We start from the raw sequence: 72,089 nt of genomic DNA, 5'->3' as shown, positions 1-72,089 counted from the left end.
GGTCCAATACCCGTGCACTGGCCTAAGTACCTAGAAAAACGGGTAACCCTGATAAGTCAGGGAAAGTACATGAAGAGGTTCTCGCACAAGCGAGTGGCCCCTGTGGAGCAGCTTGGGAGGCTTGGTCAAAGTACCGTTGAAGACACCCGACCTCCGGCGGGGACACACCTTCCGCCTGGTGTCTTACCTTCACACGGCAAGTAGGTTCCGGGAGCCGATCCAAAGGCTCGGATAGTGAAGCTAGAAGCACGCCCGACCTCCGGCGGGGAACACCGTCAGCCTGGCGTGAGCGGGGAACTAGAACTGGAATGATTGTCAAGCCCCGTTTCGCGGCATGGGCGGGGCTATATAGCCTCCCAATCAGGAGGCTAGCTGGTTCTGGTGCTCCGAGACGGCCGAGAAGGGCGTCCTGGGATCTGTAGTGTATTCGTGGCCCGGGGATGATGGCGTTGTGTAACGAAGGTCGTGACATCCTAACAGGTTCCCCTCGTGTTTTGTCACTATTGCAGCGCATTGGGGCGGAGCGCGGACAAGCTTGCACGCTTATTAAGTTGTGAATCGGTTTAAACATGGACGAACAGGATGAAGCTGGTGTGCGTCTCGCCACCTCTTACATTCAATATAACTGCCTCAATTTGTTGAGATGGCACCCTTGATGAATCTAGTAATTACGAATATTTAAGAAAGCATGTTGAATGGAAATCATGGGACAAAAGAGCGTTTATTACGATGACCCACACAGGAGTCCATGTTTCGGATTGGAAAAAGATGCTATCAGTTGTTTCTCCATAGGAATATGTAACTGTTAATTATGGATACCAATGTTGACTGAAATATTATATGGACATCGAAGAACTAAACGTGTGTTTTTTGTCCATGTTGTTTAAGCAGCTTTTTAAAAAAAATACAGATTACAACAGTTGATTATATGGACTATTTGGGTATGGAGCAAGTAACTTTGGTTGAGGGTTGGAGGGCAATGCACTCTGGGACATGTAGTTTGTCTTAATGACCTTGGGGTGGAAGGTGACTGAATTCGCTGTTTGAAGTGTTCAGCAGTCTAGTTTTCCTTATAGCTTCAGTATAGATGCACGTGACTAGCCACTAGAGGGAGGGTTTAAAATCACGAACAGGCATTGAAGAGCTGATGCAGTTTTTCCATCGGAAGGGCTCAGCGTGCTTCGGCACGTAACAAAATGGAATATATGAATTCTGTTCACTAAGGAAACGGGTATCACGAAAGTTTGGTTGTTTTGTTTTAAAAAAAAAATGAAGAATGTATTACAGCACATGTCATGGTAAGCATAATGATTAATTAAGGTGAAGGTTAAGTCGATTTACCCCACTGATTCAGAAATAAATACTCGTCAAAATTTAGGTTGCTTTGGTTGAAGGGTTACTGCTTAATACTTTGGATTAAGCTTCTTTTAATAGATTTTGTAATGCTGTATTTTTTTACTCTCTGATGGCTCATTGGTTTAAAGATTGCAGAGTAAAATGATAGAAAATGAATTACCAGGTGAATTAGAAGTTTAACATCGAAACATTAATACTGTTAGCATCTCGTAAAATCAATTATTTTTGTATTTTAGATGTCCCTGACGAAGGGATTGTGAACCCGAAATGCATTGGGTTACTTTTAATAAATCGTGACATTTGGAACTTCATGGCGCTCCTGTGTCTGTGTGAACAACTTCGTAACAAAACGGAAATGAGTAAAATGGATTGAAAAAATTCAAACTAAAAAGGATTAAACGCAAGTGTGAAAATTTGGAAAAATATAGGAGTAAACAAGATGAATTTAATTCATTTGATTCATTGAAGCATATGGCTGTGCAGCTTGGTGGAATCCTAACAGGTTCCCCTCGTGTTTTGTCACTATTGCAGCGCATTGGGGCGGAGCGCGGACAAGTTTGCACGCTTATTAAGTTGTCAATCGGTTTAAACATGGACGAACAGGATGAAGCAGGTGTGCGTCTCACCACCTCTTACATTCAATATAACTGCCTCAATTTGTTGAGATGGCACCCTTGTTGAATCTAGTAATTCCGAACGTTTAAGAAAGCATGTTGAATGGAAATCATGGGACAAAAGAGCGTTTATTACGATGACCCACACAGGAGTCCGTGTTTCGGATTGGAAAAAGATGCTATCAGCTGTTTCTTGAAATGGCTCCGAAGGAATAAGTAACTGTTAATTATGGATACCAATGTTGACTGAAATATTATATGGACAAAGGAGAACTAAATGTGTGGTTTTTGTCCATGTTGTTTAAGCAGCTTTTTAAAAAAAAATACAGATTACAACAGTTGATTATATGGACTATCTGGGTATGGAGCAAGTAACGTTGGTTTAGGGTTGGAGGGGAATGCACTCTGGGACATGTAGTTTGTCTTAATGAACTTGGGGTGGAAGGTGACTGAATTCGCTGTTTGAAGTGTTCAGCAGTCTAGTTTTCCTTGTAGCTTCAGTATAGATACACGTGACTAGCCACTAGAGGAAGGGTTTAAAACCGCGAACAGGCATTGAAGAGCTGATGCAGCTTTTCCATCGGAAGGGCTCAGCGTGCTTCGGCACGTAACAAAATGGAATATATGAATTCTGTTCACTAAGGAAATGGGTATCCCGAAAGTTTGGTTGTTTTGTTTAAAAGAAAAAAAAAATGAAGAATGTATTACAGCACATGTCCATGGTAAGCATAATGATTAATTAAGGTGAAGGTTAAGTCGATTTCCCCCTCTGATTCAGACATATACTCGTCAAAGTTTAGGTTGCTTTGGTTGAAGGGTTACTGCTTAATACTTTGGATTAAGCTTCTTTAAATAGATTTTGTAATGCTGTATTTTTTTACTTTCTGATGGCTCATTGGTTTAAAGATTGCAGAGTAAAATGATAGAAAATGAATTACCAGGTGAATTAGAAGTTTAACATCGATACACTAATACTGTTAGCATCTCGTAAAATCAATTATTTTTGTATTTTAGATGCCCCTGACAATGGGAAGAAAACTTGCATTTGTCATCTTTTTGTATGATGCACATATTAATAATAAATTCTGAAAGAAAGGTAGAGAAACTGAAGATTCAGATAGCCGAGCTAGAGAAGGAGATTAGGTAGATGAATTTAATGGAATTAACATACAAAAATTATGCTCTGTTAAGGAAGTCATTAACAAACACCAGTTACAAATAAAAGAGAAAAAACTAAGTAAGAGCAGGAGAAATGAGCAAGACTATAACCAAGGAAGAGTGTTTACTTTCGGTAGAGGCTTTGATGATGTACAGAAACCCAAGATGTCTGGGGCAGCAGAAGTGCAAAGTGATTTGAATTCTGTTAACTATAGCAGCTCGGACATGTCGTCCAGTGAGGAATTGGGGGCAGCTAGTACAACAGATTCCAGACCAGCTAAATGCTCCTCTTTTTTTGAGGAAATTCAGAGGATAAGAAGGGGAAAGAAAAAAAGTGGTTCTAGAACGACGCGGGGCAAGCGGAAGCACAGACAGTACAAGGATAGGAACCCGCAGCCAGGACAAATTCAGGAAGTAAGAGAGGGGATAAGTGAGAATGAATTAATTGGACAAGATTATGATTTAAAAGTCATCAATTTATCTGCTCGAGTTTTTAATGTAAATGAAATGTCAGTGTTACAAAGAGGCTTAACATTTTGCCCTAATAGTTATTGTAACTTTACAGATATGGAATTTGATTTCTATAAGTTGCAAGAAAATTGAAATTAAAAAGTTTCTTCCCAACCATTGACAAATCTGTGGATTTTAATACCAGTGGTAGAGGCTCTGAATTATATAGCATATTTAAGAGATGTACAAATGCTTGTTTCATTAACAGAGGGTGAGAAATATGGGGTGAAAGACATGGCATCACTGTTAGATATTCCAGTGGATTATGATTGTACTAGCGGCCTTAGACCAGTATTCAAGTTCACACCGCAGGGTCCTTAGTATGCTGCAATTGATTTATTTGTTTAAAAAATGAGAACTTATCCAAAGAGAAACAATTAGCAATTACTAGCCTAAAAATTGATGAAAGTATAGTAATACGCAAAGCCGACCAAGGCGGTAATATTGTACTTATGAAAAGGGAGGATTATGGTAATGAGGTGAGGAGACAACTTGGTGACACGGGGTGTTACAGGAGATTGAGTTACAATCCAACCAAGGAAGTCAGTAGGAGTATAACTGAAAGGTTATTTACCTGGAAGAAACAAGGCTTATTGGATGAGCAGGAATATAAATATTTAAATGTTACGAATCCCACCTTTCCATTTATATATATTTTTCCCACAATACATAAGTCTCTGCACAATCCACCAGGGAGACCAACTGTCTCCAGTATGGGGAGTCTTACTGAACATATTTCAGAATTTGTGGATTTGTTTTTAAAACCACTGGTTATTAATTTACCCTCTTAAATAAGGTACACCATGGATGTGTTGAACAAGTTACAGGATGTTGTCTGGGAGGATGGTATGAGTTTTGTGACTCTTGATGTTGTAGGATTATATACCTGTATAGAGAATGAGAAAGGAGAGCAAGCATTGAATAAGTTTTTTAGGAAACCTGGAGTGCAAGCCTTTTAGATCATTCAACAATGATTGCTGAAATGAGTACTTTGATACTGAAGAATAACTTCTCCTTATTTGAAAGGGAATGATTTCACCAAATAAGAGGTACGGCAATGGGTTTCAGGTATGCTCCCTCATATGCCAACCTTTTCATGGGTTGGTTCGAGAGGGAGCATGCCTGGGGCAGGAGGGCAGCTAAGTGGATGGACTCCATTTTGTTTTGGGGCCGTTTTATTGATGATGTTTTGGTTATATGGAGAGGGACAGATGAGGAGCTATCAGAGTATTTTGAATTTCTGAATAGCAAGGATTTCAATGTTACTTTCACTTTGTGTCACCATAAAGAAAAGATTGAATTTTTGGATGTGGAACTGTTTATAGTTGAGAATAGAGTACAAAGCAAGATATTCCATAAAAAAACAGCTACGAATTCTATTTTAAGAGCTGATATTTCACACCCACCTGCAGTTATAAAAGGCATCCCATATGGAGAGATGATACGGATATGGTGTAACTGCAGTCAGGAGAAAATTTTTGAAACAGGACACGAAGAATTACAGACTAGAAATTAGGAAGAGAATATTCGCGTGATTGTTTGGAGAAAGCAAAAAGAAGGGTGAAATTGGTGAAGAGAGAGTCTACTTTAGTGGAGAATGAGAGAAATCAAGCGAAGGAAAGAGTAGCTTTCATTTCAACATATAGTATGCATCAAAATGTAATATATAAGATTTTGAATAAGAATTCGAATTTGTTAAAAGTTGTACCAGGACTATTGGATGTAATTTCGGATAAGCCTAAGGTCACTTACAGGAAATGTCCTACCATTGGTAGTTTAATCACTAGGAACTATCTGGAACCTCCATGCGTACAGGGAGGAAATTGGCTCCCCGCTCCACCGAAAGAGTTTTTCACACGTGGTGCATGTAATATGTGCGACTTAGGTATTAATCGCATTAAGGAATTTAGCTACAATACAAGGAAAAAATACCATATAAATGAATTCATTAATTGTAATAGTTGCGGAGTAGTGTATGTAATTCTGTGTGAATGTTTGAAGATCTACATAGGGAGCACAAAGCGCACCTTGAAACTTAGGATACAAGAACATAGGAGAGCAATAGTTAATAAAGACAGGAGATCCCCTATATATCAACATATTAGGGAGCATCATGAGGATAGAGCGAGGATCAAGTTTCATGGTATTCAAAGAATTGTTACAAAAGCAAAGGGAGGTGATTGGGAGTTACAATTAAGGCAGCAAGAAGCCCTATGGATCTGTAGATGTAGGTCGGTGACTCAGGGCCTAAACAGTGATAATGAATTACATTATTTCTTAAATTAATCATTTCCTGAACCACTATCTAAGAATTTGAGTCAGTGGAAATAGTAGTTGTCATCATACTGTAGTAGATTGTTGATGTTGGTGCTCTATTAATATAACTACAACCCAAGGGATGAGCACGGCTAGCAGGTAGCGTAAGCTAACCTATAAAATTACTGGGGCACAAACAGGATAGAAATTGGGCGTAACCACTTGGAAGAGGAAGTAGGAACATGGAGATGGGTGTTGGGAGAAAATTTAGAGAAAGGAGATTTGAGCATGAGATGAGCGCGAGGGCAGGTTGCGCAAGTTAACCAATAATATTACTTGATTACAAACAGGAAATGGATCACGTAGAAAGAGGATGTTGTTATATGCGTAAGCTAACCAATACAATAGCTCGGTTGTAAACAGGAAATTAATTGGGTGAAACTACGTGGAAAGAGGAAGTTGTTACATGGAGGTGGGTGTTAGCAGCAATCGATATGATTGGTTAAGAAAGGTAGTGGACCACAGAGGAAACCATATGAATAGTTAATATGTAGGCTTGAAAAGAAATTAATTTGATTGGTTGTGAGGACGAACATGGCTGGAATTTGATTGGTTAAGAACGGTAGCGGACCACAGAGGAAACCACATGAATAGTTAATATGGAGGCTTGAAAAGAAATTAATTTGATTGGATGTGAGGACGAATGTGGCTGGAATTTGATTGGTGGAGACTTCCTTTAAACGAAAGTGTAAGCGGGAGCTTCTGAGACTGCGGAATTTATCGGACCGGCTGCTCACAGGAATGACTTATTGAAGTAGAGAAGGTGAGAAAAATACATGCTGGAGGCCTGATTTTGGATAACAGAGGAAGGAAAAGGAGAAATATAGATTTGGAGTGAGGTTTAACTGATTATGGCTTAATCTATAGTGGGGATGTGAGTTGATGGTGGATATTAATTTTGTTTATACTAAAGAATTCTGACTTTAGACCACTATGTTGGGTATAATATGTAGGGTGGGGCCGAGGTAGCTCCCTGATTAGGACAATAATGCATTAATTATGCCTATTGTCATCAGATTATCATAACAGGATGACTTTGGTGTAAATATATTTTTACGCAGAATGCAGCACTTATGATTGTGAAAGAGAGGACTACAGAATATGGAATAAGGAAGATTGTGAGGACTGAACAAAAACTGTTGATGTGAAACAAGGCATGGTGTATCTAATAATATAAACTAAAATAGATAACAGTTGGAGGGGGAGTTTAAATATAGACAACAGTAATTGTAGGGGTAGCACCCTGATTGGGAAATAAGCATTACCTATGCTTTTTGTCAGTTGATCGGCACTAGAGTATAATATGGGTGTAAATATATTTTTATACAGAACACAGTATTCGTGAATGAGATAGTGTGAAAATCAGGACATCGATTACGGATTGATCGTGAAGAATCCATAAGAAATTGGTTACATGAAATAAAGGTATGTTGTTTTCCTAAAAAATAGCAATAGTTGAAGGGATACATTTTACAATCAGGGTGGTAATTGCAGATGTTGTTTGAACTTTCACAGAGGTTATTCATGGGATTGCTTAAAAAAGATGCACGTTTGACTTGTGATATGAACAAGAATCGAACAAGGTACTTTTTTCAAAGATGATTTAAGGGTAATAGGAAGGTGCATAAATAGGCTTTAAATTTAAAAAAATTACACAGTAGGCCTCTGGGCAAATTTAGAACATTTTTGGAGAATTTCTGACTCTTCCTTAATGAGCATTGAATAATAGTTAATAAGGGTTTATAATAATGCCAAGTAAGAGAACAGGGATGTCCCTGGTATTTAGGAGAGAAACGATGAGGCAATGGAGGTTTTTCTTAGGTAAATAACCTGGGTATTTGAATGTCATCATCATGTCTAATGCGCAAGAATGTAAAAATGAGGTTAACAATGTCAATGAATATGGAGAGTCTTTTGATAATTTTAAAGATTTACTAATGAAGTGTATTATTAATGACAATTGGACTAATTGAAATCCCATCCTGGGTGTATGTTTGTTAGAATCGAGATAGGCAGGCATCTAAAAGTTTATGTAGTATTGTGGGTTTGAATTGATTTTTGTGAGTAGTGCTTTTGTATCAGTATAATGTATTACATAATAATCAATCACATTGTATGGAATTGATTGGTGTATATATTTTCTTTTTTTTCAGCCCTGATGAAGTCCGGGTTAGGACGAAACTTGTAGGCTGAAAAGATTTGATAAAATTGTCTGAAAAGATTTGATGAAGTTGAATGAATGAGGTTATATGATGTTGTTTCCTTAACAAATATGGAACAAAAATTCTTTGGAATTGAAAAAATGGCCTGTGGACTGGACTTTCTTTGAGAAATTCAATAATTGGTTGATAACATTGAAAGTAGGGGATACGCTCCTTTCCTATTGGTATTGTTTGTTTGATTTTAATTAGATTTATTTTTATCAGTTGCATCCTTCTATGGTAAAGCTAATTAAGGTTTTATTTTTGATGTGTGAAATAGTTTGATAAAATTGAATATTAATGTGTGTGTATGTGTATATATATATATCACTGAAAAAACCATAGGTTTCAGGCACATTATAGTTAGGAATTAGCATTTAAAAAACCTTGGAAATTCACTGAAAAAAACATAGGTTTCAGGGGCGTTATAGTTAGCTGGACTTTCCACTCGTACAAAACCAATGAAATTCCCCCGTTATAGTTAGTTCAGCGACCTATAACTTGCGCACCCACAATGCACTGCTGATGACGTCACATATCACATCACTCATGACATCACTGATGACATCATCCTTGTGATAGACTGGCAGACCTCCTCTCACCCTAATATAACCTTTGATACACACATTCAAAAATAGAAACTAACATTTTCAAAACAATGAACATACCAATTTCAGTTACAACAACCTAGGGAACACTATGCGTTGGGGTGCCCCTGTGATTAGCATGACCTCCTCTTGAATCCTGAGGGCCCCTAGGGTCCAACTAGCCCACTAGATGCCTCCAGTAAGTGCCACAGAGCTGCGTTGCAGAGAGATGTAAAAAGGGGCACGGCCTAGACCACCTCTCTGCAACGCAGCGCCGTGGCGCTTACTGGAAGCACCTGGTGGGCTAGTTGGCCCCCAGGGTCCCTCAGGATTGAAGGTGAATTATTTTCCCAACTTAAAACGCGCCACAGGGCGTGTTTGCACACGTCACCTCAGGCCCCGTCCCCTCCCTTCTCCACTGTGTAAACACGCCCTGCGGCCGTTTTTAGTTGGGAGCTTAAGTTCATTTGAATCCTGAGGGTCCCTAGGGTCCAACTAGCCCACTAGGTACCTCCAGTAAGTGCCACAGAGCTGTGTTGCAGAGAGGTGTAAAAAGGGGCGTGGCCTCAGAACACCTGTCTGCAACGCAGTTCCCTGGCGCATACTGGAGATACCTGTTGGGCTAGTTGGCCCTCAGGGACCCTCAGTATTGAAGGGGAATTAATTCCCCAACGTACAACTCGCCAGGGGGCATGTTTTCAGAGTGCTGAAAGGAGGGGGCGGGGCTTCCGGCACGATGCCGGTCTTTTATTTATTTCTTTTTTTAAGAAGGGGGGCTGTGTGACACCCCCTTCTTTTTCTAATTTATTGGCCCTGGGGACCCCAGGGCCTGCCCCCTAATTTTTTTTTTAGAAAAAAAAAATTTGGAAGAGGGCCGCGTGGCCCCCTCCCGAAGCCTTAATCAGCCCCGGGGACCCCCAACCCCCGGGACAAGGCCTTTTTTTTAAAAATTCTTCAGGTGGGGGGCTGTGTTATGGCCCCGGGTATAATCCCCAGGGGACGGCCTTTGTTTTTTTTGTTTTTTTAATATAATTATAGAAACACCTAGGACATGCTGGTCAAACCGTACGTACCTATCACCATGACGTTTTGCGTGATATTCATTAAAAAGCGACTATGCATACAATGAATCCATGTGGAATGTATTTACACCGCTAGTGAATCTCTGACGTGTCTGACGCCCTACCGTGTCTAATCCTGGCGCCCCCGCCGGTGCGTACTCTCCAAGTAGACACCCTTGTCGTTTTTTTATACAAACATGGGTAGCTATTGACGGGCACAGTTAATACACATGCACACCAAGCCATTCGAAGGGGATTCGACAAAAATTAGATCAAAACTATGCAAGAAACCCCCCTCACGGTTAATAAAACACACATCCACCGCCGGATGTGTAATACTTTTTATTTTACTCTCTGGAAAGGAGACGAACCTCACTTGAGAGTCACAGCGCGCTCCTAGCTGAGCCCAATGCTGTGTTTCACCCACCAGTGCCCGCCGAGTGCCACACACCTCTGCGTTGTATTCCACCAGCTAGTGCGTATGCTATGACACTCTCTAGCCCATGTGCACTGTAACACTACCCCGTGAATATGTCATGCAACACTTGCCTTCGCACGCGTTATATTGCCCCATCTAACGTGCATTCCTCGATGCCTATGTTATAACGCACAGCTCTATGCCATACATATTACAATCTGGGATCCATATCTGTCACAGTGCATAAGCAACGTTACACTCCCCAGCACATCTTTTATATTACAACTTTAGAGACTAGTTAGGTTACACAACACTACCCTGTGCATATTACACTCCAAGGTGCATATCGCATAGCACGCGCTTGTGCCTGTGCTATCTCGCGATCTCCAATGAATCTGTCATTGCGCACAATGTATTGCATATTATATTTCACGCCCCGGTTCATCTTATATCACACATTTTGGTGCATAGTTTATACCATACACTATATCTAGTTTTCATTTTCAATCGTGCTCTCAGGACTATATTCTATATAACACTGCGTCCACCTACCCTTTTCACAGGGATTACATTTTGCGATGGGGTGGAGGGTCAGGGGGTGCTTCTGCCAAGTGAGCCCGGAGTCACAGTCACAAACGTCCTCTTCTTCCTGAATAAAAGTGAGATTATGCTGCATACTTTTTCATATTTTAAGTAGTTCGCACACATTTTAAAAACAATAAATTTCCTAATACCCGCCTTCTCTGAACAGTTAGCTTGCTGCCCCATCCACCTCCTCCCTATCCTTTGTTGTCTGAATCCATGGACTAGCCTACCCCCTCCTGCCATGCATGGTCTGATGTGCTGCCACTGCCCTCCATTTAGCATGATGTACCAGTCCACTCCTCCTGCCCTCCATTGCCCAATTCTATGGCCCATCATTGAACTCCTGCTTAGCCTCTGTGCTTAGCTTGCTGCCCCTATTCTCCTTCCCCCTGCTCTCCGATGTCTTTGTGCATGCCCCTGCTCCATCCTTTTTGCCCACTATGTTCCATGGACCTGCCACTCCTATCTTCTCTGAGTGTTCTGTTGAGCTGCCACTCCCCTCTCACCTTCCTAGCATTGTCAGATGACTGTAACCTGTCCCTGCCACCTCCACCCTGCGTGTCCACATGCCATGCCCCTATCCCCTTCCTCCTGTCCTCCATGGTCCATTTTACTGCCACACCCTTCTGCCCTCCCTGGTCTATTGTGCTGCAACTGCTCCTCCTGCCTGCCCCGCGTGGTCTGTTGTGAGGCCCCTTCCCCTGCCCTCTCTTGTCTGTGCCCAGGTCCTGACCCTCCCTTGTATCCTCCATGGTCCTTTGTGCATGCCCCTGCACCCTCCTTCTTGCCAATCATAGCCATTGTGCTGCCACTAACCCTCCCGCTTGCCATGCATGGTCTTCTGTGCTGCCATGGCCCCTCCCACCTTCCCTGTGTGGTCAGCTAGCTGCCCCTGACCCCCTCCCACCTTCCCTCCATGGTATGTGTGTATGCCATCATAGTCTCACTGTTGCTCTCCATGGTGTGTCTTGTTTCTAGTGCCCATCCTGCCTGACCTCCATGGTCATCTTGCTGCTCCTGCCCTGCCCATTTGCCCCCAGCCCTCTGTTTCCATGTGCAGACCCCTATTCCCTCCCTCCTGGTTTGTCTGTTCCATTGTAATGCCCCTGATCCGTCCCTCCTGCCCTTTATGGTCTGTTATGCTGCAGCTTTCTCTCCTGTCTGTCTATTATGGTCAGCTAGCTACAATTGCCTCTTTCCCCTCTGTTCTCTGTTGTCCATGTGCATGGTCCTGTCCCCTCCCTATTGCTTTCTATGGATTGTTGTGCTGCACTCCCGTCCCGCATGCCCTGTGTGGTGTATTGTGCTGCTGCAAACCCTGATGCCTGCCCTGTAGGGTCAGTTTGGTGCACCTCTCCATGTCCCTCCTATCCTCTGTTATCTGAGTCCATGTCTCTACCACAATTCCTCCTGCCTTCCATGATCCAATGTACCATACTTGCGAACATTTTGAACTTGGTAAGAGGGAGATTTTGAAAAAAAAACTGGGGTATTGATTTTCCCCTTTGAGTTACATTGAAAAAGAGGAGATTGTAGACAGGAGACAGATCAAATAAAGCCCATTTGAGCTTAAAAACATTGGACGTTTCCTGGCTGAATCGGGTCTGTTGGCATGTATGGCTGTACTACCACTGCCTCTTCTTTCTGCCCACAATGGTCTATTATATTGCCACAGCCTCTCCTGCCAGTCCTGTATTGTTGGTTTGTTGCCCCTGCCCCCCTTTTTCCACTGCCCTCCATAGTCTGTTGTGCTGCCACTGCCCTTCCTGCCTGCCCAATGTGGTCAAATTGTTGCCTCCTACCTGCCTTCAATTTTCAGAGTCCATAACCCTGGCCTCTGCCTCTCAACAGTATCCTAATGAACAACTAGATTGCTAACATTCTATATTTATTACAAAAGTGTCAAACGCCTGACGTCATCTTGATGTAATCAAAACTGTAATACCTAGAGCATTTCCTTTAGAAATTACAGATATGAGAGGGTCTTATTTGCATCAAAATTATGGTTAGTGCTCTAAAAAACTGAAATATGGACATATTTTCTGAGTTTTCAAATAGCGACAAAGCACTTTTAAATTATTAGTTATCTTTATGTTTTTTTATCCAGTTGACCACTTGATTAAATCTTGCACTTAGGGGAGAGGATGTGGTGTTACTTCCAGAGCTGCAGACTTTGCAACTCGGGAACCAGGTTGGAGTTTCTGCTTCAGCTCGACATTCTGTGATTCTGGTCAAATCACTTAATCTCCCCATGTCTACAACCAAAATGAATTTGTTCTTGTTTGATGTAACCAATGCTGATGTAAAGCACTCCAATACCTGACAAGTCTGCACTATATAAAACTGCAAAAACACAAAAAATAAAAAGTGTTTTGCAAACTTCTGTCATTGGGCTACATGTGGGCTACATCTGGGTGATATTTGTGCTACATTTGGGCTCTTTTGTCTCTGGCGGCCATCTTGGGAGATTTATTTATTATGAAGTTTCCTAATTTCCTCATTTACTGGAGTCTCCTCAGTAGGAAATGCTTTCAGTTTTTTACTTTGATTCCATCAAGAAGGTATTCAGATATGTCACACATTTGCCATAAATTCTGAATGTTAGCACTCTAGTTGCTCATTAGATCATGGTAGTAAAGCTACTGCTTACCACGGAAGTCTGCTCCTGGTATTAAAAGTGCATATTTCAGTCTGCATGTCAGAATTTTTTAATTAAATAGAAGAAGATTTGAGAAGTCACTCAAAATGTGCCCTCATTTTTCTTTCTTCAGCACTAATCATAATTTCTATGGCAAAATGAACCCCCTCATTGTGTTCCTTTTTAAATTAAATGTTTTAAGTGTTACCAGTTTATTCCAATCAAGATGGCTTCAGGTGTGCCATACTTTTGTCATAAGTAAGACAGTAAGCGCTCTAGTTGTTCTTAAGAACACGCTGGGACATTCTGTCATTGGGCAATACTTGGGCTACATCTGGGTGATATTTGTGCTACATTTGGGCTCTTTTGTCTCTGGTGGCCATCTTGGGAGACTTATTTGTTATGAAGTTTCCTAATTTCCTCATTTACTGCAGTCTCAGTAGAAAATACTTTCAGTTTTTTACTTTGGCTCCATCAAGAAGGCATTAAGTTGTGTCACACATTTGCCATACATTCTGAATGTTAGCACTCTAGTTGCTCATTAGATCACTGTAGTAAAGCTACTGCTCACCAGGAAAGTCTGCTGCTGGTATTCAACGTGCATGTTTCAGTCTGCATGTCAGAATTTTTTCATGAACTAGAAGAGGATTTGAGAAGTCAAAATATGCCCTAATTTTTCTTTCTTCAACACTAATCATAATTTTTATGGCAAAATGAACTACCTCATTTTGTTCCTTTGCAAATTAAATGTTTTAAGTGTTACCACTTTATTCCAATCAAGATGGCTTCAGGTGTGCCATACTTTTGACTGTTAGCGCTCTAGTTGTTCTTTACAACACTCTGGGACATTCTATCATTGGGCTATACTTGGGCTACATCTGGGTGATATTTGTGCTACATTTGGGCTCTTTTGTCTCTGGTGGCCATATTGGGAGACTTATTTGTTATGAAGTTTCCTAATTTCCTCATTTACTGCAGTCTCAGTAGAAAATACTTTCAGTTTTTTACTTTTTCTCCATCAAGAAGGCATTCAGATGTGTCACACATTTGCCATAAATTCTGAATGTTAGCACTCTAGTTGCTCATTAGATCACTGTAGTAAAGCTACTGCTCACCAGGGAAGTCTGCTGCTGGTATTGAAAATGCATGTTTCAGTCTGCATGTCAGAATTTTTTAATGAAATAGAAGAGGATTTGAGAAGTCACTCAAAATGTGCCCTAATTGTTGTTTCTGCAGCACTAATCATACTTTCTATGGCAAAATGAACCCCCTCATTTTGTTCATTTTTAAATTAAATGCTTTAAGAGTTACCACTTTATTCCAGTCAAGATGGCTTCAGGTGTGCAATACATTTGTCATAAGTAGGACTGTTAGCGCTCTAGTTGTTCTTTAGAACACTCGGGGAAGCTGCAGTAGAACACAAAGGAATCAACTGACAGTCTCTGCCCTTGTTGGATGTACATGTTTGACTGAGAATGTCAGACTTCATTCTCACATGACTGAGAAAGATAATGTGAATTTACAGAAAATATGCTCTCAGTTTAGCTTATAGATCACCTTCCAAACCTTTGTGGGGAAAGCATGAGAAAATAGTTTTCTATCAAACATGATTCATGATATCCCAGCAGAAGGCGTTTTCACATGGTAAAATCACCTTAGAACACACCATAATTCCTAAAATGAGTATGGTACCAGCAACAAATGATTTATAATGTAACTAAAATCTTAAAACCTTCTATTAACTGCAATGCATTGTAATGAGGTGCTAACATGTATATTGGTCCCAAGATGGCTGCCAATACTTCTTGGATGAAGTGCTGACAGCCAATCAGTTCTCACGATGAGATGTGTGGTTAGGCTCCGCCCAGATATATATGTGATTTTGCTTTTGATTTTCTCAGGAACTACTGAACGGATTTACACCATTTAACCAAAAGGCACGACTCTGAACCAAGGGCTACCTTTTTGCTAAATTTGGTGTAATTCCGTTCGGCAGTTCGGGCTGTAGCTGGGATTAAAGGTTCCTATGGAAAATTGCATGGGGAAAACACGTTTTAGGACCCCCCTTTTTTCTCTCCCCCGTTTGACGAATCACCCCGAAACTTTCAGGAAAGGAGCGGACCAGAGCGCCCCACCAGTTTTGAAAATTTCACAAAGATTCATCAACCGGCGCCAAAGTTATTCCAAATAGAATGTTGCGGATTTCCTATGGATAATAGGTCCTAACTATAACTACGTACTGGCGACCGCCAGTAGGTAATATTACCTGAAAATAACATAGGTGTCAGAGACGTTATAGTTAGAAATTAGCATTTAAAAAACCTTAGAAATTCACAGAAAAAAACATAGGTTTCAGGGGTATTATAGTTAGCTGGCCATTTCACTCGTACAAAACCATAGACATTCCTCTGTTATTGTTAGTTCTGCTAACTATAACTCGCGCGCCCACACACACACCATCCAACCACACACAAACTCAGTGTCCCATACAAATACTCACCCAACTAATCAATAACTAATATACACACTCATGTAGTTAGTGACCAACTGATGCAGCATGTTACAACAACAGAGACAGTGATGCACACATTCACATAGTTTAGTTACTAACCCATGTGTTAAGTGAGACACTTTTAATTACTCACTTAAACAGACAGTCAGACAGCTACTATATCCTCAATCCAGACAGTTATATATCCACTCAATCTTCAATACAGATTGGTATATATATATAATACATATTTAAATTTCAAACTAAACCACATTCACTGGATGATGTCATCAGTGATGTCATTTGAGATGTCATCAGTGATGTCATGAGTGATGTCACTGACCATGTCATGAATGATGCAATATGTGACATCATCAGCAGTGCATTGCGGGCGCGCGAGTTATAGTTAGCAGAACTAACTGTAACGGAGGAATTTCTATGGTTTTGTAAGAGTGAAATGACCAGCTAACTATAATACCCCTGAAACCTATGTTTTTTTCTGTGAATTTCTAAGGTTTTTTAAATGCTAATTTCTAACTTTAACGTCTCTGAAACCTATGGTTTTTTCAGCGAATTTCAAAGCTTTTTTAAATGCTAGTTTCTAACTATAACGTCTCTGAAACCTGGTTTTTTTCAGTGAATTTCAAAGGTTTTTTAAATGCTAATTTTTAAGTGTGATAGTAGTGATACCTATTTTTTGTACTGATTTTCTACAGTTTTTTAAATGTTTATTTATACATTTTTTATTCATTAAATAACATTATATATTTTTCTGAAAATTGCAAAAAAAAATTTTTTAATTCAAACTGAAATATTGATTAATTTTCTTGTTTTTATTTGTTATTTTAATATATTTATATTATTTTCTTTTAAAAAAAATCACATTTTTTTTCGGAGTCGCGCACTCAAAGCGTTCACATCACGGTGGGTGCACGCATTCTAGCCGCCATTTTAGAAAAGTCGTTAAGGATCCGCGTACGGTGTGCGATGGCTGAGTGTTTTTCAGTTACATCATATACATTTAATATTACGTGATGTGTGCGATTGGTATGCGACCAGTCCGCGACTCCTGCTCCCGTGCATTCGCGACACATGCGCATTACGGTACGAGATGCTTGCGCGGTTGCAGGTCCCGTGTGATGTCCTATATGTGCTGGGGTGCGCTTGGTGCATGTTATGTTCCAAAATGATATGTATGTGTCTTTAATATACATATTAGGGCAAGAGAATATCTAAGATATTTCAGTAGGCATTCAGATGTGTCACACATTTGCCATAAATTCTGAATGGTAGCACTCTAGTTGCTCATTAGATCACTGTAGTAAAGCTACTGCTCACCAGGGAAGTCTGCTGCTGGTATTCAAAGTGCATGTCAGAATTTTTTAATGAAATAGAAGAGGATTTGAGAAGTCAAAATGTGCCCTAATTTTACTTTCTGCAGCACTAATCATAATTTCTATGGCAAAATGAACCCCCTCATTTTGTTCCTTTGCAAATTAAATGTTTTAAGTGTTACCACTTTATTCCAATCAAGATGGCTTCAGGTGTGCCATACTTTTATCATAAGTAAGACTGTTAGCGCTCTAGTTGTTCTTTACAACACTCTGGGACCCCCCTTTTTTCTTGGCCCCCGCTACACGAGTCATCCCGAGACTTTCAGAATAGGAGCGGACCGGAGCTGGCCAAAAGGGAATAGAATGCTGCAGATTTCCTATGGAAAATAGGTCCTAACTACAACTACCTACTGGCGACCGCCAGTAGGTAATATATGTATATATTTATTGATATTTAGGTTGAAGCTTTTAATGTTTGGAGGTAATGCAAATATATTTTTGGAGTTATATTGGTAATATCTTAAATATATTAGGGTGTAATGCTTTGGGTTTATTTGAAATAATAGTTTATTATAAAAATTATTTTTTTAAATATTCATTAATGATTATTTCTTTCTTTCTTTCTTTCTTTCTTTCTTAGTCTTTATTCGACCATAACAATGGCCATAAAAACCCAAATTTAAAAGTATATTTTACATCATATAATTTTCAGAGTAAAACATTATGGAAACCATCTCACATCAATCAGCACAAATTTAAAATAGCTTAAAATTATAAATTGTGACAGGAGGGGTTATGGCATCACTTGGAGAATATGCAGATATAAACAGCAGGTTTTATAACTATATTGTATAAATATTAAAAATCATCAATCTCATCAGGGCTCAAAATAAATATTCTTTTGAAGCATACCTCCTCCTCAATTTTATTGCAGACATAATATAATTAAGGACAGAAAAACAAATTATTTAAGTATTTACATTGTAGAAAGATCATCCCATCTGTGCTTGTGCTTTAAAATTGGTCATAAGAAGCATCTTCTCAAGCTGCTATATAAAGTGCAAAAAAGCATAAAATGTGTTGTCGTTTGAGATGCAGAATTATTACATGGGCAGCCTGGAAGAAATTCAAACCAGGAGACAGGAATTGGGGAAAGAAACCAGATAGTGAATAGAATGTAACCTAAGACTTATGATGTAAAACCTATATTTTATTTTTTCCATCCACAATAGATACTGCTGTATCCCAGGCATCGTGGCAATTGGCAGATAGTTGAGAACTGTGGTTAAATGACTTGGTATTGCGATTCTAAACTATTTGATCATTGTGGAAAACGTTTCCTCGAACATTACCTTAGCTTCGGTCCCAATACTATCTGGGAATCAAAAAGATTAATCAGGCCCAAGTCGTTAAAACTTTTCGAGGTCTATTCCGGCCAAGGGATAGAGTATATATTGCCCAAGCTCAGAAAATTGTTCAGAATGTATCTAGAGAAGCCTGCATGTGGGGCACACCACATATTTATCCAGAGTAAAAGGGGGGACCATTTTAACTTGATCTTTCAGGTAGCCCATGCCCAATTCTCTGTGAGAAATAAAACTTGTGGTTGATGGCCAGTAACCGGCAAAGAAACTTATTTTTAAAGGCCTTCATCCTAGCTGGTGCTTCACTGCCCAAGTGTCAGCTCCATATGTTCCCACGCACGGACATTTAGATTTATATAACTGGACCATCTTTTTAATTGCCTTGTGCCCCAATTTTTTAGCGATTCTAAAAATAGATTCACACACTACTCCCATTTACTGTATCGTCTGATCGGTGATTCCGCCCCATGAATTTGCTTCAAACAGGATGCCTAGATAATTGAAGTGAGAAACCTTAGTGATCCGGGTCTCCACAATGAAAAGGATTTTGATTTGGTGTTTTTTGGACCAATGTTAAAATAAATGTTTTCTGATATTTTACTTTTGAACTTAGATTTGTCATGAAATTATTAAAACCAATTAAAAGTTTCTGAAGGCCAATTGCTGTTTGTAAAATTAAAATCGCGTCACCCGCATATATAATAATTGGGACTGGACGAGAGGCGATTCTAGGGGTATTGTCACTACATAAGCTCAGGCCTTTATCTAAGGAATTAATCGGGAATAAAAACAGAAAAGGTGCCATTATAAAGCCGTGCCTGACTACCTTAATAGGTATTAGAACATTGGAATGTTGGGAGCTCCATTGAAAACAATGGAGTGCTCCGGGCTTATAATGGCTGGTATAAGCCCGGAGCTCCAACATTCCAATGTGTCTTTGTTCACAGCTCTGGCTGTGAACAAAGACTTCAGGGAGCCTGAGGGGATTTGAAGCCCCTCGCGCTCCCTGAAGGCTTTGTTTTGTTAGAACATTCTGCCCTCTAGTGGCAGAATGTTCTAATAGCCTTATAGCCCTTCGTAGCAGGGCTATACCGGCTTTTAAAGTCCCTCTGCTTTGTTAAAGTCCCTCGCCTTCGGCTCGGGCCTTTAACGCTGCAGCGGGCCTTTAACAGCCGGTATAGCCCGCTACGGCGGGCTATAAGGCTATAGTGTGCAATCGCCTTGTTGAGTATAGCAGACCTTGGTGATAGTATCCCAGTGCAACCACCTAATAAGATTCAAAATAGTGGTTCTACCCGAGGGGCCTCCATCAGAGACCACAACTTTCCCCTGTCTACCAGATCGAAAGCACAGGAGAGGCCCATAAATGGCATGTGTAATGAACCTGTCCTGGCCTTGACGTATTTTCCCAAAATAAGGGATAAGTTAAGTGCCTGCTCGATGGTCCCAAAGCCTGGACCGAAACCATATTCAGCTTTTGAGAAAAAAGAAATCATTTCTGCCCATGCTTCTAGCTTTTCCAAGATGACCCAGCGTTAAGTTTTTACTGTGGCATCCAACAGAGAAATCGGTCAATAACACGTAGGAAAATTCCTGTTCCCTTTCTTAAATATAGGCACTAAAGTGGATTCCCTTTAGGTGTTGATTGGGGCCCCCTTCACAAGTGCTTTAAAGACATTAGTGCAGAGGTCTTCAAATCTTTTGATGCTGAGACCCCCTGTCCAAAATGTTCAGGCGAAAGGACCCCCCCTGACAAACATTTCTAGAACTTAGTACTTCTCATCATTGACAACTATCGACAACCATAAACAGCCCCAATTCCCACCGCAAATAATTTTCACAGTGGGGAAATAATATTAAATAGTGTTTATCAAACCAAAGGTCAGTGAGCATGGGGGCATGGTCAAAGGTGTGGCTAAAACCAAAGGGCCTCATTAATCAGGAATTGGTTTCGGGCAGCACCGGAAGTCTTCTTGCTGTGCTGTCCTACACCAATGAGAAAGGGCAGAAATGCACCTTATTTATGAAATATGGTGCATTCTTCTCCTTTCATACTGTATTGGAGCACAGATTGCTGCCTTGCGCCAATGTAGGCAGGATTGTTTGTCAGGAAGGGGCACCTTCCTGCACAAAATCAATTCCAAGAGGGGTTATATCTATGTGGGCTTCAGAACGCAGCACACATGGAAAGAGGAAAAAAAAGAGAAGAAATTTAAACATTTCTCTTCGTTACGCCTGCTGTGGGGAGGCGTAAAGTTTTGGCGCTGCTGCAGGTTTACATGGTTTTGTAAATCTGGGCAGTGTCAAAATCCATGGGTGTAGCATGGGAACACCCACTGCAATGCCCATGGAATGCCTACCTGACAGAGTAAGACAACACAGTGACTTGCGCTGCTTTGTCTTACTCCATATCTATGAGGCCATGCAAAGCCACGCAGGGTGACTTTGTGTCACCTCATAGATATGATTGAGACACTTGTGCCGCCGGAGGTTAAAAAAAAGTGATGTTTCGGCGGTGCAAGCCTTTCATAAATCAGCCCCAAAATATTGTGCTAGTTTTTTAGGTCTTTCACCATCAGGTAGCTACATATAAAATAATGGGTAGCTTAAATGAAAAATACATTTTAAAAAGTTGTTACTCAGTGAGAAATGCACTGTAGTACATTAGGAAACCTCTATTAGTTAATGCAGTGCAGAGGTCTGTGTGTAACCAGACAGCCACAGAATTTAATTGATTGATTGATTGAAGCTTTATTTCGATATAAAAACATATCATAAAAGCAATACATTACATCAATAGAAAAAAAAAAACAGTTTAACAAAGCACAGTATAAAAGCCTACAGAATCAACAGTGGCATTTAAAAAAAAAAAAAGTAAAATGGTAACCAAATTTTAAGAGCCAGTACAGGCCGAAGCACATTACTGTATCAACTGTTTCTTTGCAGTTCTTATCCTCCAAGCCCAGCCCAGAAATTTAGCCATACAGCAGGCAAAAAAGGGACGGGCATCTGAACGCAATATGCGTAAGGCTTCCAAATGTGATCTTGTGCCCAGACTCCTACATAGGGGCTTCAACCATCTCAACCTAGGCACAGCATAAGCATGGCACTCAAACAACAGATGAGCTATGGACTCAACCCTTGAGTCACAGAAGGGGCAATAAGGTATAGTTTGAAATGGAGGTTTCCAGGTGGAAGTTAACAATCCTAAGGGAAGTACACCCACCCTAAATTTAAAGTACAATGCTCTGTCGCCCGAGTTATGGATTAAAACCAGATAAGGTTCTCTAAGGGGGAGCTCCTTAACTAGCAGGAACTGGGCAACAGATTTACAATGTTTAGGGTTGCACAGTCTCTCGTTATCCACCCAAAACCAATAAGCCTTCTTTAGCATTTGTTTTGAAGGAGTTGTTCTGTTGACCCAAGCGTCTCCTAAACCCAACTCATAAAGAAGTCGCTTAACCTCCCTGAGCCAGGTTACCTTATGCCAGCCTGATAGGGATAAAAGTTCGCTTAGGGCATCTGCATAGCTACTCAGTTCAGGGACGTTCCATATCCTGGCCCATAATAAAAGGGGGCGTAGCCTAGCTTGCTCGCAAATTGGGCGTGTACCTGCATCTAGCAAGAGGGGGATTGTAGGGGTACTGTGGGGTAGCTTCATAAGATCTTTATGGAAGTTGTTTTCGAGGTGGGTTAAGATGTCGACTCTCTGTATGCCCCACAATTCCGCGCCATACAATGCTGCACTCACCACCCTTGCCCTGTAAATGTCTAGTAGTGCCCCAATAAGTTTTAAGGATGAGGCACGATGTTCTTTAAGCAGGGCCCCTGCAACCCTCTTATGGGTCAGAAACACCTTTTGGTGGTGCCCCTTCCAACTCATATTGTCACAGAGTCGAATGCCTAGGTAGTCAAATTCTTTGACTTTTTCGAGTGGAACAGAGTCTAAAACAGGAGGGACAACAGATTTCCTGGGGGGGTTAAGAACAAGGAATTTGGTCTTGCTTATATTTATGGACAGGCCCTTGATGTCACAGAAGGCCTTGAAACTAGAAAGCAACTTTTGGATACCTGCTGGTGATTTTGAAATTAGGAGGGTATCATCCGCAAATAGGAGCGTAGGAACTTTCCTGCCAGCCAGGGATGGTGCATCTGACGGATGTTGAAACAGATGCTCCACCACTCCGTTAACATAGAGAGAAAACAGAGTGGGGGCAAGCACACACCCCTGGCGGACGCCCCTATCTACGGGAATACGAGATGTTTTTTCCCCCTGGGTACCCCATCTAATCTGAGCAAAGTTGCTTTCATGAAACTTTATGAGCAAAGCCAACAAGTAAGGGGGTATGCCCAACCTATCGAGGACATTCCACAATTGGGCTCGTGGGACCAGGTCGAAGGCAGTTCGCAAGTCTATAAAGACTAGATACAAGCTGCCCCCACCCAGCACAACCACTTTCCAATATATCATTAGAAGGCGAAATGTCTGCTCGATGGTGCCTATCCCTGTTCTAAAACCTGCCTGGAAATCTGACAGAACCTGGTTTTCTTCGGCCCACTGCAAGATCCTACCTAGTACCACTTTGCCCGCAACCTTTTGTGTTGAGTCAAGCAGACTAATAGGGCGATAGTTAGCTGGGTCGTCCCGGCAGCCTTTCTTAAAAATAGGGACGACCTCAGCGCCCCTCCATGAGTCAGGGAGAGAACCTCCCAGCAGAGCCTCATTCAAGAGTGAGGCAATTAGTCTACTCCACAGTGATGGGTATTTCTTCAACAGGTCACCCGGAATTCCATCAGGACCTGCAGCCTTATTAGATACAATACAGCTGATTGCCCTTTCAACTTCCTCAGTGCTGAAGGGGCAGTCGTTAAATGAAATCTCGGCTGGAAAACTGGCAAGAAGACCCATGCTAAGTTGGGGAGCCCCCCGTGGAACAGAATACAGTTTGGAAAAGTGGGCAAACCAGACATCACCAGGGATATTACAGGTAAACTGAAGATCAAGAGGTTTGTCCCTGGCTCTCAGCAGATCCCAAAACCCCTTGGAATCTTTCCTGGTACTTGCCTCCACTAGATCCCGCCAAAAACTGTATTCATAAGCCTCCTTAGCCTCAGCTACAACTTTTTTGTAAAGTTTCCTCGCAAGTCTGATATTGCCTGGATCCTTGCTTTTCACTGCGGAAATGAGTTCCCCCTTAGCAACCCGACATTTGGAGGAATACCACTTATCTCTTGCCCTAGAAGCACCTTTCACAGCAACCCTCGCGCTGGTTTGGGATATAATAAACAGATCGCTTAATGCCACAATGGTTTCTGTGAATATCGGTAAAACAATTTGGCTGGTGACATCTAAGGCATCGAGGCGCGACCCCACCGCTAACATGATGGTCCCTGCCTGAGCCATCCTTTCCTCATCCGCCGCTGCTTTAGCCCACTTTAGGCGCCTGCCACAGTTTGAAGGTACAAGTTCATGGGAGGTTTTCCACTTGTGGGGAAACTTGGCTAGGTTCCCGACCTGCCAAGGCGGAGTCAGGGTTAGAGAGAGAGGATTGTGGTCACTATCACAAGACGCTATAACCTCCATGTCATAGTGGAATGACCACAGATTGTAATTCAGCATGATATAGTCTATTCTGGAGGTATGTCCCATCCTGTTGTAGGTATGCGCACCCATAGGATCCGATTTGGATCGTCCATTAGTTGGTCTTAGGTCGTGTTCCAAGCAGAGTGCATTGATGTCTATCGCACTCTGCGTCCATTTAGGAATCGGGTCTAGGGTCAGGGTGGGGATACCTCTCCTTGTGTCCTCATCCCAAGTCTCCAGAATGTCCTCCCTAGCCAATGGTTCAAAGTAGCAGTTGAAGTCGCCTGCAAGAAGAACGTAAGAATCAATGCTGCAGGCGGCTAGATCACTGTTTAAACCTGTAGAGGATAGAGATGATGCCCCACCCCTGGCCCCCCTTAGATAGAGGTTAAAAACTTCTAACTTCCTTCCCCCTGGGCATAGTATAGTTATCCTCTGAAGGTCAGGAGAATGAGTGGACTTTTGGCTTACACTTAAACCTAGTGCGATATTGACCCAAATAAGAAGGCCACCAGACGGGCGACCTTTGCATCCATGTTGTTGGGAAGCTGGGACGAAGTAGGTCGTGAAGCCTACTCTGTGCCTGGGTTCTAGGCACCAGGTTTCCTGCAAGAGACAGATGTTATAAGGGTCCAAAAAGGCGTTCCATTCGGGAATTTCAAAGTTGCGGGCAAGCCCTGCCACATTCCAACTTATGATCTTTAACAAGGGTTCGGCTGGGGTAATCTGCCTTGAAGGGTTAACAGGTATAGCCAGATTGAGCACAGGTCCTGCTACCCCCGCAGCTGTTCTATTTAACCTATGCAGTGGCTCAATCTGGTGATGGTAGGGAGCCATTACTGCATCGGTCAACTTCCTATCTGTTGGGACATTCTGAGTAGGTGGCAAGGGAATCATACGAGGAGAGTCCAATCGTTCCACTACGACTTGGGAGCCTAAAGTGCATGACGTGTTCAATCCCCCCTCTGTAGGTAAAGCAAATGGCATTCCCTCTGGGCCTAGGGAGCTAACAGCAGAAGGTTCAATCAACACAGGAAAAGATTCTGTGAGCCCTAGGACCTGTGGTGAAGGTGCTTGGAGAGCAGATTGCCTTGGGAGTCAATCTACCTCCTCAAGACCACCAAACCTATTCGAGGTTGGGAGGCCATTCCAGTTTAAGGGGAAATCTTGGTGGATATTAGGATGACTCCTCCAAGTGTGATGGTGTACTAATGACCAGTCCTCTTCCCGTGTATGTCTAGGGCGTGGTGGATAAAAGAAGGACAGTGGCCTAGGTATAACAAGAGAACCTTCACCAATGGGCCAAGAACAGATGTGGTGTGCCATGTGAGGGTCCTCAAAGGTCACCACTATACAGTCCCCGGAACTGGTTTTCCTTGTGGGACCCACCCAGGGGATTCTACGTACCATCAGGACTCTACTTCTCCGGCCATTGGGAATTGGTCTATTCACATTAAGCCAATGCATTATCTTATTCTTCAGAGACCAGTGGTTCTCGTATTGTCCGTTTCCAATCTGGGGGACACCCGTCAACACAACCACATAATCATTGGCCTCTGGAGGGAGATCGATATAGCCCCCTCTAAAATTGTTCTTAACAGGAGGGCCCTGGGTTGGTTGGTACGCCACTTCACTGGGAGGGGGTCTATGTGGGACGCCTACATTAGGTTTGACTGATGGTTGAGGAGTGGGGCGCTTGGGAGCCTTAAGTTTGGGGGCGGTGGTAATATGATCCACACCCACGGTCCGCGGTTTGGGAACCGGCCGTACAAAAGCTGGTACTGGAGGGGGGGGTTGCGGGGCTTGTGAAATTAGGACTTGAGGTGGTAGGTCAACTACAGGAAAGCCCTGATTTTCTAGACTTCTCAGGCCGAGAGTGGCCAGGGCAATAATGCTCTTTTCCATCTCAAGCAAGTTATTCTCAATGCGTGAGAGTCTAAGATCAAGGGGGGAGAGAAGTTTCTTGAGAGTTTCCCAGACTAAACCTATAAATTCCCCTTCATTCCTTTCCAGACCCTCTACGTGTAAGCCCTCATCCTCTGCCATGATGGTGGAAGAAGCAGTGGCTGTCCCCTCTTTGGCTCCCTCACATTGTGGTTGTTCCCTGGAAACACACCCTCCTATAGCATTGGATACCGGTACACTAATCAATTTCAGCTGTTGTGCAACCGCAATTTTAGCCTTCTTACGACAGTAAGCAGACCAAGAATTGCATTTTCTTTTAGGTTGTTTATCTTTACTAGTGATACACCTAGGTGAAAACATTACAGGGGGGGGGGAATTAAAACTAACATTCTGTTTGTGCGAAATGGTAGGTAGGTTCACTACACTTTCCTGAGTCGGTGGCTCTAAAGTAGGGGAAAATGGGGGAAGAGTCGGGGTGTGGTGAACATCAACCTGCGTGACTACACAATGGGGAATGGCTGGACGCTCCGGGGTAACCGCGGTGGCTATATGGCCCAGGGAGGATTTTTTTGAGAGTTCGATTACCTGGGACAGTCTTCTGGCGGCTGCCAATTCCAGGGAGACACGAGTCTGAAGTTTAGAAATTTCATGGTCTATGGCTATATTGGTACGGGTGATGAAATCATCCATGGGGCCATTGATTGGAGGGCCACCCTTGGCGGCCTTGCTCCGTGTTAACCTGGTGCACATAACTTAACAACAACAACAAGGGCAACCCCCTGGCTTAACAGTGGGGATGAAATGATAGAATGGTTTGTCAATTTAGGCTCAGACGAGGAAATGTTGGGAAAAGAACGAAAGAGGGTGGCCCAGTCCAGTCCTCGCAGACCTCGAACGGCCTCAAACGGCCCGCTCTTAGCCCGGTCTTCGCCCCGGTCGCTCCCGCTCGCTCCCGCGCAGCAGTGACTCCAGCTGGTTATCTAGGGGTGGGGCAGGGCTGGGGGCGTGGCCGGCAGGGAGAGCGGCCACAGGTGTGACACGCAGGGACTCCTGGGCAATGGAGTCCCTGCTGGGCTGCTCGCAGCCCTGCCGGTTCACGAGGGCTCAGTTCTTTTTCAGCTCGCCTCCCCACAGTGACTCCTAGCGCAGCGGGACCCGCACAGCGGGTCCGGCAAGATGCAAGTTTCTCCCCTCAGCACGGGGCACAATCCAACGACGGCAGGCAAAGACTCCAGATCGTCCGGGCAGCAACAGCAAGCAGAAAGGTTTCCCGCAGTGTTTCTAACACAGGCTGCTTTTACGGTGTCGGGGGGCGTGGCCGGCAGGGAGAGCGGCCACAGGTGTGACACGCAGGGACTCCTGGGCAATGGAGTCCCTGCTGGGCTGCTCGCAGCCCTGCCGGTTCACGAGGGCTCAGTTCTTTTTCAGCTCGCCTCCCCACAGTGACTCCTAGCGCAGCGGGACCCGCGCAGCGGGTCCGGCAAGATGCAAGTTCCTACCCTCAGCACGGGGCACAATCCAACGACGGCAGGCAAAGACTCCAGATCGTCCGGGCAGCAACAGCAAGCAGCAAGAATTTAATTTGGTTGGTTCACTGGAGAGTAGCGACTTGAGTATTTTTAGTGATACGAGGTCACAACCTGTGACAGAAAGCAATGTGAATGTGCAAGTCATTATTTTATACTTGCATTACACACATAATAAGATAGCCTGCTACAACGGTGCAAATAGATTTAGGATAAAATGAAGCTTCCAAAATGGAGATTTTTTTAATCCCAGACCATAAGTAATGCCATTTTTTTTGCATAACTGAACCTTCAACACCTCCTTAATGGTGCTAAGCGCTATGTACATGCAATTACGATTAAAAGCATGCACTTCACAGCCCAGTAGTTCACTCTTCCTTCGCCCACTAAAAAAAACAAATCTTTGCCATCACAATGCTTGGAGTGATTCAAACAATTAAAGCCAGAACCGCTCCCAAGCACCCTTTACCTTCCCAGATTAAATCACACATTTGCATTTAATTCGGGGAAGCAGGCACCATGGCATGAAGGATTGCTTTACCTGTCTGCAGCACAGGAGACTCCTTTAACTTTGGCTGAACCGTTGAAGTGTCCCAGACGGTTGTCTCTTTTCCTTTTTACATGATTAAAGATTCCAGACAGAAGGCCTGGGAATACGCAACCCCCTTCCAAGGACTACACGGCCCCCTTGGGGGTTGCGCCCCACAGATTGAAGACCCCTGCATTAGTGACTAATGGGCCCCAGAATTCCAGTTTTGATTTTAACATGTCAATGGGGAGTTCATTGGGGCCTGGGGCCTTGCCAAGAGCAGCTCTCTGGATAGCTTTAGGCACTGCTGTAAGGTCAATATATTTGCTTAGCCATACGGCATCAAAAAGAGTGAATCAATTTCTGCTTTCCTGTGGGGTTCATTGAGTTGGTCATTAGGGTTCAACAGTTTGAAAAAGGGCCTTACCCACTGCTTGTCCTAAACTGTGACATTCAATTCAATTTGGGGGGGCCTCTGTAAAAAAAAGGTCGGTTATTAACCTCCCAAAAGAGCCTACTATCTTTTAGATGGGCCAGTTTGTCTAAGTCTTCCCACACTTTGTCCCTAATTTCCCTTCTGCTATTTTGTAGCGTTTTTCAGGGCGACGGTCTAGTGGTTTACGGCCTCACAGTATTTAATTTGAATGCCACCGCTGGCGCGAAGCTATTTTCCTGCATGTGTCCATGCAGGGGCTCTTTAGAAGGCGCAAAGCACCTGTATGTAACCTTCGCTGATTTACTGCCTGTTTTACTTATTTTAAAAGTTGGTCTTTTCTGTTTAATAGCTTTTAAAGCTGCTTTCCAGCTCCTTTGTGGTGCAATCGTTTTTTAAAGAATTACGGGGGCACAGCTGGGAATTGCCTACATTAATTAAGGGCTTACCTCTATAGTACCGAGGTCTCTTCCTCCCGCTCTCTCTGATCCACCATGGGTTATCCCGATTGGTGTGGAGAGAGCGGGGGAGAGGAAGTGAGGGAAGCTTAGGCCTGACCACTTCCAGTTGCACCTCAGGGTGATGGCCTAGTGGTTTACGTTCTCACAGTATATCATTCGAATGCCACCACAGACGCGCAGCGGACGCACGCAGCGGGCCTATTTATCGTCTTTCCCTGCCCACTAAGATTGTTGAGAAGGCCATGAATACAGAACTCACCAAGTTCTTGGAGGACAACAAGCTGTTAGACTGTGTGCAATATGCCTTTAGAAGTCAACACAGCACCGGGTTGGCCCTAATCATTGTGTCGGAAGAAATCAGAGAGGTTCTGGATAAAGGCGTGAAGTCAGCGCTGATCCTGTTAGACTTCTCGGCGGCCTTCGGCGCGGTTGATCACAACCGGCTTGTCAGTCGTCTGTTCTCCATCGGGGTCAGGGGCAAGGCTCTGGCCCTTCTAAAGTCTTTTCTCACTGACAGAGAACAACAGGTGGAGCTTGACGGGCACAGTCCATCCTGGTTCACCCTGCCCTGCGGGGTGCCAAAGGGCTCCTCATTGAGCCCAACACTTTTCAACGTATATGTTACCCCCCCTCTGTTTGCTCATAAAATCCTTTGGCTTCAAAACTGTTGTATGCCGATGACACACAAATCGTGGCATCCTTTTCCGGAGACTAATTAAGATTTCAAGAGTGTCTGCGCAAAGTCTGACATTGGATGACCCAAAACTGCCTCAAACTGAACGCAGGGAAAACCGAGGTGCTTCTTTTTGGAAACGATACCTCTTTCTGGCAATCAAACTGGTGGCCACAGGAAATGGGCGAAACTCCCACTCCTGTTAATAAGGTGAAAAACCTTGGAGTTCTTTATAGGTCTAAACCACCCTTTCAGGGGCAAATTAATGCGATCACCTCCTCCTGTTTTTTTATGATTAACACCATCAGAAAGATACTTACTTTTATTCCACTAGAGCGCCTGAAAACGGTGGTGACAGCGCTCATATTGTCCAGACTGGACTAATGCAATGGGCTGTTCCTCAACATACGCACACTCTTTCTCAATAAAATGCAGGTTCTACAAAATGCAGCAGCCAGTCTGCTGCTCGATATCCCGAAACAGCAGTCGGTAGTACATGCCTTACCCTCCTTGCACTGGCTACAGGTAAAAAGAAGGATCGAATTCAAGGTCCTCTGTATTGCCTTTAAGGAACCCCATGGACTTGGCCCGGATTTCCTGGCAAACAAATTTATGTGATCTTGTTGGTAGGGAGCTTCACTCTGCAACTTCCGCAAACTTGTAGTTCCCAAAGTCAAAATGGCTACGTGGGGGGAGAAGCTTCATGGCAGGGTTAGTGAGGTTGGGGAACTCACTCAGAATAGGACTGAAGACAGAAAACAACCTCCTGGCATTCCGCAAATTCCTAAAAACCCTGCTGTTTAATAAGTAGTTGTCCTTCTTCTCGTCTCCTCCAAGGATGCTCACACTTTCAGGCTGAGCCACCGCGCCTAGACACCTCCGCGTATTAGTGCGCACTACAAATCCTAATTTCATTTCATTTAGTTTCATTTCATTTTTTATAATGTTTCCTGGCTGATCGTACTGCCTATATATTGCGCAGAATTATATTTGTAGCTTTTTAAAGAACTTTTAAAGCGGAAGTACTGTCCGATTTGAACCAAGGGTGTTGTATATAATCTTTGGGTGGCCTAGTAATTGTTAATAGTTGGGCGGCTGTTTTACAGATTGCTGCATAACTATCTCAAATCCTACTAGGGTTACCATCAGAGGAAGGGCATTGAGAAATGTCCTGGCTAGCTTCTGTTACTTAGGGCATGATTACGAAATTGTTGGTCTTGGATGCCAGTGACCCGCTCCAGGACCGCCAAACTCGACTGCTGGCCGCCTGCCAGATTACGAGCAATCTCCTGGTCTGGCAGGTGGTCCTGTGGTGTTCCCACGTAGGTGCCTATTAAAAAGGCACCGCAATGGGAACGCCAAAGCCCGTTCCAGCACGGTATGGATTGTAAATTCGATGCCATGCAGGAAAGGGGGTGACTGCCCACACGTGGGCATAACATGCGCCCACCTGCAGGCACACTATGGCCCTGAGGCAACAGGGGACCCTGTAGGGCCCCCTTTATTTTCTCACCACCCCAATTTTATGGCAGCCTCACCGCCATGAAAACTGTGGTGGTGAGGAAACTCCTAATATGATTTGTGGTGTTCCAACATCAATTGGGTTGTGGTCACTGCATGGTGTGTGACACACCTTGCGATTTAATACTTTCTGGGTAAAATCGTTAGAAATTAGCGCAAAATCAATCATGCTGCCCTTACCTCTACCTACAAATGTGGGAACATAGGTGGCATTTTGACTCATAAAGTCAGATGAAAAGGACATGTTGTTTATAAAATTAACTTTGTTTAGTGCATCCCCATATGCTGTGTGTACGAAATGGCTTGCATCTTCCCTTTCTCCTTCAGTGACCCCACATATACAATTCTTACAAAAAATACATTGCTCAGTATCAAAGTCACCCACCCACATTATTTGTATATAACACCCCTTGCGCCTTGAATGGCTTTCCAATATTTTCCCTAGTTCCTCTATGATGCCCACGAGTTGTACTGAAAACTAGTTGAAATAAAAACTTACCGGGATAACATTAAATTAGATGAAACACTATGTAAAATCAAGTACCATGGCTTAACCTTTAGTACTTTGAGGGTAAGATACTCAAATTTGGGCAATAAAAAAAAGCCAGACCCTCTTTGCCCCTATCTGCTGGTGATAGGAATGCTGGAGAGAAATGAGATTTAAAATGTATTTACCTTGGTGATAATAACGTAGTAGATGTTGTGTGAAACAATGTTTTTGACACTCTATATCTTTTTATAAATGTAACAATATTTTTGTTTCCGATATTTTGGTGTTTCGATATTGTATTTATCGATATTATGTCAGTGATCCGAGCAGTTTTAAAAGGAGTAGTTGACATAATTTGAGTATTTGTGTTCAGAGGATGGATTGCCTTCACTCATGAAGAATCTCACATGCTTCTTGTGTGCTAATACAAACAGGGACCAGTCGTGTGCAAATTCAACTTGTCCTGCTCTAATAGGAAATGTCCAACTGAATAGCAAGGTCTGGTCAATTCTGAATGGAACACATGCAGCCCAAGACTAGTTTCGGCCTTGTTGAGCATTAACAGTCAGGTGCCACTTGAGTCCTGTGACATGGCAAGCATGCGACTCATGTCTAGGCATACTTGGCACACTTAGGGTGTCATATTGAGAATAAAGACCAACACCTACGCATTCCATAGCAAACATTTGCAAATGCCTACATATTTCAGTACTAGAGGTGCAGCAGATTCCCTGCTAATCAAACCTAACTAGTTAAACAATTGATTTCTCAGCAACATGCTTTCAGGGTTTAGTCCATTGCACCTGCAGTATCCTTCTCAATAGCTCTCACCTATTTGAACTCCATTTATAAGCTTTCTGGCAAACGGGATTGCAAGATCTAAGGCCACAAGTCTTCCTTTTCCCACAGACAGAAAGACAAGTCTTGTTTGAACACTGACAGTTCAGAAGGAATAAACAGAGAAAGTTACTGTCAACGTGACATTGTGACATTGATTTACTGGCTCTAACAGGGCTGTTTCTACCATTAGGCAAGACTAGGCGGCTGCCTAGGGCGGCATAAGGGGGAGAGTGGCAAAAAACATGAGTTTGGGAATCCCCTTGAACGGCCTTCACCCATGAAAGCGACCTTCTACAATTCGACGTGACGTTCGTCACCACGGGCGGGGGCCATGCGCGCAGATTTCCGACTTCCGATTCGCTCTCGACCCGATCGGAGTCAGACCTCTGTGCTTGCACGGTCGCACCCTGTGCTGACCCCATGGTGCCTGCCCACTGCTAGGAGCATCCATTCTTCTGAGCGGTAAAATTACCACCCTATATGAAATTAGATCTACCCTTGTGTGTTTCTCTGGGAACAAAGTAAAATACGTTTAAATTTGCAAGACACTTGCTGGGCGTAGAGTACTGTTCACCATCCAGTCCTTCAAATGGGCAGATACTTACAGACACCGAGTACCCGCACTTCATTAATTCAAAGGGGAGAGAACCTGTACTTCTTAGCAGTGATGTAATGCTTTTAGCACGAGAGTACCTGCACTTCTCAGAAGCAAACCGGTACTCTGAGATACTGAGTACCTACACTTTAAGATTACATGGCTAGGTCAAGAACGGAGCATGACGCAATGGTGCTCCGTGGGTCTCAGTAGGAGTCGCACTGGTCCCACTGCACGTCACCAGTTTCATTTATCCGCTGCCTTTTAAGGGGTCGGTGGGGAGGGCAGAGCGTGACAGCACTGGCTATTTACGACTCGGTGTCGATGCCTGCTTCATCCGAAGGATCAACAAGTAGAAGAACTACACTGCTTGCGCTGATCCGACAGAAAATCCTCGATACTCGTACCTGGCACCACAGCAACACAATGGAGACCTGTGGTGCAGCAGCCAGGGCAGCTGACCTCGGAGCACAGGGCTCACGGTGTGATCCCTGCCTCCGGTGGCAGATCAGCTCAGCACCATGTGACTCTGGGCATTAGCTCACGTAATTTCCATGAAAGCCCCCAGTGCCTTGAGACCCATAGGGGTGAGTATTTCACGCTTTACAAATACCGGATTTAGGAGTTTTTTTCGATTTAAACACTATTATACCAAACTCCTCCATGGGTGCTAGCTCCAAAGCAAGTGCTGTGGCACCTACGTATGGTAACCTTCCTGCCTCACCGCCCCAGACTCTAATCATCTACACCTCAGTTAAACTTCCACAGTCCTGTCCACCAAGCTCCTCTGGACCGGCAGCACCCTCTTCACTAGCTCTCCCCACGACCCAACAGTAAGCACGCCCTGCTGTCCTCTCTTCCATATTATCCACCATGTATACCTGGCAGGAACGGGAAGAAAAAAATTGCATATGCACTCATCTCATGGGAGCCTCATAGCGAGAGCATTGTATGGGGAATATGGGTGTAAATAATGTAACATATCATTTTGGTGCATTTGTAGCGACTGCACACATTGGTGGAAATTCTGCCACAGACTTTCAGCCATTGGTAGAAATTCTGCAGACCAGTAGGTTTGCTCATTTTAGCGGGAATCCATCCGGGTGATTTACACCCACCTAAGGGGCACGACAAAATATGGCAACATTCCCTCTGCCAGCATGCATACTTGCAAAACCTGCAGCGGAAGAATGATACTTCTGCTGCTCAAACTCTGAACCTGACCCTTGTTGTATTCGCGTCTGTAAAATAGGTCTGCATTATGAAAAATCTTCAATTCTCATACTACGGTTCAATACAGCATTCATACTAACGCCTCTGTAGAATGATGAATTTCCATCTACCTCACATTCTGCTAGGGGCAAACCCTGTACTAATCTGCTGCAATGGTGAAAAAGGTAGTGGGTAAATGTGTTTCTAATATTGATGCTGAATGTATTTTTACTGATTTTCAACCATTACCTATTATGATCACACATATTACCTCACTCGTTTGAGGCTCTTCTAGAGATTCTCAGTTGGCTACCTCTCTATTGAACCCTCCCTCTAATCTGTCACTCATCTCTCTCCACTCTTTCTGCTTCTCGTAAATTCACATGTTCACATTTTTCACTCACCCCTTTAAGACTCCCGGCGCTGATTGTCTTGTTGGGTGACTCATTCTTCTTGCCTGGATGACAGGGGAAGAGAGTGATGGTAGTAAAAGGGAGGAGGTGGTATTTTTCAATTCTCGCCTAGGGCGCCAAAACACCTGGAAACGGCCCTAGGCTCTAATATTTATTATGCTACAGACATGCTTGTTCTTTGCTTAGGGAAGAGGTGTGGCGCCGCGCCACGGCGACTGACTCCGGAATCTGGGGATCACGGTTCGATCCCCGGCGCCGGCGGCAGATTAGCCCAGCACCATGTGACTCTGGGCAATAGCTTGCTTAATCTTCCCGATGGCCCCCAGCGCCTAGAGACCCTTACGGGTGATTGTTCGTGCTTTACAATGGTGGATCATTATTATTTGCTTAAATGTGGGAGTCTTTAATCTGATGAACCTCTCCTACTCAACAGTTCTTGCAAGATTGAACTACATGCCATCTTTTCATTCATCTAAGCATATCTTCATTCGCCAAACCACATGCCTGGAGTTCAAGAATCAGTAGTCTCAAATGTTACTAATAGCCTCCACCTTATAAAAGAAGAAAGAGGCTATCTAACTGTAAAATTGATTAGATGAGGTTACTCCTTTAAGAAAATATAAATATTTTAGTGGTGTATACATGGCTTTACCAAATCCACTAAATGCGACAATTCATATACTTTAATGCTTGCAGTATAGTAAACACAGACTTTCTAATTACTAAGTTAATGTTTTATTTTCTAGTGTAATAATCAACTTGTGAAGGGTGCTGATTTGGGAATTCCGCTTAGAAAAACTCTTTATGTCATTTCAACATTACTCTTAGCAAGAAAAATGACAGCAAGATTTATCTTCTATCACTTATGAAATTGTTTAGTATCTTTAACTTTTTCACAGATGTTAGCCCGTACTGGATGAGAGAGGAGACATTACAATTTTTTTTTACGTAAGACCAGTGAGTGATCAGACTAGAGAAATGCATAGGTTGACATCTTCTGAATAACACCCTTTCTCTCCAAATGTCAGATCAAGAGTATGATCATTTTTATGTCTGCTGAAGCTGGAGTCCTCAAGTCATAAATGAGAAATAGTTGTCTGATGCTTTCTGGTGGAGATGTTGCAGGTATTCTGCTCTGGAACAGAACAGTACTTGGAGCCACAGAGCATCAGTATGTAGGGACTGAGTCACCATACCACCTCAGTGTCTGAGTCTGAGTCCGACTAGCTTTAGTGCCTCACTTGCCCTCCTAACCTTACCAGAGAAACAAGTGAATTGGCACCCCAGAATACAACACACTCTTCACTCTCAGGGATCGTTGGAACAAGACACACCCTATCGCTCTCTCTCACTCGTACTTGTCCACAATAATATAACTAAGAACACAAAGAAAGTTTTGAATATTTATTTAAACTATTGTGCTCTGAAATCCAATATACGTGACACAATGCGAAAACAAATGTATATAATGAATACTCCTAACATGGTTAATAGTCCGCTTAACAGTAAAAGATGTGTCATTTTATAGGACAGAGTAGCCTAAACCCCCCTCTCCTGCTACTAAAGCTAAATGGTTATATATGAAAGATCTCTGGGATTACTGGCAGACCCCGTACCTTAGCATACACAGATGGACGTTCTATATCTCAGCAGATGCAGTGCTCTTGTCTCTGAACTCTTGTTCCATGTATGTGGGTTTTGCTTATTTGCTCATCTAGATGACAAGACGTGCACATAAACTACAGCTGCATTCTTGTGTTATGTCTAAGTGTTAGTTCTTGGCCAGAAAGAATAACAAGGATCATTGTTGTTTGACCTTGTCTGTGGTGTTAGGACTAAATCCCAGAAAAAGAACAGAACGCGAAAACATATGCAGTTTCTGTGTGAAAGTATAATGTGTCACAAGAGCAACGTGTGCAAAGAAAACTAAGGGCTACAACGTGCACAGTTAGGCTAACATAGGAAAAACTCCAATGGGCAATGCTGGAAACATGCAACAGAGTTAGCATGCTAACTCTTTAGGAGGTGAGGGCATGTAACGTCTGCAAGCTGGAAACCATCACAAGATCTCACCTATAACTCCCAAATGACTTCTCCTTGCATGCCATTTCAATCTTTGACATTTGGGAAACTCTACACATGCTTCGATGGACTACAGATCCTAGAAAGCATTGACTGGTATTTTGAAAACCCTGTAAACCACTGCAAGGGATTTCAATCATTTTAGCCCTGGTACTACTGTGCATTGTATTCTCACACAGGCCTTGGAAGAGCGTTGGAGTACAAACATTTGCAAAGCTAATTTTCATATCTTGGTTGATGAACTTTAATTTACTAGAACTATTGTTTCCTGCTTGTTGGCCCATTTCTGTGGGCTATTCTTGTGCAGCTAGCTGAAGATTGTTCTTCTAGTTTTCTTCACTTTTATTTCTGTCTTTAGCCAGCATTTAGATGCAGCTCCTGACCAGCTTCCACTTAGTTTTGCTTCTTAGTGCCTTCTCTCATTTTGCTACAATTTCTCTTGGCCTTTACCTGTTTCAGTTTTTATGATTTTTTTGTCCCTTCCTCTTATTGCTGTCATTAAATGCTGCATCTGGTCCCCACTGTTGTTATTTTTTATCCTTGTTTTATCTGCTCATTGCTTGCCTTTCCCCTCATGCAACCTCTAGGTACCATGCACTTCATGTCTCCTGCGTATTGCAGTTTTTATTCTCCTAGTGACTATTTGCATCTCCAGTCTTGCCATGCCTTGTATGTTTCAGTTTTTGAGCTCCCTGTTCTTGTGATGTTATGTTAGTTCTCCAGCTTTACCTTGCTAATTTACTTTAATGCTCAAATCGTTTACAGTGGTGACTGCTCCTGGGAAGCAGCAGTGTGGTGGGTAGGGGGGAGGAGGAGGTTAAAAAAATTCACTTAACTGCCGGCTGGCCTGCCGCCGCCTCTCCTCCATCCTTTTCCTGGCTTCTTCTGTCCAAACAGGAATCAGGAAGCACCCAGACTCCCACCCTCCTAATAGCCAATAACAGCACTGCAATGCAGCATTGTGATTTGTCTGAGCATTATAATTCGGCGCTCAGCCAGGGAATGGGAGTCTGGGCATGTTCTCTACCCAGGCTGTAATGCAGCCTGGGTGGGGAACATGCAAAGTACGCATGACTATTTGGCCGGCCAGAGAAGGCCTTCCAATCAGTCATTGTGCACTCACAGGGTGCCCACCACTCCGCCCCTTGCTCTGAGAGCAGAGCAGATCTGCCCTGCCCCTAAAAGGTGCCGCAGCAGGAACAAATAAAATGATAATAACATCAAGTTATTATATTTTTATTTTTGCTTTATTTACACAGCGAACAGCAATGGGGCAACACTCCTCTGCCTTAGAGAAGGAGCCGCCGCTGATCTTTTAATGACATTTTTGTAGTGAAGTAGTAATAAGAACATATCCTGCATGGAATTAACAAACAACGATTTGCATATTTAGCAGATAATAGTCATGACTCATGTAAGATTTATATACAGAGCAATATAGATGCTCACCTGCCTTCCCTTCCACCCTTAATGTCATTGTGGTCACCCCCTAATATTTCCAACCATTGAGATTAATGATAGTCCTCTAAACTGAATCCATTCCTCCATTCTTTGTGGTGTTTTTGGAGCCTAACTTCATAGACTGGTCTTTAAAGCATGCATTTATCGATGATGTTCTCCCTTTCCGGAATCATGATGCTACATTACTTTTGAGAACTACAGTTCTTATGTACCTTGTGCTTGCCCTGCCTCATTCGGTCTGCAGTTTAGCTAAGTTGTCTTGCAGTGTTTCAGCAGTTACACCCTTTGAAGGTAATTTACTTACAAATGCCTCTGCAGGGACAGGAGGGCAATTGTGTTGGCCTCAAAGAATATGGTGAAGAAGAATCCATTTGAACAAGGAAGACATCCCACCCTCTGACTATCCTTTAGTGGACTTGTTTCTTCCACAGCGCACAGCCGTCTGGTAGTTGCTGCTGCTGTCCCCATCTGCTGCTGCTGCTACTGACCCGGAGGTCAGGAGTTCGAGACCCTCCTCCACCCGCAGGCTCCTGCCTGCGCCTCATCCCTGCTGGGCCAGTGGTAGAGCGTGACTGCTCTGCTGCTTGACTGCCCTTCCATCTCTCTTTCTGCTGTTTCAGTCCCTCTTTCTGCTTTTCTCTTTCGCTTTACTGCCTCTGCCTTTTGTCTTTGCTTTTTTTCTTTTCTTTTTTCTTTTTCCTGTCCTCTCCCTCATTCCTCCTGCAACTGCTATCCCCCATGGCCCTGCCCCCTCCAGTGTCCCTTCCTGCGTTTCCCGCCTCCCAGCTATCCAGCCCCCCCTGCAGCACTACTTAATGGAAGCGGCTGCGCGCAGCGGTGAGCTGCTGGTGTACCTAAGGTGTGCCAAAGGCAAGCCCTTCTGCGCCCGTCTGTGCCTGGACCACGCCCAGCACCAGGGACCCTGCTTCTTGGACATTCCACTGCTACAACGCCAGCACCCTCCTCACACTCAACCTCGTACGCCACGCTGCCTGCCATCTAGCATCACCGAAGAAGACCCTTGGAAACTTCACCTGCCAGAACTGCAACCGCACATTCAGCCACGTCTGTATGCCAGCTCCTCTCGCTGCCCAGCCAACCAACAGCGCAAACGTCTGGCTCAACTGCATCGACCTCAATGTGCGATCTCTCCACAAACACACCACTGAAATCTGGGACCTCCTCAACATCACCTCTCCTGACATCGCTTTCTTCACAGAAACCTGGACCAACCCCTCCTCCGGACCAGACATCGCAATCCATGACTGCTGTAAAATCACTCTCAAGGACCTCCCGGCCACCCAGGAGGAGGCATCACCGTCATCCACAAAAGCACACTCCGACTGACCACGCACTCTAATGACCGAATAACAACCATGGAACACCTCCACTTCCAGATCCAGACCAACCCCAACAGCACCCTCTGCGGCCCCCCGGCCCCCCGACACCCCTTTACCGACACCATCATAGACCTCATCACACCCCAGGCTCTTGCATCCACTGACTACATCCTACTCGGAGACCTCAACTTCCACATGGACAACCCAAGTGACCAGAACACTTCTGCAGAACCTCTCCAACATCGGACTCAAGCAGTCAGTCACTGCACTGACCCACAGTTCTAGAAGACAGATCCTTCCAATTAATGGAAGGTGAGCATCTATCTGATACCCTCCAAATCTCATGCAGAGTACCACAGGGTTCTGCACTAAGCCCAACACTTTGTAACCTGTATATGCAACCACTGGCAGAAATAGTGCAACAATTTGGACTATCCATAGTGTCATACGCGAACGATACTCAGTTGATACTATCAATGGCGGAGGGCTCCTAATCCATGCACAACAACTTGGCACCATGCATGGTGCAAGTAGCAGAATGGATGAAAAACGGTTGCCTAAAGCTGAACGGAGGAAAAACAGAGGTCATGTTCCTGGGTATACATGTTCCATGTTGGTGGTCCCAAGAAACATGATTAGCTGGCCTCCAGAATAGGGAGAACCCCCTGTCCCAATGAAAGAGGTAAGAAATTGGGGAATATGGCTAGATGAAAGTCTGTCCATGGAGACCCAAGCTAGAAAAATATCAGGAACATGCTTTGTAGCAGTGCAAATGCTAAGGAAGATCTTACCTCTCATTCCTAAATACACTTGCAGAACCGTGGTACACGCCCTAGTGATGTTGCAGCTGGATTACGAGAACTCCTTGTATCTTGGCGCACCCAAATACGTTATAAACAGACTAAAAGTGGTTAGAATGCTGCAGCTAGGATACTGCTGCGCATTCACAGACAACAGTCAGCCAGGGCAGCCTTGAAGACACCACACTGGCTCCCTATCCAGGCCAGGATAAAGTTCAAGTCACTATGCATCGCCCATAGAGGTATGAATGATAAAGGCCCGGCCTTAATCAAAAAGCTTGTCACACACTACATCCCAGGCAGACCCCTAAGATCCTCTGCAGATCTACTTATGAAACAGACCAGGATAAAGAGAATCATATGGGGAGGTAGATCCTTCTCGCATCTGGCTTCTATGGAACTCCCTGCCCAGGGAAATGCGTATGCTGACTGACGGATTGGTATTCAGGAAAAAGCTCAAATCTTGGCTCTTTCCTTAATCTCCTATGCACCCTCTGCTATTTTCTCCTAGCGCTGGGAAATCCTCGGGCAGCTATTCACTTTATAAATCCATAAACATAAACACACAGCCAGGCACATGCTTGACCCCATCTTCTCTGCCAGCGGGTACATCAGCTACAGCCACTCCACTGAACTCTCCTGTACCGACCATCACTGCGTGCATCTCGCCTTTGCCACTTCTACCGTACACCACTGTCATCATCACCCCATTGCAGCTTGTTCAAGGCCACCGAAGAACTTCTTATTAACTCCCTTAGCACAACCAATGCCAATGGATACCAACACCGCAGCCCGCAACCTTCACCCATGGATCTCCAACTGAACCAACACCCGGGCACCTCTCAAGAAAAGACCAGGCAAGCAACACTCCAAGAACGCCAACTTGTTCACTCCTGCCCTCCACCAATCCATATGCTCCTGCAGATGACTCGAGAAGAGACGGAGGAACAACAAAACCCTGGAAACTCATGTAACCTTCAAATCTCCCGTCAATGCACACCACCTCCTCCTGAAAACCACAAAGAAAATGGCCCTCTAACGCAGAATCAACGCCAACGCACACAACAGCAAAGAACTCTTCGCAATCATCAAGGAGTTGGGCAGGCCCAACAGTGAGACCACAGACGTTCCCCCCTCCCAAGACCTCTGCAAAAAACTCAGCACCTTCTTCCACCACAAGATCAGTAAGATCTACGACTGCTTAGACATCCTACTCCAGGCCACTTCGTCTGCCACTATCGCACAACACCAAGCCACACCCTAACAGACTGTGCTCTGCTGGACCCCTCTCACAACAAAGGACACGCTCAAGACCATGAAGAGCATCGACTCAGGATCCCGTCAAATCCTTGCCAGTACAACATTTTCCATAGCACGTGGTACCATCACCGCCTGCTTCGCCACACCATCAACTGCTCCAGCAAAACTACCACCTTCCCCGATGACTGGAAACATGCCAAGATCAACCCCCTGTTGAAGAAGCCGTCCTTAGACCCGACAAACCTCCAGAATTTCAGACCCATCTCCCTCCTTCCCTTCCCAGCCAAGGTCATTGAGGAAGCAATCAATGCCCAACCCTCCAAGTTCATCGAAGTGAACCACTTCCTGGAAACCTCCCAATCTGGGTACCGAAGCAACCACAGCACAGAGACCACACTCCTCGCTGCCGCCGCTGACTTCTGGTCTCTCCTCGACTGGGGTGAGACCGTAGCCCTCATCCTACTAGACCTCTCGGCCACCTTCGACACCGTCTCCCACCGCACCCTAATCATGAGACTCCACGACACCGGCATCCGCGACAAGGCTCTGGACCGGATCCACTCCTTCCTCACCGGCCAGACTCAGTGAGTCAGACTACCACAGTTCCTCTCAGAACCCACAGAGATCAGCTGTGGAGGGCCCCAGGGTTCCTCCCTCAGTCACACCCTCTTTAACATCTACATGGTCACACTCGCAGCCATCGTCAGAAGCCACAGACTCAACATCGTCTCCTACGCCGATGACACCCAGCTGATCCTCTTCCTCACCAATGAACCCACAACCACCAGAACCAACTTCCTCAGTGGAATGAAGGCCGTTGTTACCTGGCTGAAAGACAGCTGCCTCAAGCTCAACTTGGACAATGCTCATCTTGGGACCCACCCCTTCAGCTTGGGACCACTCCTGGTGACCAGCCACTCTGGGATCTCCCTCCACCCCGATAAACCCCTTATGCAACCCTGGCATCAAACTGAACTCATCGCTCACTATGAACCACCAAATCAATGCAGTTTTCTCAGCCTACTTCCACACGCTCCGCCTGCTTTGAAAGACATTCAGATGGATCCCCACAGAATCCAGAAAGATGGTCACCCATGCACTCATCTCCAGCAGACTGGACTACGGCAACACGCTCTATGCCAACATCACCCAGAAACAGCTCAAGAAACTACAGAACATCCAAAATGCCACTGCCAGACTGTTCCTAGACACGCCCTGCCCCAGCGACATCGTGCAACACCGACAACTCCACTGGCTCCCAGTCAGCAACAGAATCACTTTCAAGCTCTTCACTCACCTTAGAAAGCTTTACACGTTGAAGGACCATCATACCTGAACCACTGACTCACATTCCATGTACCCACCAGACAACTCTGTTCCTCCCAACTCGCCCTTGCCTCCAACCACAGGATCCACAAGACCAGAAGCAGAGGGAGGTCGTTCTCCTACGTCGCTGTCAAGACCTGGAACACCCTGCCCCTCCAACTGAGGCAATCTGCGTCGCTGACTCAGTTCGGGAAGGACCTCAAGACCTGGCTCTTCGAATGATCCTCCACCCAGTCTGACCAGCAGACCCCTGCCCCCAGTGCTTTGAGACCCTCATGGGTGAGTAGCTGTGCTATACAAGACCCTGACTGACTGATTGAATGACCCTCTCTTGTTTACTACTTCCCTCACTTACATTAACCTTCTCCTCCTAAATCAATAGCTATACATTTTCCCTATTACAGAATGCCCTTCCGATAATTTCATATTTTGATATACCTCTCATTTTTGCTACTCTTTCACCTCTTGATTATAGGATGTTGAGGGGCTTATGTGCATGGTAGTAAGAATACTATAGCACAGAGTGCGCTTTTGGCAGCAAACATAAATATCTATATAAGGAAGCCTTGAGTGTCTTAACGAGTGGCAATGACTAAACTTTAATAACAATGTCGGAATGTGAGATAAAAAATATCTTAGTGAGCAGGCATCCACTAATGTTTGTTGAGATCCTCTCTACCCGGGTAAAGCATGATCATGTATTGACCTGCCAGCATGTCAAACAGCATCCTGCATCATGTCACCTGACATCATTTATAATGACTGAAGGGCCTTCTAGTGCTGCAGGGGGCATGCAGCTCATCAACAGCAGCAGTGGTGTGTCAGATATTGAGGAAAAGTACTGGGAATGGTGCCTGTGTTTAAGATTATATACTGGTTTATGGAGAAGACAATAGAAAGTATGATGGAAGATTGAGAAAGGTTTTGCAGATAGACGAGGAGAGAGAGGGTTGACTATTCATGAAAAGAAGTGTAAAGTTGGGAGCAATAGTTCATGCTGTTTGTTAGGGAACTAAAGTCAGAGAATTCTGACTTCTGAAATAACTTTTAGGGTTATTCAAGGAGTCGGCTAGGGACGTTTTAAAAGTTGTTTTGCCGCCAGGCTTTGCTCTAACCACTGCCGTGAGGGGAACGGCTCTTACCTGGTACCTTTTGCCGTGAGGAGAACGGCCACCATTACCATCACCGCGCCGTGAGGGGAACAGCTGAAACTACATCCCCCAGCAGCCCTACGCCACTCTGACGCTGCACTCGCGCCCGGAGGTGCCATAAAAGTCACGCCCACCTCCCGCAGCGCGGGCCGTTTTAAAAGTTTTTTTTGCCGCCAGGCTTTGCTCTAACCACTGCTGTGAGGCGAATGGCTCTTACCTGGTACCTTTTGCCGTGAGGGGAACGGCCACCAATTACCATCCCCGCGCTGTGAGGAGAACGGCTGAAACTACATCCCCCAGCAGCCCCGCGCCAACCTGACGCTGCACTCGCGCCCGGAGGTGCCATAAAAGTCACGCCCACCTCCCGCAGCACGGGACGCGCACGGGTGCACCCGGGCAAAGCCCGGGCCAAGGGCGGGCCCATCATTGCCAGGAAGAGGCAGGGCAGGGCCACCCCCCTAACCCCCAGGTCTGAGGATTTTAACCGGCATCAGGAGCCAATTGAAAGTGGGAACCGAGGCTGTTTGTGCTGTGGGCTACTTCTTTGACTCTCTGCCAGTGGGACTTACCAGGGCACGGACCACAGCCCTTACGAGACCCTGGTGGGACTCGGCGTCCCAGGGTGCACAGCACTGCATCACCCCAATCTCCATCAGCTGCCTTGGAGTGAGGCGCTTCCATGGTCTGTGTGTGCCCACAAGAGGCCGGCCTGGCTACCTTCTTAAGAATTCGGTTACGGGGTTTTTCTTTCTGGGAACAGTATTGTATTGCTTGGCTAATATAATATAATAGTGTGTATATATATGGTTAACATGAGTAAGCGTAAGCCTAGCACAGGTAGGGGTGTGGTAGGAACCTTAGATGCTTTCTTATTGAGGGCAGAATCAGCCCTCATTAAAGATATAAAGCTTACTGAGCGAAGGCTATCCCTTGAGCCCCTACCCTCGCAGAGTAGACTTTCCTTAACTCCTGCAATCCCTGAATCTTTTGTATCCCCATCCCAGACTAGTCAGTCTCCACATGTTGGTTTGGATCCAGTGACAGATATTGTCTCCTTTTCATCTACTGACCCAGAAATCAGCCCTGTTAGACCTAAAGTTACGACGAGAGGGCAGAAAGCCAAACTTAGGTCGGATCGCATTAATGAACCCCTCCCTAAAAAAAGGAAGAGTCGAGGAATATTGAAACAAAATAAACCTGCCCAGAGAATAATTGGGAAGAAAGCACTACCAGTTATTACTGCAAGTGAACCTAACGAGGGCTCCCCTAACCCCACGGTTCACATGCCGTCAGCGCAGCTCGCCAATAGCACACAGGAGGGGAACTTCAGGGGCAGGCTTGAAACCATGATGTCAACCTTACTGGAACCTATCCTGCAAAAAATAAGTATTGTAGAAGCCAGATTATTAAGGATGGAGGAGATGGTTAGCTGTAAACCCCCGGCTATACTGGCAGCTAGCTTGAAGTCTAGTGCAGAACCATCAAATATCATGGGGACAGGTACGGGGGTGGGCTTATCTGTTAGTTCTACTGCAAACAGACAGGCTTCAGACAAGAGTAGTTTTAATAACATTGCGCTTAGTAGTGTTGACATCCCAGCCTGTACTAGTCAGTCCCCCTCAAGAGCAGGTTCTGTGCCTTCATGGGTTGGGAGGCTGGAGAAAAGGGAGATACAGCCAACGAGTCTACCAGTAATAGACCTGCCACCGGAATCTACTCCTTATGTAGTGGTTTGGGGAGTGTTCCTTCTCTCCCCCAAGGGGCTAGTGAGGACTTTGGGCACCTGAAAAATAAATTAACTCATTGGTTTGCACATAACACCGTTCTGGGTGCCCGTGTGGCTAAAAACATTCTTATGGCACGCAGGGTGAGCTGGATTGGGAGTTTGCGTAAAACGGGCACGGGTGACTGTGTCATTGTAAACTTTGATAACCCCCATACTGCGGGCAGGATCTTATCCAGGGACATTTGTCATCATCCTTCTAATTCTGGATCTATCATCAGGGCCATTCCATTGGTTTTTTTTATAAACCCATTTATTCTAGGGAAATGTATCACAATGTCCCTATGGCAGCTCCTCGAGGTGGGTGGCCACATGGACCAGTATCTAGGCTACAGCCTATTCCCATGGTTTATCCATCATTTGCAACAGATGGTCAGTTTGGCGCCTGCCCTTCGCTGGAATTAAATAACAGATTCTCTGCTTTAACAGGGTTGGAGGAGTGTGACTGACTAAGGATCCCTACGCTCTCCGTATATACTCCGTACATACTCAGTTCCCAATAGAGGTAGCTGAGAGGAGAATAGCTGAAATATCCAATAATATTATATCTTGGAACATTGCAGGGTTGGCAAATAAGCTCCGAGACCCATTATGGGTGCAATTTGTGAAGCAATTCCCTGTAGCTAGTTTCCAAGAAACATGGTCGGTGGATTGTGATCTATTTTTGGAAGGTTATAAGGCTTTCTTTGTCCCAGCTACTGCTTCGGCGAGTGGAAGGCCCATGCGAGGTTTAGTTGTATATATATCTTTGGCGGTCGATTGTCAGATTCAGGTTGTACTGACCACAAACCCAGGAATTCTGGCACTGATAGCCAAAAAGGGAGACACTAGATGGGGACTTATTAATTTTTACAACTCTGTGGCCTGTCCATATGGTGCCTGTAACATCACCACCCTGGGCACATTCATTAGACAGTCTTTTGGTTCTATTCTACATAACCTTATGGTTTTTGGTGATTTTAACATCCATCCATGTGGAAATCCAATGTTATCCTGTATATCTGAGTTGTCTCCGTATGAAGGGGTTTCATTTTGAACATCATGCCCAGGGGGAATCGCTGAATAATTTGTTAAATGAATTGGATATGATGGCCTTGATGTCCTTAACTGCCCCGCACACTACTTTTTCTGTGCCAACTTTTAAAGGGAGTGGTAGGGGGTCGTTCATAGATTTTATTTTAAATTCTTCTTCCCTACAAACCTTATTTCATGGTTCTAACATTGTTGAGAGCAAATATAGTGACCATAACCCACTTTGTGTCTGTATGCAGGGCCCATTATCAGCACGAATTGGCGAGGTAACAAGCAGGGGTATACTTAGACCAATTGATGACAAACGACGACTTAAATGGTCCCAGATCTCCCCAGACAAATTTTATAGTGAAGTAAATGTAGCCTGTGCTCCTGCGTTAGCACTATGCACTTCTGCAGGTTCTTCTCCCAGGGAAATTATTGGCGCGTATGAATCCATAGTGTGTAAAGTCGGTGAAATCCTAAGTGCCCCGGCTGGTAGAACGGCTACTTCCGGCCCCAGGTGGTTTGACTCTCACTGCTCTCGGGTGGTGAAAAAGTTGAGGGAAGCTCTGTCAGCCAAACCAAGAAATCAAATTGAGGTACGTGTATGCCGTAAAGAATATAAATCAGCCTTGGTCAGTCGGAAGGGCGCCCTGAAGGAGGAGGCTTGGAGGGAGTTGATTGACTCAAGCACTCTCAGGAACAGCTCTAGGTTTTGGAGTGTCGTGAATCGTCCCCTTTTTGGTCAGGAGGTAAGGGGGGCTTTAGATTCCCATATCACTGAGGAGGAATGGGTGCTCCATTTTAAATCTATGTTTGACAGCCCTATGGAGCACACTTGCAAAGAAGGTCGGGATTTAAATGTCCCGGTAATGATTTTTGAACAGGGTGAGGTTGTGGCAGGCATTGCAGGGCTGTCCACTAAGAAAGCACCAGGCCCAGATGGTATTCCTCTGGACCTGTTTAAATCCGACCCTTCGTTCTGGGCTCTGGTACTGGAGGCTGTGTTTAACGCAGCTGCAAAGAATGGTTGCCCTCAGTCTTGGGCCTCTTCCACCATAGTCCCTGTCTTTAAGAAGGGTGACAGGAATAGCACTCACTGTTACAGGCCAATCTTCCTCCTTGACTCAGTGGTTAAGGTTGTAGGACGTATTCTCTTGCAGAGATTATCCACTTGGGCGGAGGAGCATAAGATCCTGTCAGATGTCCAGTTTGGGTTTCGGTCGGGGCGTTCAACCTTTGCTCAGTGTCTCAATTTATCTATGATATTGAGCAAATATACGGTTGCCCGCCCCGGCACTGTCTACCTTACCTTTATGGACTTGTCCTCTGCCTTTGACTGTGTCAACAGGGTTAAAATGTGGCAGTCCATGAGGGCATGAGGGCAATGGGGGTGGATATCAGTAATGTTAATTTTTTAGAGGACTTGCACAAGTCAACAAAGGCTAATGTCAGGTTTTCTCAGGACCTTCGGGTCACTAGGGACCTGGAGACAAGGAGGGGAGTGCGACAAGGTTGCATCTTGGCCCCATTCTTGTTTAATCTCTATATTAAAAATCTTGATACTGCATTAAGAGCCACCGGGCTAGACTACCCATGTGTAGGGCGGCGTGGCATCCCCGCCTTGCTTTTCGTGGACGGCACCGTCCTTATATCTAGGACTGCACTAGGGCTGCAATCTCTATTAAAGGCATTCTCTACATTTATGACGGACCGGGACTTGGCAATAAATAATTCTAAATCTTATATAATGCAAGTGGGCAAACGACCTAAAAAAGTTTTCAATTTAGTGTTGGCCCTGCTAAAATCCCCCGCACCAATGTTTTTTTCTATTTAGTGGTTCTCTTTGATGATCATTTAAAATGGAGTCCATTAATCTTGAGGAAAAGGGGGGACCTGGCCCGGATGAATGCGGCTATTTTTAATTTCGCCTCACAAATAGAGAAGAAACCAATTGGAGCCATGTTGAAAGTTTATCAAGCCAAAAGCATGGCCATAGCTAGCTGTGGAAGTGAAATTTGGGGACACATTGCTGCGGATTCCCTCCAGGTGTCTGAGAATGACTTTTTGAAGCGCTTGTTGTGTGTTCCGCGCGGAATATGTAACCTATCAGCCCATGAGGAATTGGGGGTCCCCTATCTAAGTGGTGTCCTGGCTCTGCGCCCTCTTGTGTTTTGGTTGAAGTGCTGGCTGAACAAAGAGTTAACTCTTAACCATTTAATTTCAAGAGAGTGTATGTCCCTTGATAATGCATCCCGAATTCCTGGGCTTAATTACATTAAAAGTAGCCTTGAAGGGGTAGGGCGTGTTGATTTATTTTTTAAGCCCAAATCCATTGTTAAGAAGGATGTGGAATTAATTAGGGTAGCCTTCTTAACCTTAAGGAAATTGGACAGGGAGGAGCAGGAGATGTTGAAACCTAGTGGTAGTACTTTTTTAATGCTCCAAACAACCCCGACAACAGAACCTTATCAATACATGAGAGGTTTTTATTAACTAGGTTTCGGATTAACCTTTTTCACCTCCTGTTATCTAGGCCTAAGGGATGCAGTAGAGGTCAAGTGCTAGCTCCCTCTGGCTGCGAAGGACAGTCTCCACAGGATCTGCTGCATTTTACATTTTTATGTAAGTTTTATGAAACCCCTCAAAGGCATTTCTTGGTTCCCATTTTTAAAAGAATGAATTGTATTCAGGCCCGTCCTGCCCTTATGTATCTTCAACTGTTGAAAGTGGATTGTATTATTTTTATAGTGGGGTCTTTAAAATCTACTGTGAAATCCAGGGCCTGTATGGATGTTTAGACAATGGATGATCTTTGCAGGATCCATTAGTTTTGAAGGCTTAGCTTGCGCCATAAAGTAAATATGATAGGAAGATATGTTCTCCTGCCACATTGCACTTTATGGTCACTGATTAATTTGGGAGACTGGGTATTGGGTTCTATTTATAAATTGTGTACAGGGTTTTACTTTTTAAATCATGTTTTAACGTATTACTTTTTTTAGTACATGTAATCTTGTTACTTTTATGGTTCTCCGAAATGAAACCGAATAAAGTTTATTTGATTTGATTTGATTTGAGTCAGCTGGTCTGCCCATCAAGGAATAATTACAGCTATTGTTGGTAAAATGGGGTTTTATGATATATATATTTATCGATTTGCTGAGTTGCTGACCCCCAGAGATCCCAAAGGTTACTAATGAAGGGTTGAACATTTTTGTGGTCAATATGAATGAAAAGGCATCTGAGAAAATAGTCAAGGGACCAAAACACGTAAGGTTTGAGTTTTGAATCAAACTCCCATCTCAATTAATGCTACCACATATAGGGTATGACCCAAAGCCAGAATGTAAGGAGTGTACTATAGGATTTATCTTGTGAACATTGACAGAAAGGCTTTTGTTCATTGAGTCTGGAAGAAGCTTGTGCCAGGGTCAAAAAAACACTTTTTTTGAGCTGGCCGCTTCTTGATGTTTCTTTTTGAGCCTTGGGACTCGAATAATATGGGGGGGAAGGGTAGTCCATTTCAAGGTGAGGGATTTCCCATCTGCCCTTTTACAAATGGCATAGGATATAATGCATTTATAATAATGCAGATAGGATATCTGTCACATTTGGACATGTAAGCACGAGCTATGAGTGTAACTATTGATGCTCAAAGGCGGAAGAGAGACATATCGCACTCAGCATAATTTGAAGGATTGTGAAATGGACAAAGAAAAGTATCATGATCAGTTGATGAATTATCTCTGAAAGGGAGTCCAATGCTGATTAAAGAAATAATACATCTTGAAGGTGTGCGAAGGACATTTCTTGAAAGAGTCTGCAAAAACCCGATTGTGTCACTATCGGATAATCTCCCAATCACAGTGAATGACAGTGCTGTCACCAACCTGGTATTGCTTGTTGTATCGGAGGTGTTCAACACTGTTGGCTGTACGATCCTCCTTAACTAACGAGTCATTCTTTGCTGCAGGATACATGCCTTTGATGGAACAGTGTGAGCTGAAAGCTTCCCCATGCTAGGAATTCTCTCGTTGGTGAAACTATGTGTGACAGGCGTGACACTTTGTGGCAGGGCTACGCGTTAATGGTTGAGCAGTGTGTGAGAGAAATGTCAGTCTCTTGCCAGTGACAAGCTCCGTTTGCTGAGCAGTGTTAACAGTGAAGGCACTCTGAAGTAGTGCGGCACTCATTAGCTGATGACGTGTTTGATGGGAAGATATTCACATGAAAGTGTTATTACACCCATTGGTGGTGCAAGTTGTTCGAGGGAGGTCTCGCAATAGTAGGATTTAACGCAGCCATGCATTCTGTGTTCCTACCTATCAGAAACGTGTTTTCATGGCTTAGCTGAGCTTAATCAGAGAACCAATGTGAGAATATGAGTCCAGTCGAGGGCCCAGCGAACGCAGGGGCAGCTGGGCAATCACTGTTCTGTGTATTGTCTGCTTCCGGTGGAACCCTAAGAATGTACCACTTCAGGAAATTCAGTACAAAGCTCCTATTTAGGCTTTGAATTTCTGTCAGTACAGAAGGCAAGCAGTGACAACTTACATTTCAAGGGGTTTGTAGTTTAGAAAGTAGATGTAGACATTACATAAATAACACAACAATCACATTGTCTAGTCAATACTGTAGCTTTGATAGGTCCTATCTCTGCTATTAGGTTCATGTCTGGCTTGAATGCCCCATGGATCAAGATATTGTTAGGCCTCACAGCACCTAGTGATCTTGCAATTCTTCTAGCAACTAGGAGCATGTGTGCGCTTTCTAAAGCTGGCACTAGCTAAAACAATTAAAGGCTTGACCTCCCATCTATAATCTTGAGCGTGTACCTTAGAGATTAGATGCGGTTTAACAATATCAGTGATGCCTTCATGTGTATTAGAACATTGGAATGTTGGGAGCTCCATTGAAAACAATGGAGTGCTCCGGGCTTATAATGGCTGGTATAAGCCCGGAGCTCCAACATTCCAATGTGTCTTTGTTCACAGCTCTGGCTGTGAACAAAGACTTCAGGGAGCCTGAGGGGATTTGAATCCCCTCGCGCTCCCTGAAGGCTTTGTTTTGTTAGAACATTCTGCCCTCTAGTGGCAGAATGTTCTAATAGCCTTATAGCCCTTCGTAGCAGGGCTATACCGGCTTTTAAAGTCCCTCTGCTTTGTTAAAGTCCCTCGCCTTCGGCTCGGGCCTTTAACGCTGCAGCGGGCCTTTAACAGCCGGTATAGCCCGCTACGGCGGGCTATAAGGCTATAGTAGTATTTTACATACCACGAAAATTCACCAATTATAGTTATCTCAAAGAACTATAACTCATGCCTTAAAATAACTGTAACTTGCTCCCCGGCCATGCACAGTGTTACAAATTATGTCCTTTCAGATGTTGCAGAGATGTAATCAATGATGCCTTAGAACATGTCATGAGTAATGAAATATGGGAGGTACTTAGCAGTGCATGGGAAGGGCACAATTTATAGCCACTTTAGGGCACGAGTTATACTTACCTGAGATAACTATAACTGGTGATTCGCAGTTGTTTTGTTAGTTTAAAACAGTATGTATTAACTGACATTTTCAACTAACTATAACGTGCCGCTAACGTTTGTTTTGCGAATTTCTATGTTTTTTTAAATGCAAAGAAAGACATTATTTCAATTCCTAACTACAACATCATTTTAACATATGGTGTTTTTAATGAATTGCATTTTTTTTTTTACATAAAGTAAGATGTCCATAACTGTGCGTGGCCTGTGTTTGGCTGCCCAACCTCCGTGTCCTACCACCCACCCCGCCGCCATGCACAGCTGTCTATGTCATGTAACAATATAAAGGGTGTCACTTAAAGTAAGTCAGACCAACTGGCCTTTTGAAAGAGTCAGAACACCAAAATATATAAGCAGTGGCCCTATTGGCTTTATAAGGGTTAGAACATAAAAATATATAAAGTAGGCTGTTAGAAATTGGGTTGTTGGTTGACTGGGGTATGAGCCCGGGTCAAGCAATAACGATAATCCTACTCGGGGTAAAGTACAAGCAAACCCCAAATTAACCTGTGCTCACCCTCTGGTAGGCAGTGTGTAAAGTATTTATGCAACACTCCAAACAGTAAAACAGTGAGAACATCACAAAAAATGCATCCACACCAGTTTAGAAAAATAGCTCTGATTTTAATAAATAAAACAAGACCAAAATGAGAAAATTCTAATTAGTAGAGTTGAAGATATTGAATTTGAAAAATTATAGCAAAAAATTGTGCCAAGAAGCGCAAAGCGTTATTGAGGATACCTGGTCGTACTGGTCCAGGACAAGTCACAAATTCAGGCTGACTGTGATGGAGCATGGGTCGGCTACAGGTAATCCTGGTTGCAAAGCATTGCGTGTATCTGTGTCGAAGATGCCACGCGTAGCAGTGGCAATGCATCGGTTCAAAGATGCGGCGAGCTTACGGTGTGAGGTCCTGATGCGTCAACGTCGAGGATCCTGTCAATGGGACTTGCAATGCGAAGACCCTTGTTGAGAATGCGAGGGATGCCCCAGGCGATGCATTGGCTTGATGAGCGGTGAAGCTATAATTCAGAGGTTCGTAGTCAAGTTTGTAATTGATGAGGGATGCAAGGCTCTTGTGCTGGGGAAAGTGTTGCGCTGCTGTGGTTCCAAAGGTGATGCGTCGGTCCCAAGATGCAGGAGGAGGCGGCAGTGCAAGTCTTTTGCGAGGGGTCCAATCCATGCAGCAGCAGTGATGCATCTGTTCTGTTCAGGTATGCATTACTCAGCAGATAAGATGCGTCAGTTCTGAAGGTAAGCCCCTAAGGCTCACTCCCAAGGGTCCAGGACTGGGGTGCCACCTCTTGGCAGGGTAGACTCACAGATGGCAGTGTCCAGGTGCAGATGCAAGTAGGTTGGACACCTGTTATGTCCCTGAGGCGTCAGATCAGGAGGTTAGCTAACTAGCCCTTGGAGCCACTTTGGGTTTGGGGTTCAAGTGATTCAGGTCCTGTCCTTCTCACCCAGGCAAGACAGAAGAAGGCAGCATATCAGCACAGCAAAGCAGGAGTCCAGCAGATAAAATGCCAACTTTCGAAAGAGACATTTTCAGAATTGCAATTTAAAATCCGCTTCACCATAAATTTACATTTTAAATTGTGATCCCAGAGACATTGGACTTGAAGGGTTTCTCTCTTCCCAATTGGAATTCACCTATAACATGTATTTCATGTCAAATAACATTAATATTTTTGTAAATCCATAAAAGTACATAAAAGAGCATCATAGGACAAGATGTTAAACATAGATCCATACATTATCATTTACAAGCTAATTCGATAAAATAATTGATAAAAATCTATCATTAAAAATACTCTTACTATCTCAAAGTTAAAAAGGTTTATCATCCAAGTACCATCTTTCAATCTTCTTCATAGACTAATGAATCCAACTGTACAAGGGATTTCCTTCTTTTTACAGCCCGGGTAATATAACCTGCAACAGCTCGGCACGCTATTTCATTTTTAACAGTACATATAAATTTCATGGCATCCATATAAAAGAAACGTTTTTTAGTTACAAAAATTCGTCTGAAGAAATGTCTGTCTAATATCTTGATAAAACCTACAAAAGAGTATAAAGTGCATTGTAGAGTGTGTAGTTTTTCCATCGTATGGACACCTGCGGATTGTTTTCTTCCATTTTTCATGTCTTGGAAATGCCACCTGTTTGTGAATTGTGCCCAGCCGCAACCTGGTCAAATAGAACCTATCTTACACATTTTTTACTTTGACTAGGTATTCAGGTAGCCCTGAGAAGGTTACACCAGTCACATATCTTGACACACTTGTTTTTTTCCTTCTCTGCTTTCTCTTTCTTGGCACTGTTTCTCCAAATAGATCATTTTAACTTCTTTTTTGCCATATTGCAATATTCTTGCATGTTTTGTCACTGATAGATCTTTGGCAACATCTTTGAGTAGCTTATCCCCATATGCTAACCATGGGATTTTATTATAGCATTCCAAGGCTAGACAATCCTCAATTATGTCCCTGGTAAACTTTGGTCCCTCCTTACACAAAATGTTATACCGGGAATATAAAGCTCTCACTTGTATTAAATCGGCGACATATGGTGCAGCCAGTTCCTTATACAAAATATACACAGAAGTAGACCTTGGTACTGCCAGCAAATGGCAAAAAAAGCGTTTTCCCAGGTTTGTAATGTGAGTGCGTTGGCATTGCCCCACACTATAACACCATATGTCGCTACTGGTATGTATTTACTGCTATATAATTTGACCATATCACAAATGGGTCTACTACCTATCTTGTTAGAAAATCTAAAAATAGCCTCCACAGTTCGGATTAGTTTCAGTCTTGCCTGGTCTATATGCGGGCTCCAATTGCTATTATAAGAAAACAATATACCTGGATAGGAGAATCTTTGGACTTCAGCCAAATTATATTCCCTCAGAAGGTTGTTCTTTTTCATGGCCCTCCCTCATTCACAGACCATCACAAACATCTTGATCAAATGTAATTTTAAATCTTCCATGTTCCATGTCCCATGTATTAGAAAAAAGCATCAATCAGTTGTTGTAAGCCATTAGCAATTCTGGATATTAAGACTGCATCATCTGCATACAAGAGCAAAGGGGTTGGGCGGTGGCCTACTTTCATGGCATCGGTGTTCAGCTCTTGGAGGGTTTAATCTATCTCATTGATATACATTGAGAAGAGGAAGGTTGCAAGGACACAGCCTTGTCTAATGCTCACCTTAAAGTTTGGGGTGCACTCATCTTCCCTCCCATACCTTACTCTTGCAGTCAGTGTTGTGTATAATTGTGATAAAAGTGATACAATATCATACGGGGCGCCCATTTTGGTAATTGATTCCCATAGTTTAGCGTGATTTACACAGTTGAAAGCGCAACTTTGGTCAGCAAAACAGTGATACATATGTTCTTCCTTGGCCAACCTGTACTTGCCAATAAGTAAATTCTAATGAATGCATTGTTCTACCGTGCCCATATCCCCCTTAAAACCATATTGGGAGTCTGTCAAGATGTTATTGTCAGTTCGCCATAACTCCAGTCTCGCAAGTACTGTTCTCCCCATTATCTTAAAGGAGGAGTCCAAAAGGGATATGGGACAGCAGCATCTCACATCCCTCCTAAGGCCTTTTTTAAAAATTGGGATGATTGTACTATCCATCCATGTATTTGGGACGCAGCCTTGGATGCTGCATTGCAGACGTGTGCTAATATTGGTGCCCATAACTTCGTTTGTTCTTTGTCTGCATCTGTCAGGACCCCATCTGATCCCGGGGTATTACCACATTTCATTTTATTAATTGTCAACATAACCTCCTCCAGACTAATCTGTTGTAAAGGGATAGGGTCTTTAAAGGCTGAATCTCCGATGTTATTACTTTGTGTGTTAAAGATCCCATGAAAATGTGTTAGCCAATCACAAGGGGAGATAACTGTTTCGACCCTAGGGTCTTGTTCTTCTTTCCATAAGGGTGAATTTACCACCTTCCAGAATAATATGGACTCACTTGTATCCGTTGCCTGGTTCAATTTGGACCAAGCCTGCTCTTGCATATCTTCCTTCCTATGTTTTAATGCTTGGTTATATATTAGTCTGAGTCGGTCAACTTTTGTCCTATCTCTGGGGTTCGTGTGTAAGGCTTTTTTTAATTGTTGATTAGCCTGAGTACATTTGTGATAAAAATCATCCCTTGGTCTGCCTCTTATTAGCTGTACTATCCCTTCTTAAATTAGATGGTATAGCCATTGTTTTTGTACCACACAAAACCAAAACCATGTCGGGAGAAGAATCAATATCAGTGCAGACAAAGAAGCTTTCTCTGTTGTCTTTAACCACAGTTTCCAACAAAAACATTTCCTTTATCCCTGTCCATTTTATACTGATTCAATTTTCCAGACTATCATTATATGAGGTGCCAGCAATTTATCCTCAATTCTGTTTGTTTTAACACTTAAGGAAAGTGTTAAGGAAGCATGGTCACTATAGCTTATAAATTCAATATAAAGTGACCCAAAGTGCTTCCATCCATTAGTTGACATTATGCTATGGTCAATACATGAGAAGCTTCTACTGCCTTGAAATTTGGGTTTTGATGCATCACCCTCTTCACCATTAGCTACTAGTATTTCTAACTTATATTTAAACAGTAGCTCATTTAACCATTTTCCATAGCTGTTGTGGGGGAAGTGATGTTGATTATTACCTGTGATATCAGTAAAGCCACATGCACTCGTCCCTGAGAGGCTGCACTTACAGGTGTTAAAGTCCCGTACCCGGATGTCATTTCATTCAGGGTCCTCCCCATTTGCAAAGTTAGCAAATTCCTTTGCTAGCTCCTCCACAATCTTATAACAGGTTGCATATATTTTTTTATTATAATAGTTTACTAGTATGAAAGGTTGATTATTGCCCACTACTGAAAGAGCCAGTTGGAATTAAGGGGAATCACTATACGCTTTTTTTAATACAGCTGGTGCTGTTGTAGAGATGAAAATTGCTAGGCCTTCCTTAGCTCGTCCATTCAGTGAAGGTATAGCTGGGGTATAAATTGTGACAAAGCCATCAATATATGGTGTTTGTGTGTTTATGTTTATGTTTAGAATTTCTAGAGCGCATGGCTGCCCGAAGGCTTCCCAGCGCTCGAGAGTACTGTTTGCAAAGCTTTGTACCTAAAGGTACCTACCAGGGAAACAGTCAAGTCTTTAAGTTTTTCCTGAAGGAAGTTTCATTTACTGGGGCTCTGACTTCATAAGGAAGGGCATTCCACAACTTAGGTACCAGATGGGCCAATGATCTGCCTCCCCACCTATCCCTTTTGACTCTGGTTATCTTGAGGAGCTGTTGTTGGGAAGATCATAAGTGTCTGGTCGGGGTGTACCTGGACGTCAATTGCCTGAGCTTTAGTGGGCCTTTTTTGTTAATGGCCCTATATGCCATACATAGGGATTTAAACTTGATTCTTGCTTCAATAGGCAACCAATGAAGCTGTTTTAGTGATTCTTCAATAGATACAAGGTTAGGAAATTTTTAATAGCTGTCTGGCTGCCGCATTCTGCACCACCTGGAGTCTCTCTGTTACATATTTAGGTGAGCCCGCATAAAGCGAGTTGCTGTAGTCCAAGCGGGAAATTATAATGAACTGAATTACCATTTTTTTCAAGTGCACAGGTATCAATTCAATATTCTTCCTTAACATTTTGAGAAGCGAGAAGCATATTCCTGATAATTTCCTAGATTGACAGTCCATTGTAAGTGTGTGTCCCAGCCAGACTCCCAGGTTTTTTATTTCTGGTTTTGGAATAGGTGGGTCTCCCATGCAGTGGGGCCACTGTGTCAGGGGTGCATGAGTAGTAAGATTTTCCCAAATCATAAGCACTGTTTGACATCCAATTTACCACATTCTCGCGAGACAGTGGCTCAGCTGATGGTTCCTTGGATTTGAGCCATCTGTTAAAGACACTACCAGCTGTGTGTCATCAGCATATGACTCCACTGAAATGCCAAATTCCTGTACTATATTGGCCATTTGTCGTACATAGATATTAAATAAAGTAGGGCTAAGGGATGAGCCCTGTGGGACACCACATGTGATTGGGAGGCGATCTGAGAAACAGTCCCTTTCCATCACTTGGAAGGATCTATTCTCCAAGAAAGAGGCAAGCCAGTCCATGGCTTTGCCTTGAACACCTATTTCCCTTAGTCTCTCTTTTAAGATAGTGTGATCTACAGTGCCAAATGCTGCTGCATAGAGATCAAGTAAAAGGATATCAGCCGATCCACCCTCATCCAGTAACACCTTTAGCTCCTCTGTGACTGCCAATAGTGCTGATTCTGTAATATGGGAAGTTCGGGAAACCATCTGAGTGGGATGTAGTATGTCATTAGTCTCTAGGAAATTGGCCAGTGTGAGATTTACATGCTTCTATTAGAGTTTGCCGACAAATGGTAAGAGGTAGATAGGACGCAGATTGTTCAAAATAGTGGAGTCAAAGTTGGCTTTTTTTTGTAATGGCCTGATGACCGCATGCTTCCAAGGTTTTGGAACCATGGCCATATCCAATGACATATTTAGCAGTTCTGTTACAGATTTAAAATAGTCTCCAGTGCCTTAACTAGGATATGTGGGGGTGCTGGAGCAATAGGTGAGCCGGATTCGGTTGCTTTAATTAAGTTTCGTATGTTTTCTTCTGCCAGTCTAGGGAATTGAGCTAATTTTGTAGTGGATATTGGGCCACTCACCTCAATTCCTTTATCCGAGTCAGAGTTCCTATTCTTCGGGAATTGATCATATATTTCTGATACTTTTTTATTTAAAAAAAGATGCTGTGTCGTTACATCTCTCTGCCAATGTAGGAGGGGTATTGATGTGTTCATTGGGACTAGTTAAAGTTTTGACCACTCTAAATAATTCCTATGGGGAGTTAGCTGATTGGGAGATTTTGTCCTCATAGTATTTAGCTTTGGCACTCTTCATATCATTATGATAAGGCCTGATTAAAAATTTAGGTTTTAGCGCAGGGTCATGCTTCTTTCGCCAGAGTCTCTCCAATTTCTTACATTGTTTTTTCAATTCAGAGATATGTTCATTATACCATGGAGGTCTTCTGGGATGTGGTTTACTATTGATAGTTCTCTTAGGAGCACACATGTCGGCCGACTGAGTGATCTGATTTTCCCATTGCTAATATTTCTCTTCTAAGTTACTTGCAAAAATGGGAGTGTTGTCCCTCAGGACCGTCTGCCAGATTTCTGAGACCAGTTTAGCCCAACTTCGAGTAACAAACATTTGGACTTTGGATTTAGCCTGCTGTACAGGTTTCGGTAGGCAAAAGATGATTAGAGAATGGTCTGACCAGGGGACTGGGATTGTTTCCAATACTGTGATCTGGGGATCATTAGAAAAATAAGATCTAGTATATGTCCTTTCTCATGCGTAGGTGATGTCACATGTTGAAATAATTGTGGTGCTTCCAGGTCACCATGCAACCGCTTGATGTGGAGGGTGTCCTGTGCATCAAAATGAAGATTGAAGTCCCCCAGAATAGTCATATGAGATTTCTCCATCACAAGACTAGTTAGGGAGTCAGGTAGTGCCTCCATAAATCTGCAACTTATACCTAGGGGCCTATAAATGAGTACCCCTGAGAAGGTGCGTGTAGGGGACAGTGCTAAGTGAAACTAGAAGCTTTCACAGTCCAGGAGAAGGAACTGAGTAGTTGTGCATCTAAATTCATACTTTAAGATAATAGCTATACCGCCCCCAACTCTCTCTGCCTGATCTAATCTATGCATCTGGTAGTCCAAGGGGAGGGCAAGAAGGATGTCTGGACCTGAGCTGTCATTGAGCCATGTTTCAGTCACAAACAATATGTCTAGGGGGTCTTCCCCTAGCAAGGCTCTTATCTCTGAGATGTGCCTTGGGATAGAGCGGGCGTTGATCAGTCCCAAATGCCATTTGGGCCTTTGAGCATTGCTTATCATCAGTTGCCTATTCAGGTTCATGTGTGGCTCATCACCAGACTGTTTTTCTGGAGATGGGCTTGTTATCAGCTCCTGGTTGTGGGGCACAGGCAGGGTGTGCCGGAGGTCTGATTGATAATAACTGCTTCCTTGAATATTTATGTCTACCTGGGTTGCTGAGACCAGGATTCCTGGCCCGATGCCAGTTTGGGCGCGTACTGTGCAGATGGGCTTGCTTTTGGTGCGCTTGCGTCGCGCCCGCTGTGCGCGTCCATTGCCCGCCTGGCCCGCAGTGGATATTTAAGGAAGAGGTTGAGTCGGCAACTAGACTGCCAACCTCCCACCTCTTAGGACTCTATGGTCTGTGTGGCAAATTAGCTCTCTATGATCCCTGCGTGTCATTCTCAACTAAGACACAGTAGAGATGATCCTTAATTCCCCAATTGATTCTATCGATTTTTACGTAAGTTCAAATTCAGTACAATTTAGTCCATAAAATACTTCATAAAATACACAGTACAGTTCCTTTAAAAAACAAAGTTAAAATGCCTCAAATACACAAAGTAGAGCTTAGGAAACACAGCTCTTACCTTCGTGCCCTGCCCCCAGCGGCTTTTTTAGACAGTTCGGGCTGTCTTGACCAGTCCCAACATGGCTTTCGGAGACACCATAGTACGGAGTCAGCCCTTACGGTAGTGCTCAATAACATCCGCACGGAGGTTGATTTAGGCCACACCACCCTTCTGGTCCTGTTGGATTTGACAGCCGCCTTTGATACCCTATCTCCCTCGGTTTTGATATCTCGCCTCAGGGAGATAGGGGTGGAAGGTCTGGCTTTGAACCTTCTGTCTTCCTTCCTTGACCAGAGGGAACAGAGGGTCAAACTGGGTGAATTTCTATCTCCACCCCTACCTGTGCATTGTGGGGTCCCCCAGGGGTCGGCCTTAAGTCCTACCCTTTTTAATATCTATGTGACCCCTCTTGCCAGGTTAATAAGATCTTATGGGATGGAAGTGGTGTCATATGCAGATGACACCCAGATCATGGTGTCCCTTTCCCACTCGGGTAGTACCCCCGCTCTCAGTTTTAGGAACTGCATGGAGGCAGTTTCTCAGTGGATGATTTACAATTCACTAAAACTGAACGGGGAAAAAACCGAGGTTCTTATCTTTGGCGGAAATAGGGACATCTGGTCTTCGGAGTGGTGGCCTCCCTCTTTGAGAGTGTGTCCTACACCTACGGTCCTGGCCCGTAATCTGGGTGTGATGATCGATCCTGCTCTTTCTATGTCTCAGCAGGTTAACAGGACTGTTGCTACCTGCTGGGGTATTATCAGGATCCTTAGGAAAATCAGACACTATTTGGCTCCGCATGCCCGCAAACAGATTGTGGTTGCATTGGTCGCCTCACGGCTTGACTACTGCAATGCTCTCTATGTTGGCATAAATAAGAGCCTTGTGCAGCTTTTACAAATAGCCCAAAATGCGGCAGCCAAATTTGTGCTTAATTCTCCTAGGATTTCTTCGGCTACCGCTGCTAGAAAGAGTCTGCATTGGTTACCAATCCAAGATAGGATTGTTTTCAAGATCCTCTGTATGACCTTTGGGGCTCTGTCTGGCAGTGGGGCAGAAGGGGTGAAGGACTTGTTGGTTCCTTATGTCCCGAGCAGAAATCTGCGTTCCCGGGGAAGGAATCTGCTGTCAGTTCCCCGTTTTCAAAGAGTTAAATGGGGAGGGAGGGCTTTTTCGTCCCTAGCCCCAAAACTGTGGAATTCCTGCCCTATTGAAATCAAATCTCAGTATAATCTCCCTATGTTTCGAAAGGCATTAAAGACGTGGCTCTTTGCTAAGGCCTACCCGTAGGTGTAGTTCTGGTCAGTTTGATCTTTTTTGTTAGGCGCCTTGATGCCTTTGAGCTTAGTTGCGCAATGTACATTTTCTTTCATTCATTCATTCATTCAAGAAAGAGGTGGAGTCGGCAACTAGACCCCCTACCTCCTAGCTCTTAGGGCTCTATGGTCTGTGTGGCAAATTAGCTCGCTATGATCTCTACTTGTCGTTCCCAACTAGGACACAGTAGCGATGATCCTTAATTCCCCAATTGACTCTATCGACTTTTATGCAAGTTCAAATTCAGTACAATTTATTCCATGAAATGCTTCATAAAATACACAGTACAGTTCCTTAAAAATAAAGTTAAAATGATGCAAGTACGCGAAGCAGAGCTTAGGAAACAGCACTCTTACCTTCGCGCCCGGCCAGCAGTGGACATTTAAGGATGAGGTGGAGTCGGCAACTAGACCGCCTACCTCGCACCTCTTAGGGCTCTGTGGTCTGTGTGGCAAATTATCTCGCTATGATCTGTATGTATTGTTCCCAACTAAGACACAGAAGGGATGATCCTTAATTCCCCAATTAAATCTATCGATTTCTACGCAAGTTCAAATTCAGTACAATTTAGTTAATAAAATACTTCATAAAGTACACAGTACAGTTCCTTAAAAACAAAGTTAAAATGCCGCAAGTACGCGAGGCAGAGCTTAGGACACAGCGCTCTAACCTTCGCGCTCGGCCCACAGTGGACATTTAAGAAAGAAGTGGAATCAGCAACTAGACCGCCAACCTCCTACCTCTTAGGACTCTATGGTCTGTGTGGCAAATTAGCTCTCTATGATCCAAACGTGTCATTCCCAACTAAGCCACGATTGGGCCCTTGCTAAGCGTGTTTTCAGAGTTAGACCACAAATTATTGCGTGTTTGTGGATATACAAAAGAGTGTTTATAAAAGAAACCTAAAGGCACTGAGATGACTCGTTCATCTCGACTGGTCATGTACTGTTGTTTGGACTGGATCTTCATTAAGAAGGTTTTGCCTACCCCCGGGTGTCAGAAATTGATAACAATGCAATCTCCAGTGCCTGATTCACATGTCTAACCATTTTAATTTCTTCACATAGTAGATTCATATTTAGGTCAAAATTGGCCATCCAGTGTGCCACTTTGTTTCTTAATCCTGTCTAAGATTCTCTGACTTGGGATGTTAATTTAGGCTCTTCTTTTAAGACAATAGTATAGGGAGTTGCCTCTGGGGGTGGATGTAGTATGTATGTATGGAGCGCCATACCCTCGATGTTGTTGTACTCTGATGCCGAGACGATGCATCCCTATACTGCATCGTCTCCTCCTATAGGGGCTCATTAGGATGGTGTGTTTGGCACATCCGCGTGCTGGCGGTGACGGAAAATGTCCTTTTCTGCACTCCAGTGGCGGTCCTCGCATCTGCCATATTACAATGGGCAAAGATAGCCCATTTTCCGTCTGCTGCAGAGTTTCCGGATCCGCCAGGAATTTCCTTCCACAACAGTGGCGGAGGGAGCCAATAGAGAAAGACCTGTGTGCGGAATGACTTTACGGCCGCTGGACAAATCACGATAACTCAAACAGCACATCACAACGCAGGGGAGAAACCAGCCACTCGGAGACGGCAGAAGAACTACTGCAGAGATCGAAACTCGGATCCCGGGCACCTCCATGCGTTCCTGACCACTATGGATCCAGCTCTTCAAGCACTTCCGCTGCTGTACCTCATTCACTACCAGCATATAAGACGTCGCCGCGGTCAACACCGCAGGTACATAAATAACACATCTCCACATACAACCACAACACACAACTCCTGTGCTGAAATACGGTTCCTGTCCACATCAGACACTCTGGTGGAGACAGGAACATATCCCCCAGTGTACTCCCACAGGTCCTGCTTGCTAGAAATCCACACCTCCGCATCGGGGTCACCCATCAACATCGAAATCCCTGCAATGTCCCGGTCACTTCACTGCAGCGGTGAAGACTTGGGAAAACCTGCTCACAATGTAGTAGGCAGGGTCAATGCCAGGCATGGGCAGTCTGTCAGCTTCCCAGGGCTCCACCTTCACCCTACCCACATGGTGGGCTGCATCAGTTGGCCACAGCCTACAGCACATCCATTCCTGCACATGCCGTGTGCCCCTTTTGTGCCCCCCAATACACTATTTAGCAGCCAGTTGTGGCTCCACCGCGCACCTCACACATCAAAGGGCAAGGTAGATTGACTGGGAAGGTGAGGGTGAAGATGAACACCCTGCACAGAAGGTCAGGGGTTGGACAACCCTCCTCCTCACACCTGCCTTCCACTCATGTGAATAAAACTGAGTAAATTAAGAAATGAAGACTCACTCTGCATGTTAACAACCACTTAAGTGTTTACACTGCGTGTCAAGTCCCTCAGACAGATCCCACACTGACACTCTGCCACATACACATACCATAGGTCAGCAGTCAGCGGCAATGTATAACAATACATGGACTATCCCAAAGTGGAGTGCACAGTGCTGGAAAACCATGGAGCAAGACTTATAGCATTGTTACATGACATGAAAGAGGAGGAACATATCACACTACCCTTAGGCCATCAAATCAGACATGGGTGGCACAGTGATTGAAATTAAACCAAAGCGACATCTGTGCAATATCTCTGGGATACAGCAATGCAAGCTATGCATAGGCACATGAATGATAGGAGATGTCAGAAGCCATACAGTGACCAGCCCCACATCTGTGTCAACTACCTTGACATGTGTATGCCACCAGCACAACACACATAGCTCATTGTCACACTCCCTGACTGTCAAACCCAAGTAGGACCTTCACACATACCCCTCATCTACCCATCTCACACCTGCACTACTCAACACCGGTGAGAAACACACCTTAAAGGTGCAAATAAGGTCCTGTGAGTTTCCTGGCAACCGATCACACACCCTGGTGTGTATCTACAAATGTCAGACTCCCACTCAGGGATGTCTGAACCAATGCTGATCAAAAACCAATAGCCAAACACAAATCTCACAAACAACATCCAAAGAAGTCCAACAAGCTCAGCCATGTGCAGGCAAACAGTGGACAGGCAATGTAACCCTAGACAGAACAGGAATACACATCATTTTTACTCTGGACAAATGCACAGACACCATACCCCATCCCAATCAAAAATTGCATCATCAAATGCCATTCATGAACACTAACTGTGAACAATGGGACAAATCAGCTAACACAAACATAGACACCACACCAGTTATCAAGTGAGCATGGTGTCAATGTGTACCACAAGCATGCACATGCACAATCCTGACAAGTGACAGGCGAAATATAGGAGGACATAGCACTATTGTGCACTCAAAACAAGCTCATGACCAAGACTCCACATTGATGCATGTGGCATTCACACATGAAATGCACACTACACATTCAACACACATCTGAATGTGCTACAATGCACAAACTACTATCACACAATGTCATGCAAATAGAACATCACACACATGCACCTGTCAGTAGAAAGAGCCAACACAGGCCAAACACTGCACCCATCAACAACAAAAACACAACATATGCAAAAAACAATTCATTACATAGTCAAATCAGCTGGACATCAGGAAGATGCACACCAGGCAAGTAAAAGGCAACATACACTGACAGCACTGCATGCACAGTAAGCAGTGTGTGAACACCAACCAAACCAGTAGCACACATATCTCAGTGCTCCACCATGAACTTCCACACCACAAATCATCACAGCACACAGATCACATAACACTTAGGAAGGGTAGCAGCACCTCAGCAAACAGACATACAGCCTAGCCATCACTCACAGCTGCACAACTCAGGAAAACCCAAATGCAAACAACATGACTAGAGGACTGTGCTGCTCAAACATGTGTCCTGCACATGAGCAACCATGACTGCAACCAAGTAGAAGAAAATAACACATAACTAATTGTGAAACTGTCCTGAGTGGCACATTGGTCCTGTACACAGATCATCCTCCCCAGTATAGTGTCACACTATGAAGTGGTGGGGAGGGTCACACACTGGCAAGGCATGGGCTGGAAGACATGGGACTGAGGTGGTGTGTAAATCAGTATTGGACAGGTGAGAAGTGTACATTGCAAAAACACATAGAGGAGTAACTCACAATGTGTAGGCATCAGAGGCACCTATAGGGGATGGTATGACTCTTCATACCACATACTATACTTGTCACAAAAATGTGTCAAGTGACAGCAATGCATGAGAAAACTCACAAATAATGTCAGTATGGCTTAGCAGGTCAGCACAGTGAGCACAAACTTAAACAAGACCCATGGCTGATCAACAAAACACAACACAGACTTTGCAGTGACACACTCTGCATACTCACAACTGACAGCGACAACAAGTAGGTGTCCCCCAGGAATGCAAGGACACACCGACACACTGCACAGTGCTCAACCTACAACTCCTCCATGTGCCCACAATCTGAAGCAAATGTCTGAGAATGTAAACAAACAGGCACTCATTGCCTGGATCATACAAGTGTGTAGTTGGCATGTGCAGGGGCACATACACCTCAACGCTACTGACAATGACAGGCCAATCACACTGTATGACTACTCAAGTGCACACATTCAAATGTACCCATACGACTATGAAGACAGGCCTACACAGGATGACTACACATCAACACTGCTGTTCACACATCAATAAAGATCTCACAGATATGACGGACCCTGGGCACTCTGCAAGTAATCCTGTGGATAGAGTTCCCCTCTGTTGTGGTATTGCATCCTAACATGACATGTGTACAATTTAGCACACCTGACCATAGAATGATTAGGATAGGAGTAGATCATCACAAACAACCATCATTGCACCTTCAAGCCTCAGAGTCAAGAAAAACATGTGCCTGTCACCTCTGGCAACCTCTGAAAAAGTAAACCAATTAATTGCCAATATGAAAGTGGCATACAGAGCTTGTGTCACATGAACCTATACCCATACATAAAACGTTTTATTTAGCAAGCGCAGCGACAAAGCAGACAACACGAGTAACAGTCTTTATTACATAATATCCAGTTAGGCATCAAAAGTGCAAACCATCAAGGCCATTGGTCAGTACAAATTCCTAGTATGCACATGTGTGCATGACAAACTGCACAGGAAATGGGCATCAAAAGTAACAAACATCAAGGCCATTGGCCAGTCCATATTTGTAGTCCGCACATCCCATCAAATGGATAACACCGTCCACTGCCATGGGAATCACCACAGCTCAGGGGCTACATATGGGCAGTCCAGGCACCACTGTTGGAGAAATGGTGTGGGGAGGAGGACTTGGCTTAAATATTTGTCTTTAAGTTGAACTAGTAGGGGGCTGATTGTCGTGGCCAGTTGGAGGACTGGACCTGGGAGAGAGAGAACCGGCTGAGGTAGAGGCATCTGTGGCTGTGGGATTTTGAGGGCTGGTTTGACGAGGTGGAGTGGTGGCACGGGGAGGTGGAGACATGCTGTGTAGAGGTAGAGTGGTTGAGGGTGAATGGGGAGGGCTGGGTCTCAACTGTTTGGGGATTCGATAGGCCATAAGTGTCTTGGCCGGAGTGGGAAGTGAGTTGGGCACAACAGCCTCACTCATCACCAAAGGTGTATCAGGTGGCTCTCCGCATTGGGATTTGCTGGACCTGGTGGTACGCTTGGGTTGGTAAACCCCCCCACTTTGCTCTTTTGTCCCTGCTTTACAGGGGTTGGGGTGGGAGTTGACGTTGTGGGTGAATATGCCTTTAAAATGTGTTTGTGCTTAGTCGTTGCAGGCACCAGGTTCACAGGAGACATGGCAAGTGTTTGTCGGTCTTTGGGAGCAGGTGTGGGGATGGGAGTGCCCTTGGATGGTGGTGATTTTGATGAATGTGATGTTGATGCCTGCTTCTTGACCTGATGCCCCTGAGTGTCACGTGATGGGCTTTTGGTTTTGCGCTCACGTGTGCCCATTTTGTGTTGTGGGGAAGGAGTCTGTGGTCTGGTACACTTCGAGTGCTGCTGTTTTGTGCTGCGTGTGGAGGACTTGGTGCCTGAGGGCTCTGGCGTGTGGGCACTCTCGTCAGGTGGTGCCACTGGCAGGGTGGTTGCAGAAGGGACAGGAGCTGGACTGCGAGCCTGTGACTGCTAAATGTCGCCCGTCACTGTGGAGGACAAAGACTGGACAGTTTGGTGTAGGCCACCCACGTCAGAATGAATGCTCTCCGTGAAGGCAACTACCTGTGGCAACTTCTTGTCATGATCCTAGAAGGCATTCTGGAGAGCAGTCTGAACCACGCACAACTGGCGCAAAAGGTCTACCGCCTCCACACTGAGGGCAGCAGGGGAAACAGGGGCAGCGGTACCTGGGTGGAAGGAGACTCTACTCTACCTAGGGCAGCGTGCACGGACAGCTCTTGTGGGAGCATCTGGGAGGGTGGGCACTGGACGATGTGTGGCGAAAGAAGAGGCAGATCTGAAACTTCCTGTGCTTGCCAACATCGAGCAGTCAACCCTGGAGTCTGAAGATGTCAAGGTTGGTGTTTCCGGACGTGAATCATCCAGGGCACTCCTGTCCCCCTCTGAGGCACTGGTCATATCAGTGTCAGTGAACTCATGTGTAGCAGTCATGCCAGAAGCTTCCCCACTGGTGTCCGTCCCCCGTCCTTCCCTGCCCTCGGTACATGCTGCAAGAAATAGAGACAAAGGTTCAGTATAGTGCCATACTCACAAACATCATATGCAAGCAAAGTACAAAACTTTAAAATAATACTCCCATGTTGGACTCCTCCATGTACCTTCAGCATGTGCTACATTTGTTCAATCATCAGAAGCTGCATGGAAACATGGGAATGCCTGAATTAGCCTGGGGACCTCCAGCCAATGAAGCGGCCATTTTGTGAAACACTCCACATCCACGCACTTCTGACCCGATAGTGCAGAAGCCTGCCAAACATCTTCCCACCTCATTGACGGACTGCACTAGAGTTCAGGAACTACTGAGGGAGGCACGGAATGCGCTGCAGCGTGGTCTGAGTAACCAGCTGGACAAGTGCCATGGAGCAAGCACTACACTCAGGGTTTCCCACTAACACTGGGACTAGTGCTGCCAATTAAACTATGACGATGCCCCCCCCGGGAGGAAACCATGAATCTTGTACTTCCCGTGGAGACCGAGCAACATGGCCGATGCCCAGTGGAGCTGTTCAGGCAGCTATAAAGGAGTTTGGCTCTGGTTCACTCCCTCAGCCGTCACCTACCCAGCCAGACATTGGACATAGTTTTTTCCCTCGTCTCCCCATTGTGTTTCCTTTCCCTACCCCTCCTACTCCCTCTTTGTTCCTGTGACTACCTCCCCGTTGCCAGCCCCACGTGTTTTGGATTGTAGGTCCCCAGCTGGTTTGTCAATCTATCACTTTGACTGCTTTTTCCCTCTGAAGTACTTTCCCCCTTGCTGGTCTGCCTGACACTATCTGCTTTCCTTACCCCTTTTACCATTCCCCCGCTACCTTCCATTCTCCATTTGACGTGTGTCTTGGTTATGCTATGCGTTAATATCTCTTGGTATTGTGTAATCACTGTTTTTCTCCTATGTTTACTCTTGGCTCCTATAACTGATGTCATTTTGTAACCTGTAACTCGCTGATCCTCATGTAAAGCGCTCTGATACCTCGAAGTCTAGCCGGCGCTATGTAAAACTCTGCAAATAAACAAATAAATAAATAGTTGATAGTAATGCTCCATGTGGCGTTGACACAGCCAAAAAGCTGGCCCGGTGCCTCCCTGTAACCACACATACTATTCTCCGCATAACCGCAGGCTTTGTAACATGCTTTGGTAACCCTTTTATTGTAAACTTAACCCACCCCCGCCCACGCCCCCGCTTTATCGCTAATGCAATCGCGCCTGGATTTTTCTTTTAAAGGCACCCTGCCCTGCCACACATACCATCATTAGCACATGTTTTGGCTTTGTTTCTGTTAAACCGAGGGCACTCCATTATAGTACAGATCAGCGTAAAGGACCCACCCGTGCCGCCTCTATCCCGTAGGCTCACTTCAAGTGCGGTTTATCCCTCAACGTGCACGCTGCTTAATTCCTGATACACTCCCCACATGTTGTTTTCAAGCCATCACCACGCAGGGAGCGGTAGTTATCACACATGGCTGCTCTCTGATTCTATTTTACCTTTTGAATATATCGCACGTTTACTGCATTTTTAAACGTGCATTTTTAACCATATGATGTTACTTTTTCATTTGCCCTCTCCTTTGTCTGCAGACATAGGTTACTTTTGAACCTTTTGCTTTCTAAACTGATTGATCAGACGCCCATAGCTACTCACCCCCTATGGTGCACGACTCAAATCCCGATGGTGAGTACCTTTTCACCTTGGGTTTTGTCACTCATGTCTTCCTCAGGCTCCAGTGTGAATTTTGATGCTGGTTCTTTCCGTTTTCCTTCTTCCCCACCCTAGGAGCCACGCTGGCCCACAAATCTCACCCTCCAGCTCTAAACTCATCTGCTGATGCTGGTAATTAATTATTTGACTTTTTGCTTAGTAGATTCGTTCTCACATTAGACAAACCTTACTAACCTTCATCATTGTCCATAGGTGCACAATTCCCCATCCCCATCTATCCCTTGGTCCTGAAGAAAACCCCGCCTCCAAGACATTGACTATGCTGGTTCCAATAGGGGTCGAAACGTCGACTTTCTTTTGTTTCCTTCATTAACAAACTGGATTGACAGTGATTTTGTAACTGTTTCCTTTGTTTATGTTGCTACATTTGTTGGATTTGCCAATATACTGGCAGGATAGGTCCCGAAAATGTATTGTGGATGTATCTATATGCACTACCTTACCCTTGCACATCACTTGCACTGATCCCAATTTTTTGCACCTGTCACCTCATTTGCACCTGTTTTAACTAAAATGCTGATACTGACATATGTTATGTCTGTTGAATTGTTGATCTTTTGACAAAAAACTGTTTAACTTATGAAATCACAGTCATTCATCGCATCTTCTAATAGGTGTTGTCATAATTTCATATACATTGTCGACACATGTGCTCTCTGACATACTGTAAACTATTTCCACTGTGACTTTCCTTTTTGTACCACTATATACCCGAGTCCAGTGGCCTATCGGGTTACCCCATTGACACATAACTCTTGTGTGTCAGTACAGGAGCATGAAAATACATAGCACACTAATACATACATGTTGAGCAGAGGCCATACAGCATGACATGTAGTACACTTGCATCAAATAATTTCATAGAAATGTATACATGTATGATGATGGACACAGTACATGAGCATCTCATACACATGCAGAGTGCCAGCACAGCAACCAATGTGCAAATGACCCTAATCTGTGATGCAGTGTGTGAGTGAACATGACATACAATACATTGGAAATGATGTGTCGGGCAGACTCACTGTGTCCAACACTACACACCCCTCAATGTCCTTGACCAGTGAATGGCTACATGTGTCATGGTGTTCACATTTAGGGCCATGATGTTGCATTCTCACACTCTTCTCCCTAGGTGTAGTCCTGTCTTGTGCAATCCTCAGGCCTAAGATAGCTCATTGAGAAATAGGGTGGTGAACAACACATATGTTTCGCTGAGTCCATTTATATACCTATATATATATATATATGTCGGCTCTGTTGGG

Source organism: Triturus cristatus, chromosome 9 (genome assembly GCF_964204655.1).
Source record: "Triturus cristatus chromosome 9, aTriCri1.1, whole genome shotgun sequence".
NCBI classification, from domain to species: domain Eukaryota; kingdom Metazoa; phylum Chordata; class Amphibia; order Caudata; family Salamandridae; genus Triturus; species Triturus cristatus.
The sequence above is the reverse complement of the archived record's forward strand: the minus strand, read 5'-3'. Positions refer to the sequence as shown.